The 58,041-nt window shown below is 41.4% G+C and overlaps 1 protein-coding gene across 3 annotated transcripts; it reads right to left on the bottom strand.

Annotated features, from left to right (window-relative positions):
• Positions 1-9,237: 9,237 nt before the first annotated feature.
• Positions 9,238-19,423, bottom strand: tmem168a (transmembrane protein 168a). Of its 3 annotated transcripts, none has more exons than XM_028399867.1 (6): positions 19,290-19,423; positions 17,712-18,670; positions 17,347-17,622; positions 15,790-15,932; positions 13,428-13,705; positions 9,238-11,453 (listed from the first exon to the last, which is right to left on the bottom strand). In XM_028399867.1, the coding sequence occupies exons 2-6, from the start codon at positions 18,552-18,554 to the stop codon at positions 10,903-10,905; spliced, it is 2,091 nt and encodes a 696-aa protein (XP_028255668.1). In that variant the 5' UTR covers positions 18,555-18,670; positions 19,290-19,423; the 3' UTR covers positions 9,238-10,902. The 3 variants fall into 3 exon arrangements, with proteins under 3 accessions (XP_028255668.1, XP_028255669.1, XP_028255670.1); XM_028399868.1 differs by lacking the exon at positions 19,290-19,423 and adding an exon at positions 19,129-19,276; XM_028399869.1 differs by lacking the exon at positions 19,290-19,423 and adding an exon at positions 18,997-19,103.
• Positions 19,424-58,041: the final 38,618 nt, after the last annotated feature.

Raw genomic sequence — 58,041 nt, 5'->3', positions numbered from 1 at the left:
GCATCACATGGGTCATCTAAATTCATTATTGACTGATAATAAGGCTGCTGGCGAGGACGAGCTGTTGGCAATATCTTGCCTCTCTCACCTTATTATGCAGGAATATGATATAGCCTCTGAATTAATTAACTACCACTGTGAGACTACTGTAAAAAAAGATATTTTTTACCTCTGAAACTATGAAATCTGCTCATCAGTCATTAAAGCAAAAAAAAGGACAATAAACACAGTGCTTGCAGTGGTCGAGAAATTAATTAATCACTTCTAAGAATGTGGCACCTCAGCCGAACTACACAGGATGTTTTGACATTGGTGCTTCTCAGAACATCCTGGTGTCCAAAAAGCATCCATTCAGAAATTAATTATAGTCCTGCCATGGCTGCAGCGTCGCCGTGAGTGCAAGCTGTTTTAATTAGCACGCAGAGAGCTTAAGTTATTCAGTCAGTTAATTCTCCGTAATGCTGCACAAGCCAATAAATGTGCACACACACACACACACATACCTACAGAAAAATACACACATGTGGTGGAGCACAGCTGGAGGAGGAGAAAACCACAAGGACAAAACAGGGACAAAATGTTGATCATTAAAGTCATTTCTTGCATTGTTAACACTTGAAAAGGTTGATGGCCGTGTCTTTTCAGCATGTTTGCAAATCCGCCCCCACCCTCCTCCTCCCCACCCTTTCCCTTCCAATCAATAGAAAGCCTTTTTTCACAGTGGACAGCCAGGAACACAAAGGGGACCTGCAGGTAATAAAAGTCAGTCCCTGATGTTGCAGCTTCAATCTTTCAGCTGCGGGTAAACATCATTGATGAGTAAATAAAGAAGAAAACATGCAGCAGGCCAACACCCAACCCTGACAGCCACTACTCTCTGCAGGTCAGACCTTGTCCTGAGTAGACACAAATAAAGAGAGAGAGAAAAAGACCCCATGCAATGAATGTCCGCCTTATCCAGACACGCTGGGAAAAACGGCAACAATATTAGAAATATAAACTCTAGATTTGTGTCATGTGAAGCTCGCGACCTGTTGTAAATTTGATTTCAGGCAAGCTCCACATTAAAAAGAAATGCAGCCATTCAGAGACAGTGTCTCTGCTGGTTTATCTGACTTTGTCATGTTTCATTTTTTTCTTCTGCTTGGCATTACTGCAGGATATGTGCTGCTTTATAAAAAACAAATGTGCAGGGTTTTTACATATGATTAAACTGTATATATCACGCGCTTGAATTATTAATAGCTAGTCTAACATCATGCAGTTGCATGCAAACACACTGTTTTTGTCTGCGGCGTGCACAAGGCCCGCTGTTATCCTCTGGCTGCTGAAAACCATGACATCTGAAGGTCATTCTTGCATAAAATCTCAGACGATCATGTGGTAACCATTTGCTGTTTCACTTAATTTATTGAATATGCATCAGGTTGTGATTTCCAATGCCCCTCCGGTCCACACAGAGGTAATTAAAATGCATATGATCAACGGCCGGGTGTTAAAACAGCTCAACCTGAAAAAACAGGCTCAGCGGTGAGGAGGAGGAGGCCAGCAGCAGCAGATTAACGGTCAGCGAAGAGACGTCGTCAAGGAAATAAAATGAAATAAACTGTTCACCTAACAGTTTGGACCTGGACGTGTCCTTGAAGGCATCATTAAAGCCCTACCCCGGGAAATGGTTTAATCTTACTTTGTGTTTTGAATGGGAATTTGTGGCCTGTAGTGTGTTGAACACATTAAACAGCAATTTAGGAACAGCAACAATTAAAGGTTTGTGTGAATTAGTTTGAATTAACGTCCATCAATCAATTTATTTTAAAGAACTGAAGGTGAAGGTTACCAAGTATGCTGGTGGTATGACGCTAGCTGGTCTGTAGATCAACTATCTGCATCCTAATTTGAGAAAACGGCTACCACATTAGCTAACAGCAGCTTTTTGAAAGACATTATGACAGTTACAGAGTTTACAAAACTTCATCAAAAGCTAAAATACAGATAGCTAGCTAATACTAGCTCAAACAACATGTTTTTATTGGATGTTTTAAGGTGTTACGATGCATTGAGACAGAGTTTGTTGTTCTTAAAAAGGACAGTAAGGCTCTGACTGTAATTAGCATCATTAAAAAATGATAAATTAATAAATATTGTGGAGCACAGAGATGTTCTGGCAGAGATGCAACATCATTGATGTGAAAGTCTGACAATAGCTGGCATTGGCTTACCAGGAGTGACAGCTTTGCCAATGACTACTAAGCTAATAGGAGACACATAACGGAGGCACATGTTAGCTATAATGCTAGCATCTGTAGTGATCATGGTGTAAAAAGCGTCATGTGTTTTTTGACACATTGTTGCCTTGCTTTCTAAACAAAGTTGTGTTTCTTCTTTCACACTTAGGCTTTATGCTATTGCCATCTGTTATGAGCTACTTAGGTTAGCATGCTAACTGTCTTGCTAGAGTACACATTTTCTAATACAGCTAACAGTAATGTTAAAATGTCTTTTCATTTCATTGTCAACTAATGAAAAACAATGGAAAGAGTGAGGTTAACAGCTTACCAGCTAATGTTAACCTTGCATGATCTAGATGTAAATAACAGCGACCCCTGCTAGACCCTGTTTTTGATGTTTATTTATTTAGAAATTGTACGTGAAGGACAGTTTGAAAAATATGATTGTTTCAGTTTAGTTGTTTCAGTTAGTCTGTCTTTAAAAGGTGAATACCTACAGAATACACACATTTTGTGTCTCTCGCTCTGCCTGCTTCGTTCTTCATCTCATTTTCTCTCTCAGTGAATTATTCCATCTCTCTCCGCGTACACTCCAGCCAAAACAGATGAGTCTGGAACGTTCCCACACTGCACACGACAGCGGACGACAGCTGCCCTCGATGGGACCGTGTGTGTTTTTTTTTCCTGTTCTCTGTGCAGTCTCATCTATTTCATCAACTATTTATTTTTAAGCTAACACTTATGCTTGTCTCTTTTTTTTCCTCCGCCCAGCTTTCCTCTGTACAGGGCCATGCAGTCATCTGCCTCTAAATTAGACTATTCCATGCCGTTGCCCAATTGCCCAACAGCACGAGGCTCTGACTGCAGCCTTTAAATTCACAGTGAACCCTGGCATCTGTGTGGACAAACAATTTTTTTTATAATGCATATATGTGCAGACTTCTGGCAGAAATATATATTTCAAAGTCCACGAGTAAAAGACAGCCGTTTCCTCCACCTCTGTTTCACAGTCATGGGCTCACCTGCCCGCCTACATCCTTCCTTTCTCCCTCCATCGTCTTTTTTTTTCTGTAAACTATTCCTTCTGATTGTGTCTATTTTATATTATTTTTATATATAAGAAAAGACACAGGCCGTCTTTCCCTATTTATGAGGTCATCATTCCTTCCTATTCCTCATTTTCCCCCCCTCTTTCTCTCGGCTGGCTAACATCCTGAGCCAGCTGTGAAGCTGCAATCAAACGAGCTCCTGCTAGACCCCCTGAGGTTCTGCTGACATTACACACACTCACAGAAAAACATGTGCACGGCCTCACTTTCACATGCACACACACACACACACACAAAAGCTAGACCAGCAGGGTCAAGTGTGTGTGTGTATGTACCCAAAACGGTGCAAATGTTTCTCTCTGGTGGGGGGGAAGGCATAGTATGAATGCACTACAGGGATGTACACAACGTGAATGTACACAAGGGTACAAACATGCAGGAAAGCAAAGGGCCTCTTGTAAATCTCGTGAAGCAGTCATCACACCCCCCCCTTCAACCTTACTTAATGCCTGAGCTATACACTCTAAAGCCAGCTGACTGCTTGTTAACAGGCAGCAAACAGGTACGTCTACACTCAGTGCCTGAGTGCGTTGTTATGTCATGCTTGAAAAGCAACCCCATGTGTGCCTCCATCCATACCCCATTTGCCAGCAGTCAGGCAGACAGCAGCAGGCTTAGGTGAGTCATGCTTCAGCACTGCATTAGCTGGAGAGACAGTTTGAAGCCGGGATGGGAGACTATAGGGAGAGACGGCACAGAAAGCCAGGCCGGCGTTCATTCTGATTCTGCTCAATAAAAAGATTGGTGAAGATGGACACAGTCCCGTACAGAGGCATGAGGTAGACTGGCTTTATATCCACATGTTATGTAATACACCAGTAGAGCCATATTCCTGTGTTCACCAGTGATTAAGTCACTTTTTTGCTTTATTATGAATAATTGTCATGCATGAATCCATACATTAATCTGCACTACATATAATTTCAAACTGTCTCTCAGCCTGACAACATTAAAGATCAACAAAGTCTGTGGGATGAGGAAGTCATCTCTAACTCAAGGATTGACCCCTATGCCCTCATCCCCTCATGAGAAAAGGTTAGAATCTGAGTTCATGAGGCAACTTTCTTGGCAGCTTTCCATAAACTGTATGCAAAGATAGTTGACATAACACAATATACAAGAGAAGCCAAAATATGGGAGATATTTTGGCTTACAAGCACTGCCATCCTGAAAAAGTCTGCACGGTAGAGGCTGAGAGGTAAAGATCCACCCATACACCAACTTCAGACACCAACACACACCTCTCACTTTAACTGTGTGTAGCTTTGCTGCTTCATGACCTTAGGGCACACACTGTTAAGACAAATGCAAAACAAGGTAATCAGGTTTGCCAACAATAACTAAATACAAAAATTTGCATTTAATCTCTGATTAGCATAATAAGAACAGGTAAAAGCTATTTATTTGAGGAGCACTTTTGGGTTTTAGTTGTTCCATGTCCTATTCACTAGTGTGGACAAGAAAGAGGGTTTATGAACTATGCTGCAGCCAGCCACCAGATGTTTTGGCTTTACTTTTGGGGAGCTGGTGTGTTGATTCATCCTTATATACAGTCTAGGTTGACGAGTGCCATCCTAGCTCTTGTTTTGCTCAGCCACAAGAGGGCGCGCATTTACATTTACAACCCTAACACTTTCAATCGATTTTAAATTTGACTGCTGACTTTCTCGGTGAGAAAGAGTGGACTGCTCTATGTGCAGGCATGCAGGCCGGTTGAATGCATTAGCTAGCTGACAGCTAGCACAGGACAGCATAGCATATTAGCTCACAGCTGTAGTGTAGCTAACCAGCTGCTGGGTCCAGCAACATATTTACCTAACAGGCAACAGTGCAATCAATCTTTTTTTATGTAACACATAAACACATTTCCCAAAATGTTGGGTTTTTTGGGAGGGATTTGGAACTTTTTGGTACAAATCCTCTTACTGCGGTTTAATCTTCAAAATAGCATTTGTGCAAATGAGATTAAATGACTCGCTTGCACAACATGTGGCGCTGCTCAGCATGAAAGAAAAAGTCTGTGTTCTGAACTATTGGCATGACGCTGAAGTAGAAGAAGAAATATTTAACAAGGCTTCTCGCTTACAGATGTCTGCGAGTAGATGGCGGTCCTACAGGGTTAAACTTTGGCTCTGTTCATGTCAACTTTGGCTGACTTTAGAAGACATCTGGGCTCCCAGATGTGAGATCAGAGTAGGAAAGTCATCTGTTTCACTAGCGTAGCTGTCCCATCTCAACCCAACTGTGACAACAAAGCTAATTACGAACCTCCTATCCCACACAGAGCACAGCTGACAGACTTGTTAGCCTACGATTTACACTTTTAATTGAATCAGTCATATCAGCATCATCTGGTTGACACTAAGTATTTGGCTGCGCCAAAATGACATACCTGGATAAAAAGTTACTGTTAATACCTCATAATATATTATCAGATGCGGCTTTAATATCTTCTTCATTTGATATGATCCAGTATTAATCTGTGTTTTCCTTTTTTTAACGTGAAAACGGGGTCAACACAGCAATGGGACGAGGTGGCCCAGATGCCCGCTCGCACACAAAATACACTTAATTCCTTTATCCTCCCATAATCTTGACCTTCACTTTACAAAAAGGCATATGTGTATTAACTGAGGCTACAAGGTCTGCTTCACCCCACCTCCCCTCCCCTTCTGCATCAGCTCGTAAATCCTCGCCCTGAGTAACTCCAATCCGCGTACCATGAATAATCTCTGCACATCTCTTGCTTGAATTTGAACATCTTTACATTTTAGCTGGCATTCTAATCTAGTTGAGAGTGACTGTCAAGGGGATCAAACCTTACGGAAAGCCTTGCAGTGAAAACAACTTTATTAGACATTGCTAATTTTTTGCTTGAAATCAGACTATAGTGTACTGCTACAGCCAAATAATGTAGCGTCTGATACAACTTATGATAGTAAAATGGTCATATGGTTTTTTTTTTAGAGAAAGTGCATTGTTCAAAGCACTCCCTAAAAGCAGGGAGATTTGGGCAGTTTCTTCCAAATGACTATCTGCATGCTGGGGAGTGCTGCACGGTTAAACGGCCACTAAACGCCCTTGTAATTTGAGATAATGGCTTTGACATTTCAATGTCGGACATACTGCGAGTCACAGTACGCAGGCCTCTCGAAAAGAGGGCAAAAAAAAAAAGTTGGAACAGCGATGCTGCTGAATTTGTAATCTCTCCTCCCATTACTCTCTCTTTTTCTGCTCCCCCCAAAAAAGGGGCATTCAGTATTTATGTACGGACTGTATATTATTCCAGTTCATTTAGCCGACTTGATGTCATTATGTTGTAAAAGTGATGGAGGAACCCTAGTTTTTAGCACTGAAATCATATAAAGTACATTCTTACCTGTCAATTTGAGTCTTTTTCAGGAGAGAAGAGACTATATGCAATATAATCTACAATAATATCTACTTTTTACTGTTTTTGAACACAATCATGTGTCTCCACTGGGGTTTAAGACTCACAATACATTTATTGCCCCAGTAAAAGAGACAAATGATATTTGGCATCTTTCTACATGCGCTGAGGCAGATAAAGGAAGCCCCTGCAGAAGTGTCAATAAATGCAGTTCCTTCCATGGCCCTTTAGGGTGCTGGCTACCAAAATGAGTCAATCCCCGTGGACTTCAGTGGAAAAATGGGCAAAGGGCTCATCCTCCGCTCTACGTTTTGGCCTGTATTTAGATTAATTTTAGGTAGACTACGATAGCACATATCATGGTTTGACCACCGAGACCCAGCTGTTAAGGTCTACTTGTTTGCTGCACACCAAAGTTTGGCTAGTAGTATGTAAATGTCCAGACCTTACATACATACAGTGGCGTCTGGTGGTGAAATGTATTGGGTGGGCAAACAAATTACTTAATTATATGTGAACTCTTATCATATAGCTACACTGGACTCTGAATAAAACAATAAACAACAGCAGAACTGGCATTACAGAGGCCAGACAGCATGGCTGCTGTCCTTTAACAGTTTATAACCTGGGGCCTAGCTTATTTGAAAAGAAGCTCCTTCCTGGCTGCCTTTCTGGGAGGGATGTTAATGTACATGTCATAAAGTCTGGTGTTCTGATGAACTCCCGCTCGAGAGAAAGCACAGCCAGGGTCTTCAGTCTGTCCTGTCCCATTTTATTTCGTAAAAAAAGACTTAATCTGTTTGTGTGCTGAAACATGTCCACGTCTTTCATGTTAGCGCCCGCCGTTTTTTGTTTTTGTTTTCCTTCTTCTTCTTCTTCTTCTTCTGCTTCTTCTTCTTCTTCGGTGTTAAATGAAATCAGCCCAAATGACAAGTAATAGACGGGGGAGTGAAACGACACCTGTCAATCATTTACCCGGTGCCAGCCCGCTGCTGATTGGTCAGAACCGATCGGCCTGGACCAAATAAAAGTTAGCCCAAACAGTCAGTAAATGGTGAGGGCGGGACATGATATACGTCCATCATTTACACCCGGAAATTAAGTAAGAGCTGATTGGAACTTTAGGTTTAAAACTAAACGTTAACCTTATAACAATCTTTTGAATGTTATTTTGACAATACCTTCTCATCTTTCTCATTATTGCATAATGTAGCCATTAATAGGATTTATACCTTCAAGTGTTTTTTTATGGCAGGAAATCAGTGTCAAGTCACATTCTGTAGTAGGTACATTTTTATCCCAGAAAAGAACACGAAATTTCAGGGGCAGAGAAACACCTCATGGAATTGAAAATCATTGCCCTCTTCCTGAAAGGGGCGTGGTCATTAGCTAATTTTCTACATACTTGTTTCATGTAGGACTTGTGTGCGCTTGATAAAAAAGTGTTCTTTATAAGTTTTAACACACTAATGATGAAATATCAATAAAGCTGTCTGAAAATATCATTTAAATGCAATAAAACTAGTAGAAAATGCATTAATTTGTAAAACCTGAATAAGCATTCATAGAGAAAAGAAACAGGCACGTCACTTTGCTTGTATTAGAAGGTAACCCAGCATGACAGGCAGTAATTACCCACAGACGAGAGACTCAGCTGCAGAGGAACAGAGAAAGGCAGCAAAGAGTGGCTGTATCCACACATGTATCTGTGTTGATGTGTGTGTGTCAGAGCTCTGACTCAGCACATCCACACAGGCCTCAGAGGCGGCTGACTGTTTTATTATCTAATCCAGTTTAGGAGATGAATCCGAGGCCCGTAATCTAATATTCTCATAAATGATTCCCTCCATATACATGAATCCCTGACCTTTGCTATAACCGCCGCTGGTATGCTACAGCAATGAAAAGAAAAAACACCCACGCATGGCAGCGCTTATATGTCTCTTTTTCACTAATTGCTGCTGTGACTACTCTTATTGCTCATATTGGCTAAATGGTTTGATATTTACAGCACCTAGGAACAGCAATTCAGGCGTGGTGGACAAGCCTCTTCTCTCTTGTTCGTTGCAGATGAATGCTGGTATGGAACTTTGGCTTTCATCTTTCCAAGGTCTCCCAGCAAACCTTACTCTGCATGGGCCTTAACGCAGCCTTCAGGCATGAGCCGGGGCCACTGCCCAGTGAAATACCCAGCAGCACCTTGGAACAGGCAGGAACTGGGGGGCTGATTGAGGTGAAAGCTCAGTGAGAAAATCCCTTCGAGACAGTGTGTCATGTTGTTTCATTTTACCCGTTTCTCATTTTTCCTCTGCTCATAATGCTAATATTTGCCAGGCGATGCTCTTCCACACTGCAGTCTGTATTTACACAGTGTCAGTTCAGCCAGCATGTTAAATGAGCCTGGTTTGATAGCGCCATCGCTTCTTTTTTTAATCCCCATCAATTTCTCTGTTATGATTTGCATGCAAATCAAACTTTTATCCCTCTCTACCCACTACATCAGGCGAGATGGTTTTATCAGTTTATTTCCCAAGTTTAATTCTGACATTTTAAGAGAAGTGAGGCACATGTGGAGTCTTAACAATAATGCATCTTGACCTCTTAGGAAACATCGGGGTGCAACACCCTCTTAAAGGCAGCAATCACCAAAATAAAACACAAACAGAGAAAGGGTTCTTGAGTCCAGTGCAAAGCATCGAGAGCTTCTTGATGATTTGTTGGAATTCATGTGTGTAAACAAAGGTGTGGTCACTGTGTTGATTTTCCATCTTACAGCCAATGCACATTCCTTTTTTATTCAGTGCTGAAATATGTGCATATATAATATATATATACGGTATTTGAATCTGACCATGAGATTGGCAGGTTGGCCTTGTGGTTAAGACCCTCCCAAACGCAGAGGGGTCACTGAGTTCAACCCCAACAACAGTCACCTTGTCCATCCTGAGGGGAGGAGTCTCCCATCGCTCGCACCTAACTCGATAAGGGTCTCAAGGTAAGTCCTCTGAAGATAAATAATGAGGCAAGGCAAAAACACAAAAATGCAATATATGTACAGTAGATACATAGGCATCCACATTAAAGATGATCCAAAGTCCATCTTTAAAGGGAGTGTTGGGTTTACTTGATGTGAGTTTTTGTGTAGTCAGACCAATGAACATCAAAACATAATTTAGCTTTCTAAAAAAAATAATCAATATATGTATGCTATATTTAGAATATTATCACAGCTTAACCTTAAGCTGACATGCAGCCAGGCTCCATTGAACAGAAGCAGTAATTTTGCCTTGCGGCACACAGGAGTTGCCGTCTATTGCTGCTAAAAATAATCAGATTTTGTGTTATTGTGTGATTCTTTTGTTGCTTGTGTTTCACCTTTTATTTTGACTAAAATTAATGTGGTAAAGTAACCAAAGTCAGACAGTGGTGCACCTACAATGACCATATTCAGTGAAGTGAAATTTCATTTTTCTCTTAATGGAGTCTGGTGGCTTTGAAGAAGGTGATATAACAGCTTCAGTTTCTCATCAGAAAAGGCTGTTAAGTGGTGATAATATTCTAAATACAGCATGCAATCATCTTATATTTATTTTTTTTTCAGGAGTCTGAAATACATTTTTTGCTGCTGACCCTGTTCACATCGGTTTACTGCTTTGCTTCCACACAGGTCTGCTTCTCCAAACTGTGGGTGTGCTGACTGTCATCTACTGCAGCTAATACACCTTTAAGTACCTCACTTTAAAAGAAACTCTACTCTCCCTTTAAGGCACTGTTGTAGATAAAATAGCACAGTGTAACAAAGGAAAATCCAAATACACAATATTTGAAATAATTTTTGCTATCCATAACTGGAAACAATACGGTAGGAAACATTAAAAATGTATTGAAAAGTGTATAACACCTTGTCCCTATGTATGATAAAATGTTTAATCTATGTATACAGAGATTTATCCTGCTGAATTCCCTTCAATTACTAATTTAAATGTCATTTTTGGTTCTCAAATATTGAGCCATTGTTCTTCTCTGATTTTATCAGCACAATGTCTTGCGTCATCATGCAAAAATGCATTTACCGGTAATGCCAAATTAAAGTTGTATTGTTATACACATGCATGTTTGTGCACAGTATTTTTTATTTTATTTTTTAATATAGCTGTAGCTGATTCGACCAAAACTATGAGTGTACCATTTTAATGCCCTGCCCAGTGTCCAACACAGCCGGTGGAAACCAAGCTAGCTTACACCTCCTGAAGCAGCGGAGGCACATGCTACAGAACCAGAACAGGTTAAGGCCACAGCACCAGTTGGACAGGTGCACCATGGGATACGTAGCTTTAGGAAAGTGGGTCTTCCAATGCTTGGCTACATCACTTCCCGTTGGAAGGTGAAGAGTGTAGTCACTCCAGCATTTGGACACGCCATAGATGGCCGTCATGGTCCTTCCCTTTTCGGACCACTGGGTGTCACTGGCTGGGTTACAGTTGAACTCGACCCATTCAGAGGTGAAGTCCCCGAGTAAAGGGGTTTCTCCAACCTCTGGGTCCACCCGGGTGGACAGGAGCTCTGCTCCTTGCACGGCGATGTAGACGCCCTCCACCCTGCGTATCTCCTTGGCCCAAGGGAGGGAGTTCTCGGTGTCCAGGACAATGATGAGGCGGGAACTGTGACCGGCGTTCTTCTCCTTCCACAACTCCAACAACTGGGCCAGGTGGAGACTGTCACCTCCTGCAGCAGAGGGGGTTTAGATAGCGATAATTAAAAACCAATGTGCGTTATCAAGCTGTCTGACAGAGCTCTACAGCTGTGGTTATAAAGTCACTAGTGGCTGGTGAGATGCTCAAGGACAATTTGATGGACAGAGAGGCTTTCAAGGGATCAAACCTGCCAACTGTCACTTGGAGGAGCAGCTTTCCTGTCTGACTGCTGTCATCACAACTACTGTCACACAAACTCTGACACCAAAGTACAAAAAAAAATTCAAAATCATCATATATTTTAGGGAGGTGCTAAATAAATGAGAGCTGTGGAGAAAAATGGCTTCCACAGCAGGGCTGATTATATATTTGAGTAGGAAATTGGGTTTCATCCAGCCGACGTGGAGACACTGTGATCAACAGAGTGGGAGATAAACTACTTCTTTTATGTATCGCTGTATAATTTAGCACCGGACAACACTGCTGCACAAAGTCTTAATAGCAGGAGGGATTAGAAAGACTTGAAATCAGTAGCTATCCCCAATTTGAATTTCTGCCAAGCCAACCTCACTGTTTCAAAAATGTGTGTGTGAAATTATCCACTGAACGGCGACTGAAAACAACCCTTCAGGACGGTGACTTGAGGAAGTGATTATCTTTTCAGTAGGGATTTTTTTCTAGTTTGCAGCAGCACACAGAGATAATACGTCAAGTAATCTCTGAACAGAAGAGCCGGAGCTGACACGGTGTTAACCTGCTGCGATTCTCATTTCTGTCGACGGAATGCTCGTGTCACAGCAGACCGTCTGCAACTTTCACACAATTTTCTCTACTGGAACAGAACTTCTGCGTCAAGCCTTTCACAGGGATTTTTTTTTTCACCTTTTTGTTTTGTTTTTTCTTTCTTTTTCTTGCCTGTCTGATCTGTGCGAATCAGTCTGATTGATTGAGAAAATGGGGAAATGAAAGGAATGGAAATCAGAGTGTAAGGCAAATGAGTTTGCAGTCAGAACGCCGTATCTACCCAGAGCTATCGCAACACAATAGCACTGCAGTCAATTCTACTTTTGTGTTGAGCTGTATTTTAACTCTCATTCAAATCTTCAGCAATTTTGTGAAGTGACAACTGTGAGCCCCTTTTGACGAAATCAAGGTGATATCCAAATGATGATGCATTTGTGAAGACTGAAGGAGGAAAATTCACATTCTTGTTTTAGAAAAATGTTGATTCTCCTTCACTGAATTATGTCAAAATTCATTCATAAATAAGTCAGAATGCTACAGAGAGGCCATATTATACTAGTTTACAAGTTTGTAATACTGTTTTTTACTGTCTACCAAGTTTGTAAGCTTAAAAAAAACACCTCTTTCACCTTCTGTCTGAAACATGTTTTACATCTACTCCAATACAGCTGAATTGGTCACCCTATACAAGCTGGGTATCATGCTAATCTAGCTGTAATCAGACACCTAACTAACACCCTGTTAGGCTTAGATTAGTGCACATATGTAAATTTTTTGTAAATACAGACAAACCTATTAAAAATGATTATCTTTTGAGCCGCAAAAGTTGTACTGTACTACCCTTTTACTGCGTTATGTTTTTGTCCTCACTTAATGCAATTTCCCCATTGTGGGACTAATAAAGGTTTCTTAATCTTAACTTACACCATTATAATATTTCTTCAAGCTGCTATTCAACCACTGTGAACAACTGCATCTGGTACAGCACTGCTTGAAAAAATATGTTACGTTGTCAGTGAGCCTTTACAGCTGACAGCACATCTCGTGACCATTGATGATTTCCTAAAACAAAGCAGCAGTCACCCCCCGCATCCAAGCTGAAAACCAGGAAGTTGCCCTGCCCTAGTTAAACAAATGTAGTATATATGGTGATACCTGGACTGCAAATTTGGATGTTGCAGTGTTTTCTGTAGGAGAGAGTTAGATATAAAACAAAGCCAGAAGCAAAAACATAACAGATAAAGGGATAATAGTCTCTTACCGGCTAGAGCCCAGGCCCCAGTGCCTTTGTGTGTGTGCCCGCTGTAGAAAATCAGATAGGTGTCATGACGAGGCCCGTCCGCCGTCCTGAGCTCCAGAAAGTTGCGTAGCTTCATCTGTAACGCCTCTAGAGTGACCCCACTTGTAGAGTAGTCGCAGCCGAACGTCTGGATCATGTGGTGTGAGAAGAGACGCTGCATGTTGTTCAGCATGCCTGTGGAGCGCAGATTTAACTGCTGCACCAGCTCAGGTGGTAAGAGAGTAGGCTGGCCACCGACGCTGGAAAGAACAAAGACGTGAGAGGCAAATATGTATATTGTTTTTTTCTTTATCTGCTCAGAGTGAGGTCTCAAGGTAGGTGTTTAGGATGTCAGATACAGCGGTGAAAAGGAACGTGCGGCATAAGCAAACAAGAGATGAATGTGTTTTTCTTTCTTTGAGTTATAAGTTAGGTAGACTGACATGCCAGGGTGGAGTAGCTGTCTCCGTCACCATAGAGAAGGAGACAGAAAGGAAACGGGAAAAAAGAAGATGGAAAAAGTCAGAAGTGGGGGGATCAAATGAACCTCAGGGACGGGAATAAATCAAAAACTAGAAACAGCATTTCCTGAAGAAAATGTACGTGATTGCTGAATGATGTACCTTATATATATGCTTAACTGCCAAAAAAGTGCAGAGAAAAATAAAGAATAAAGGTTAGAAGAAGGTGGTGCAGGTGGAACTGAGGGTGAAAACTGAGGTTAAAGTGTGTGTGAGGCACAAAGAATGACGTGTGAATGATAACACAGAGGGGACACAAACACACAGAGAGCAAGACAAGACTGTCAGCATTTCAATGCAGACATGCAAATTCTTTTTATCTTTATATTATTCATGACCAACCGGATGGCAAAAGCATATTTCGCTCTCATACACGTGTGCATGCACCAGCCTATACACATCTGAACTTTGACCTCACCCTTACAGAGAAAGGGGAATGTTCATCAAACATAGGTGCGTTTTTTTGCAGCTTGCAGACATATAAAAGCTTTTATCTCTCGACTAATTTTGACATTATCAGATTTCATATAAGAATTTGTGATAAAGAAAGATATTCTAAAGTGGAAATGACATGCGGCAACCTGTGCTCGCTATAAACCCATCTAATCTGCTCAGATCTCATGGCACCTGGGCGGGTGGGAGTGGGGGGTGGGAGACTTGTAGTTTGAGATTCCGACCACATCTTCCCCTGTGACACTCTCTCTTTCATCCTTAAAAAAAATCCTGTCCTTTTCTCCACAGCTCTCTCAGGGCTCCACCCCTCCCCTCCCATCTCTCTGTCACTATTCCTCCCTTCCTTTTGCTCCGTCTGTCCCTTTTCGCTTTTACCCTCAATGTTTACAACCTCAGTCATCCCCTTGTGTCTTCTGCCTGTTGTTTCGCTCCCACCGTTTTACCCTGCGTGCCTCCCCTTCTCACCTCTATCTCTCTAATCTCCCAGAGGGGATCTTGCCATTGTGAAAACATGATCTGTAGCCATCAAACAGCCGATTATACAATGCATTCTCATCATGCTCTCAGACCTCCCTATGGATTCTACACATACAGCCTTGCATACAGAACATCCACAGCTCCAACAGGACAATGGCCTGCATCCAAAAATAACCTGGAGAGTTAAACATGTGTACAGCTGGCATCCACTCTGAAGCTAAAAGGTTCAATATGGCAGTCTAAAAGTCAGCTGAGGGGCTTGTGAATGTGGAAACACTGATGTAAAACTGATCACTATGTGCTGTTTAGGAAGAGAGAAGATGTGCCGGCATCTTCAAAACGAGGGTATTGAAAAAAAAACGCTTGGTCAACTTGGAGGGCACATGGAGAGGCATCAGCAGCAGCTAACTCTTCCAGCTGAACAACTTAGTATGCTGCGGAGGGAGAGCTGGAATGATCCCTTAAGGACCAAATCATTAGCAGAATGTTTATGCATAGTTATTGGCCTATTTATCCAGTTGGTTTGTGTTAACTGAGGAGAGAGTTCGAAAGACGGATCATGTTTACGAGCCCCTGTGATGCCAAGAATGGCTTTGATATGTGGCCCTGCAACTGTTTAGATGTGTTAATGCTGCATTTTGTGCTGCATACTGGATATCTGTAGGGATTAGAGATTAATATCTGACATTAACAATGACTGATAGGAACATATTTAGAAAGCAGTTATTGATGAGGTTTTTGTTCAATGTCTTTGAACGCTGCTCATTTGAAGAGAAATATGCTCTGTGAAGGTAAGAAATAAAGTTAAATCGCATTATTTGAGTAATCAAAAAACATAATCTGTTGTAATCAGTTGTTTGCAATCTCTATGTATCTCCCTGTCTTCCCAATACCTGCAGTAAGAAGTAGGGATGACCAGGGCGTAGCCGACACAGGTGCCCCCCAGGCAGCTGCCCAGCTCATGGAACAAGCCGTGGGCCAGAGACTCCAAAGGCAGCACCACCAGCAGGGCGCTGAGGAAAAGACCGTTGGAAGGCTAAGAAGAAACAAAGAATCACAGTCAGTTTCACTCACTGCTTACAGCTTGCACAGCTGTAATCAGACTCACTTAATTGGTGTTGACACTCAGCAAGACACTTACATAATATGGGACTGACACTGTGCTATTATCGCAGGACAAAACATGACAGGACACAACTAAATGGAAACATAATGTTGTGTAAGGCAGCAGACTAAACATACATCACAAAGAATCAATCCAAAACAATAATTACGGTGTGCAGTGTGCTGGCCTGTTCCTTTCAGTAACTTTGTCATCTTAACATTCACCCAAGTTCTTATACCTAAATGTCAACCAGCCACAGATAAATAAATGCAACTACTGTAATGTTACACTGAAAAAACAACCTTTAATACATCTGATCATTATTGCAGAATACATTTGCTCATGTTCCACTCATTTATTGAAGGTTGTTTTTTTTGACAATATATTGGATCCAGTAGTGGCTCACAGAGGTTAAGAATTGATTTGCATTAGTCAGCCCAAAGCTGTGGGAGTAGGGGGGTTGCTCATGAGCAGTAACAGTAAGGCATCAAAAACCGACTTCTGAATAGGGAAGTTACTCACATATAAATTCCCAAAAGCAATATTCAGCTTCAATGCATACTCTCAAATGCATTTCCACACTGACTTTAAAGTAGATATAATACATACAAACTCAAAATTATAATATCTATATGTAAGCAAATATTTTGGGTCCACACAAGTTCTAGCAGCGTATACACTACAAACTATAGACATCTGCATAGAGTTGAATCAACATTCCTAATGCTGAGACTGCATTCGTTTACACTAACGCTGCTGTTGTTTGTGTGTGTGCATGCATTAGAATTATGGGAATTTAAAACTGGGTGACCACATATTGCTGAATTTCAACAACACGTGGAGTTAAAAAACAAAGCTTTAAAACCACACACAAAAGCTAAACTCCACATATGCGGACACAAAAACACTTCCCACTTTCTCAGGCATATTTGCAACTGACATCAACAATGTGCAACCTCCAAATTAGGACTCAAGCCCAGGAGACTCTTACAAGGTAAACGTCTAATAAGGCTAAATATGTTATTGCTGCTCTTTATGCAAGTAGATAGGGATATTAAAGTGCTAATTAAATTGGTTCCGCATGAGAAGAGAAGGGCCTCTTTTTGGGGGAGCAAACACTAACTACACACTGCCACTAGCATCTCACTACACAGTTTATAATATGAATGCGTATGATGTGTTTATAGAAGTCTTGTCATGAAACAACTAAATGGGACTCCAGGCATAATCTATGGTGCACAACAAAGGTCTTGACCTGCTGAATGCAGCCCAGAGGCTTAAGTAATATCCCTATATGACATGAATATGAATACTGTTTGAAAAGTCACTATTTGTATTTATTTACCTGCCAGGAAACAGCTCCCAGTATGACTGTTGACAGCAGACTGAAGAACGCCAGTCGTTCTGAAATGAGGCAGAAGTGTCGGATGCCTCTTGAGGCCATGACTTGGTCCAGACTCCGCGTACTAGACCGCTGGGCCCGCCAGGCCTTCTGACACTCACTAAGCTTGGTGTGGAAGCCCCAGATTGTGATCAGCAAAATGATGTGGCAGATGGACCAGAAAAGGCCAAATACACAGAAGCCCGGAATCACCAGGTACCACAGCTCCAAATGGCCAAGCTATGTAAAGACAGGACAGGTGTTTACATTTTAACAAATATTTCTAGAAATAATTGGTTTGGCTATCTTTGCAATGTGTGCAAAAGTACCTTTAAGGCAGCCAGGACAAAAAAGGCCACCTCGGTCAGACTCAGAGGAAACAGGGACAGCCGCCTCCACACCCTCCCCAGGGAGAGCACTGGCATCCAGCGCTCGCTGGGCCCCAGCCCACTGAAGTACACATCCAACACAGGCTCACAGAGCAGCCGACCCAGGTAGCATCCTAAGGCATAAGGGTTGGCTGTGATGCCCAAGGCCTGGAAAAAAACAAGAGACGTAACCAAGGCAAAACTGACCAGGTTTGGCAACGCTAGGAGGGATTTCATCCTCAAGTCCACAATGAGAGCCCCCAGGGCCACAACTAGACCCATTATGGCCACTGACTTGGAAAGAAGCATTGTAGTGCTGGCAATGCCAAATCCAAGGAGCTCCAAAAACTCAGCAGATGTCAGCAAGGTGGGTTTGTAATGGATGGAGCTGCATAGCCGCTCAGTGACAGCCCATACTGCTTTCATGATCACACTGGCTAAGAGGAGGTAGTTTGCGGCCAGCTCTTTGACATTTGAGTCCAAGGCAGGGCTGTTAAGGAAGCACAGAAGGGCGAGCAGAAAACCAAACCACAAATGGAATAAGCTCAGGCTGGCTTTCTCCATGGCAAAATAGTAATGGAGGATACTGGCAATCCCCAGGACGAAGAGGCCCAGGATGAAGATTACCAGAATCATGGGCTCACTCGTCACCTCCCAGCGCACGTACATGCCAACGCATACCGCTACAAGGAGGTTGACGCTGGACAGGTAACCCAGGCAACGCAGTGATGTAAATACATCCACCTCCTTAGGTTCATTGACAGTCAGCTTCTCTTCCTCCTCCTCTCGTTCCATGGCTGACATAATGTAAAAGTTTACAATGTAGATGAAGCTTCAGTCAGTCAATTTCCTCTGGTCACCTTCTCCAGACTTGTAAAGGGAGGACCTCGCCTCTTGATGTCATGCTTTAAAATCAACCCCTGTGAAGAATTAGAAAGCACTATTACTCAATCATGTGGTTTTTGTAATGTAATCCAAACTTGTACACAGTTTTGGTCAAAAACACAACATAAACTTCATGTTTAAAGTCTTATCCATTTCTTTAGAATCAGAATTCCTTCTAGCATCTATTCATTACCATGAACGGCCAAAAGCATCAGTAAACAGTATTAGCATAACGTTAGCTTGAAACAATACTTTCCTGAATTTAGTAAAGAAACTTCATGCTTTTATCGTTGTTTACGATTTGATTATCTTAACTGTCTTAATAAAAGAACACTGTACGTTGTACATTATCGCAATTTACCAGCAAAACATTCAATATATCCGTAAAAATTCATAAACTGAAGTATCACTAAAGTACAACAAATTATCGACTGTGGCCCTGCTTCTACTGAGTGACGATGTGGCACCATAACCGGAAAGTTTGCTAACTCACATAGCACTGTCTGCTGACTCCGTTCACGGTTAAGCTTACTACCTAGTTCACGTTATAATGCGCTTACTTCAACAGTCAAAGTAATAATTAACGGCCTTTACATGCATTAACACTGTAATAACTAACTGTTAATAGTGTCTCTGTCAGAAAACGTTGCTTACATGTTGATTGTTTAGATGACAACTGCTGCGCTTCCGGATTCTATAATACGGCGTCCCGTAAGTGTCAAACTACTCGCATTCGCTTTTCAGGCAACCCAAATGTCTGACCGTAGAGAACTTAAACTCGAGGTTTTATATTTTAAATGTTTTTAAAAATAATTAAAAACAACTTTAATTAAAAAATAGTGAGGGGAAATACTACTGGACATAGCCTTCAGTCATTATTAGTCAGAATGTGCATATCTGTGTAGCCAGAACACTGTATAAAGGGTGGGAGATTTTGTCCATCATAGAGAGGACTTTTGACAGCATTATCTGCATGAATATTATCCAGCTCCACCCCCAGGGCTGAGCTGGCCTTTAGAAGTTTGTTGAGTAAATACCACAATGCTCAGCTTATTGACATATTTCACAACACTACGGTTACATGGGTGCAGCATTATCTTCTTAAATCTTCTACAGTGTCATTTTGTGCATAGCTTAAAATGCTGGCTATTATTTTTGATGTATATTTGTACCTGCTGTTTGGTGTATAAGGATAAAAGCTCCTCCTAAGGCTTTGTGCTGTTGACACAAGATCGATATCAGCATTAAAGCAAAGAAGAGAAACCCTTAATGGCAAATTAAGTAGAATTATGGTCCTATGTAATAATTTTTTAAAACATAATAATGTCAGTACAACACACTTGCAATTCTGCATAGTATTTCAGAAACATTATCATCCCTTAGTGCAGGAAAGTCACAGGTGGAACTAATAACATTTGCACGGGTTCTGCTTTACTGTCCAATGAGGCAGGACGCACAATCAGGGCTCTGAAACTCACACTTTAATGAAATGCAGCAGCAATCAGTGTTACTAATTACACCTGTGGCTACACCTTATGGCTGCTACGGCGAGACAAAAGGCCAAATGATGCTATAGACTGATTACAGTATAAACACACACTGCAGAAGCTAGGATTGTTTTTCTTCTGCAGTCTTTGATTAAGATAATTTCTCTCAAACATCTTTTACTGAGAAGATGTAAATACATCCATGAATTTCAAAAAACATACAGAAATCTGTTATAATATATTATATGACAAAATAAGGTTTCCATTACTTTGTGTTTATAATATACAGCCTCACATGTAATGCTAAAAATCTCTGTCATCTGTAGATGAAGCTTCAAAACACATCAATAAATCATAAGGCTGTAAAACTATCAGTAAAATGAATGTCTACAATAATCAAATCCCTGCCCGTGGTTTTGACTGTTCACACACAATATGTACTACAATCCTGCCCCACAAAAAGTCCATATCACAGGCTTAGTCAAGCAGGATAAACCAGCTGGCCTCTAGGATAAAAAGTGTATTTACAGCATTAATGAGGAGAAGCCTGTTAAAAGGTTTATTTAGGATTTTCTACTGATGCAATGTGATAAATGTAATAATCAAGGGAGCATCGAGAAGCGGGCTTACTCAATATCCCGAGGGCACACTAAAGCAACCCTTTGCATTCATGTGTGTGCATTTTTGATGCTTGTGTTTTGGTGTGTGTGTGAGTGTAGGAGAGCATGCAGCTTTGATCAGATGTTGACACAAGGCCTGTGTGAACACACAGTGCTTTAGCCTCCTCGACTTACATGCACAGAGCCCTACTTTTTATACATTTATTGCTGAGAGTAAGATGTAAACATTGAAGTGTGCTGTGATTTCTTTGTCCTATAATCTTTAAGATTTAAATGACCTGGAAAATAGATTGAGGATTATGATTAAATAATGGCAACAATGCTGAAGAATATAGATTTCTTGTCTGACAAATTGAAACATCTTATTTCACATTGCTGTCAGCAGAAAATGGGACAATACAGTTGTTAGTAAATTGTTAAACGTTAAGGTGAAAAACCTTAGGCCACACACTTATCAGTCACCTCTTCCTCTTGTACTAGTGGACTCACCTTGTAAAGATAAGTCAAAAGAAGCTCTCACTTCACAAGGACCTGGAGGTCATTATCTAATTCTTTCAAATCTATTTATTTCTGTATAAAGAACAAGATAAGTAATAAAAGGAAGGAGCCACCACATTTATTTAATTAGAGCCTTGCATTCATGCATAATTGATGAATCCAGTGATCAAATAATTTTCCAAAAACTGCAGTGTGTGTGTGTGTGTTCATGTCTGGTATAATGAGCTTTTTCTAAAAAGAAAAGAGCAATGCCGCCGCACTTGATCATGAATGGTGCAGATGTGTTCTGATCTCTTGAAGGTTAAAAAGTGCTGAAAGATCCTAAAAAAAACACACACAGAAACATGTGCAGACTGAAAGAGAGAGTCAAACCAGCACAGAAGTGAGAGGGAGAGAGTACCAGGAGACAGTAAAGGAGACAGGTTCATCTGAATTATGCAGAGGCTACCTTCATTCTAATGTCAGACACACCTCCACACCACCTGCATGTGCTCAGCTGCACAAGCCACTGGCACAGACACACACTAAAGCCTGGTCTGAAGCACATGAATATTAATTTACATTGGTATTCTATGGACATGTCTGGATTCAGAAGCTGCAGCAAAAAGGGTAAAGTCACTACTTAAGGTTTGTCATGATGGTTTAATGGTTGACTGGTTAAAAAGAATAGAGAGTGCACAAATTGTACTTACCAGACCTGTCTTTAAATACATCATTTAAGGCCCAATGGCGTCACATCCCAAGTTGGTTAGATGACAGGGTGAATGAGCGTCCCCCTTTTATATGCTGCAACGGTGCAAGACACACTTGGGGGCCCCCCAGCCGTCAGGAGAGGTCTGTTCAATCAGAGTTTCATCTTCAAAGAAATCAATGTGATGGAGCGTTGCACCCAAAGTGGATGTTAGGAGGTGCAGACAGCATCAGAAGCTTAAATCAAAAGCCGTCGGTGCTTAGTATTATCCATCAAGGCAGAAATGAATTTCGTAAAAAAAAAAAAAGGCCTGTGATTTGAGTTAGAGGGAAAGAAATGGTTTTGAGAGGCTGATGAGGAGGAGACGGAGAACAGAAGAAATATGCATAAGCAAGTGCTGTCATAAGACCATTCCTTCTTCAGGAGGAGAAAATGTCTTTTTAAACAGGTTCTGAAATGAATTCCCATTACATAGTTAAAGAAATGTGACAACATTTTAGGATTTAGGAAAAATCGGATGTTATAGGAATATAAAGACTGGAATATATATGAATATACATATATAGAATCCTTACATCAATCCAAAATTAATCCAACAGGGGCAATAATCATATTCATTCAAATAGCATGTTTTTTTAGCATGTTGTTTGAACTAATTATAGTTGACAAAGAGGCCAGTTAAGTACAGACATATCTAGATACTGAACAACGCAAATCCGGTATATCCGGATTGATTACAATCCACCTCTCGGAGGTGGATCTAGCCGGATTGGCCTACATCATTGGCTCAGGTCTGAATCCTGCTAGCGATGTGATACTTCCGGGTTCACAGGGACAGTGTCCGGGTTGCATACAAAAGCTGTATGTAAACAACCGTCGAACTATGACAGCTTTGCCCCGGGTTTATTTTAGACAGGGCTGCAGAGGAATGAACTGCTTTTTGAACCGAAAAAAATAAAATAAAAAACAAGCAATACGGGCGCCACCTAGCGGTTTGGAGGACAACAAACAAGCCGGATTGAGTGTGGACACACGTTTGTGCCAGATTTGAAAATGGTCTTGACGTATCCAGTTTAAAGGCTATCTGGATTCAACCCTACTCTAGCTGGATTGACTTTCTCCAGTGTGAACGGCCTTAGATTAAATGAGAGTGAGTGATAAATAAAACAGATTGTTGTGGTCCTAAGGCATGTACAGAGATTTGCCCGTGTGGTTGTGGCAGTCCTTCAAAATCCAATGATCCATAATGCCCCAGGCTTAAATAAAACTATAAATATTGTTGCTTGTTGTCTAAAAATCCAACAAAACCATCAATCAATATTACAGAAATATTCTTTCCTCTTTCCCAGTAGGAATCACAAAGCCCTGCAACCCCCCCCCTTCTAAGGCAGCAGGCGCACAGAGAGGATGTAAAAATAAATCCCTCTCTGCTGATGAATGCTGAAAGGAAGTGAAATCCACCACTCAGAGTCACTTCCTACTCCAAAAGCAAACAGTCTTCACTGGACAAGGACAATGCTTCATCTGCCAAGACGTCGCGTCATTTCGTGGGGGATCAGTTCAAACAGCTATTACACTGCTTCATCCCCTGTCAACATCAGCAGACATAAGGACCAGCACTGAAGATAGGAGGCACAGAGAAGATGTCCTTCACATCAGAATTACACTAGAGGAGGACACTGTTTGGATGAAAATGTAAAAATGTTTCTCTAATATGAATGTTTGTTATTTTATTTGTTGACATTTCTCCACTTGTCATCCAGAAAGTACAGAGACATTCTGCTTCTGTGTGAACATGGACTTTGAATATAAGTACCAGTTGAGGGCAATCATACATTATGAATCTAATTTAGTCCTTTGCCTGAGATCACCATGTGAATCAGCAATGACTTTTTAATAACCCGACCTGTTCAGTCCCACTGAGCTGAGACGATGAAAAGTCTGATTCATTAATTGTGCCAACGGGTGGAAAATTACAATTCAAATAATGAATCAGTTTGTGCCATTGTGAGAGAGGCTCCTTAAAGTCGCCGGCGCACCTCCACAGAATGGAGGTGATCAACAGTGCTGCTGATGATAATGGCATTGTTCATTAAACACGGTTTCACAAATGAGGGATTTGACTTCTATCTCTGTTGCAGAGCTTTAATGTGCTTGTCTTGTAATTGGCCTGGATTAGTCAGCGGCATGTTGAGTGTGAAAACAGTCCAGTTGCACTTGCCTTTCTACCCTTCAGCAGATGGATCTCAGACAGATATTTGGTCTCTTGATTTCCCTCCACTCTGTTCTCACACCAGCATAAAGTGGGCTTGTGGAGGAAAATATGGCTGAGAACAGGGCAGCTTTCAGGAGTGGCGCTGTGCTTTCTCAGGTTTAACAAATCAGCATCTGTTGGCCACTCTGTCAGCCAAAAACCCACTGACTCCAACCTAATAGAGAGACAGAGAGAGGGCTGTGAGTGGAAAAACAGAGAGGAATCACAAGAGTGCTGAAATATCATTTGCTTGCTACAGTGCTGTCACAAATTTAAATAGCATTTGATAAAATATTCTACTGTATTTTGTTCACTGAGCTTTTAGTGGTATTTTGAATTATGTTTAATTTTAGCAGCTCAAGGTCATTCAGTGTTTTGGTCCTGATTTAGATATTACAAGAACTATGGGCTCTGCCATGACCTGTATTTTATATGGTGAAGGAGAGTGCTCGCAAACAACATGGTTTAGTCATTGTATTACGCCCAAAAAAAGGAAGTGGGAGGGTTTGCTTGCACAGAGAACATAACCCAATACGCAATTGTATTCATGTAAACAATGTAAACGGATTCAGTTTCGAATTTTCCAATTTACAGATGTTTTTTGAATGCCGCTCATATGCAAGCTGGCTCATGAGTAAAGTACCGGTAAACCTGCAATTGTCAACTTGTACTACTAAAGACTAAATAACTGATCCTATAGACAAAGTGCACAGTATCATCTGCATAAAAATGTACATTCAGATGAAATGAGCATTAACACAAAAGGAATCAAATGTTTTTTTGAGCCGCTCTTTTAAAAGAACAGAACATACCCATCATTACTGCCATGTAGGTTTGCTTCTAGAACCCTTACTGTTCTCCTCACATCACTGTTACACAGACCTACAGAGGAAAGAGTGTTTGCTGATCATCTGAAGTGTGACAACTGAGCGGTGAGTGACTCAAGTTCAGGAGGCAGGATTTGTCATGGTGTGAAGAGGGTGGTGTGGTTTTCGTGACCACGAATGCTCTGTGTGTCCACTAGAGCACAAGTACATTGTTAGTAAAAACATTACTAGGACACCTTCTGTGCAGTGGCTGGTGAGTCACTTCTCAGAGCCGTCGCAACACGGTAGGCAAACCAGGCAATTGCCTAGGGCCCCGAGCATGAGAGGGGCCCTAAGACGGTCGGTCAGTTAGCCCCACCGTTCAACTACAGCTGTTTTGGCCCATTGACACATTCAGACTCCCCCCTCCCCCCACTGGGCCCTGTGACAGCACTGCTGGAAGCAGAGAGGAGCGGCTCGTTCAAAATAAAGGAGGAAGCACACACTGCAGGCTGCAAGGAAAGACGGCAAAAGAAAGAAGAAGAAAGAAGAGGTGAAACGGGAGAGAGGTAAGAGTCTGTAACACAGCTGAGCCTCATCTTACTCCACCACTGTTTGTCTTTTTTCACATTGTATCACAAAACACTTGTAGAGTCTTCACGTCACTACAGCCTCCTTCATACTGAGCCTGAATGTTCACTGTGAGTGGTTCTGCCTACAAATGTCTGCTAAATGAGTTACAAACGTCAATATAATGAGGTGATATAAAACGTAAATGTATATAAAAACGTAAATGAAGCTGTAAAGTAGCTTGTTAGCTCATGCAGCAACAGTGTGTAGCTGCTATGCTAATGCTACTTTAGCTTGTTTTGTCTCGTTCGCAGGTTCAGCATTAAGCTAAGTGCTGCTGTTACAACTTACTGTTAGAGTTAATGACCTCTAAACCACAGCAGGAAAAACTAATGTATATATTTAGTCTATTTAGTGTTTATTAATGCTCAGGTGTTTCTCTGTAAATGACAAGCTAGTTAATTATTGTCATATAGTTGTGTTATTTTATGGCTTTTATAAATGATGTTTTTCATCAGGTGCTGTGCTTAAACACCTGTCTGTGTCTCCTCATGAAGATGCCACAGCCTCCACAGATGAAGGTATGTGCATTATGAATAATCTGGATTATTTACAGTGTTAATTATCAGGCTGATCATTATGGTCTTATACCACACAGGTCATGTGGAGCCCTGTGAGGAAACTCCAGAGGACGTCCCGGCCAGCAGTCAAACACCTGAGAGCCTCCACTCCTTCCTCTACTCCTCCAGCACCTGACCTGGTAACAAAGGAAGGTTCCGAGGTGTCCAGGTCTCACTGACGATCCTGCACTGTGGACAAACTTAATAATAACAATACTAGTCATCATATCTTGTGTTGTCAGTGGTGGAGGAAGTACTGATGTTTAGTACTTAAGTGAAAGTACAATTACCCAGCAAAATATATACTCAAGTAAAGGTAGATGTGCTACATCAACGATCCTACTTAACCAAAGTCTTAAGTACTTACTTTTAATTTCCAAGCGTTTAAATTGAGGCAACTGAACTCAAGGATTGTTTTTTTAACTTAATTTTTCATAAAAAAAATACATGAAAAATTACTTAAGTACCGTAACTGTTATGTGACGTGTGGGGTTTTAATAGGACCCAGGCGCAGACAAAAATAATGTTCAACAAAAGGAGCTTTATTCAAAGCTAAATAAAAAAGCAGTCCAGAGGAGCAGGTAAACGAAAGGAGGGCTACTGGAAACAGTGCCAGACAAAAGGTAAAAAAGTACAAAATAAACACAAAAGAATAAACCAAACCAAACCTGAGGATGATCGGGGAAACATGAGGAAACACGGGGGAAGAAGAAGGACGAAGAGATGGCTCACAAGGGGGTACACACGGGGGTGCACACGGGGAATCACAAGGGAAGAACTGACAAAGACCAAGGGAAGGCACAGGGCTTAAAAAGAGGAGAGACGACACAGGTGAACACAATTAGGGAGGAGCTGATAATCAGGGAGGAGGCTAGAGGAGGAGAGAGGGAAGGACTGAGGAGCAGAGAACAGGAGGGAGGAGGAACAGAAGGAGAGAGGGAAGGACTGAGGAGGAGCAGACAGGGCTCTAGACTAACTTTTTGCACTGGTTGCACCGGTGCGCCTAACCTTTTTTTCTTGGGTGCACCGGCACAAAAGTTAGGTGCACCGCATCACACATCACACAGCAGTTTGTTTTTTAATTGCTGTCCATATATTTTATTGATCAGGCCTTAACTTGACACCTATCCTAACGCAGAAGTTCTTTTCATCTTCTCTCATCATCTGCAGCTACGTCTACTGTTTACCTGACGGCCTCGCAGGGCTGTAGCCAAAGTTTTAGAAATACTGAGGTCCAAAAATTGATCTCTAGGAAATATGAACGGGCTTAATAATAACATATCATCCTAAACTGACTTTGGACCTTGTTTAATGAACACAGGTAAATACAAATAAATAAATACATGTACCGATACTCATTCAAATTATGGACAAACAAGCCAACAAGTCTGCCTGTCAGAAATCCATAATGAAGATTCAAAGTTACAGCACTCCTTATTTCCCTGTTTGCTTTCTCTCTGTATTTTCTGGCTGTCGCTCCTCACTTATCTATCTGGCAATGGGAATTAAAAAGGATTAAAATCATATACACCTTTATTTATTTAATAGTTGTGATTAAGATATATGTTTAGTTTTCTTCAACACGTTTCTATTGCAGCTACAGTATCTCTTCTCTCATCTTCCTCACCTCTTCCTCTCTTCCTCAGTTTCTCCTCTGTCTCCTCTCTTTCTAAAGCTGAGCTCCAGCTGACAGACTTTTCATTCTGTTACAGATTTAGCTGCTGTATGCAGATATCTGGCAGACAATGCTCTGCTATAGCAGGATAATAACAATACTTTTTAAATGGGCGTTCATCATGTAACCATGTACTATAACTCCTTAAACCAGCTGACTGCTGTCAGTCAGTGACTCAGCCTTCATGGATGAACCTCACAGGTCAGATAACACTGTCCGTCAGACCTGCTGTTCTGTTATAATGCTACGAGCACGTCACGCCCCCTCCCTGAACATGACCGGCTCGTTATCATCCGTCATTCAGGTAAACAGCAAATTAGCAAAACCCGCATAGTTGCAACAAATCCTGCTCCTCCGCTGTATGTTCACTTAAACTAAACGTCTTTAATACCGGTCTGTCTGTGTGTGTGCGCGCTGCGCGCTGCAGTGAGAGGGTCGTATGAGTTCTGCACACACGTTTTAAAAAGTCCGGGCCGAAACGAACTTTGTTCATATCTCTCTGTTCTCGTGCAGTATGGAACAAGCTTTATCACACAGCATCAGCTCTGCACAGCATATGTCCGCGTTCTTCTCTGAATGTTCGGTCTCAGCTGACCGCAGCAGACACGTTTTCAAAGACACACACACGGAGGTCCCGCCCTTCACCGTCTCTGATTGGTTTAGACCACAATATGGGCCTGATGTGTGTCTGTTGCTGGAGACTTTTGAGAGTCGCGGAGAACGTATCTCCCTCTTACAGCTGGTCGTACCAGTGCGACCTCTGATATTTTTTGGTTGCACCTTTGAGAAATTAGGTCGCATGTGCGCCCAAAATGGTCGCACTCTAGAGCCCTGGCAGAGAAAGAGGACAAACACTGAAAACTAAATAACAAAATAAACAATATAATAAAAGACAAGGAGCCAAGACCCTGGCTCATGACAGTAACAAAGTACAACTACTTAGTTACTTTCCACCACTGTGGACAGTCTTCAGAGAGAACATATTCTATGATATATTTTGATTGTGTTGTACAGGTTTTTTATGTTTCCTTGAGATAATATTTTCATGTGTGTTCACACATTATTTAAATAAAAAGGTTGCTTATATGATCATCACTGTAAATGTCTTTGTGTTTGGGGTGGCATTTCTATAGAATCTCATAGCCCGTATAGGGCCCCAGTGTTACCTTCTTGCCTAGGGCCCCTATAGTGTCAAGCAACGGCTCTGTCACTTCTTAGAGTGCAGCTTCACCGGAGGTACTCGCAGCACACAATCATCTCTCTAGCTCTTTCTATCACACTCTCTCTGCTTCATTGTATCACTCATGCCATTTCTGTCACTCCTTCTCGTTCTCGTATCTCACTTTTCAAATAATTTGCTCGCTTATTATTTTCTCACTTGCTCTCTCTCTCTCCCTCTCCATCTTTAATACACACATGCTTACACAATATCAAGGTGAGCATTTCATGTGTCATTAGAGCAGTAATAACAGCACAAACATAAACAAAAAAACATAAAGAAATGCCTGATTGGAAATGACTAATTAAATACATTTACCTTAAATAGATTATTATTAAGTAAATGTGATATACAGTGGATATGTTTGTATGAACAGCATAACCCCACTTGAAAGATGAGACATAAGTGTTGTAAGGACTATGTTGTGTAGGCTTATATATGAACAAAAGCTAGAGGGGTCATGCATCTTTTAGCTGAGATGCATTTAATGCATGCAACCATGCAATAATAACATACACTGATTCATATTTAAAGTTATTTAAAAAGAACAAAGACATGTCAGCAGCTTGTGTCATCCATCTGTGCCACTGTTCGGTTGTGAAGATCTGCCAAGTATTATTATTTTTTTTGTCAAACTGACACAGGCTTGTTCATTGTTTGGCCTTGATTGTGCAAGACTAGAAAAAGAAGGTGCTCCTCATTCATTATGGGGAAGAAGTAGGCTGCTGAATTCGAACATGGCAGCGTGACCTCTATCCTCATCACGCAGGAGACTATTGCCAAAAAAAAAACTGTATTCTGAACAATTTGTCTATAGATTTAGTAAAAACATTATTAAGTGTTGCTGGTTACTACAAATGCAGAGCAAAAAAACAAAAACAACTATCACACAGTGTAAATGGGCTTTAAGCCCAGAGCCTGTTCAGTCAACCGGTAACTGCTGTCACATGATCCTCTCCTGTTCACATATATATATGAATTCAGGCTCTGACTCAGCGGGATGAGATGTTTTTAAGCAACTGATTTTCCTGACATAGCTTAAAATCGGCCAAACCTATGACCTCACACACAACACAGTTATACAGTATGAATTGCTGACAATTGATTTGTTCACTTAAATCATAAACAAACCTGGAAAATGTAATTATACCTTTAAAATCTGTTTTTATAATGTTAAAATGTGTTTATTGTTATACTTGATTAGTGTTAGCTATAGATTTGTGCAAAAAGAAACAAACACATTATGAGCATACTTTTAGCAAAAAAGACTTTAAGAGTGATAATTTGTGCTAGAGGTAAGACCTGCCAATGTGCACATTGGTAGCTTGGTTATCAGATTTTTAACATGTACATAGTGGAAAACGGGGGTCAAGACAAAGTGTAAACCCTAACCCCATAGCCTCCTTTGAACCACAACAGACTTGAGCAGAACTCTCAATACTGCGAATGCCAGCTCTGATCCTACTGTTGATCTTCTGCTCCCTTTTTCCTTCCCTGACCCTGTGATACTTGAACTCCTCTACTTCAGGCAAAATTCTTAATCCTGAGAGGGCATTCCACCCCTTTGCACCTCAGGATCATGGCCTCTAAATTACAAGTTCTGATTCTCATCTCTGCCACTTCACACTCAGTTGTGAAACACTTCAGTGAGAGCTGGAGGTCTGGACCACATCATCTGCAAAAAGCATTGATGCAATGTAGCCCCCAAAACTTTTGGGGGCTACATTGGGGTTTGGGGTTTTGTGTTTTAGTCTTGTGTAGTCCAGCCTCCACCAGAGATGAGTCCAACTTATCTACCAATGGGAACCTTGCCACGACATTGGTACTGTTTCATGTAAGTCTCAATGACCGGAATGGGTGACAATTATATAAGATAAGAGATAAAATAAGTCTGACGGCAGCTGGGAGGAAGGACCTGTGATAGCGCTGCTTCACACAGCATGGATGGAGCAGCCTGTTACTGAAGGAGCTGCTCAGTGCTGTGACAGTGCTGTGCATGGGGTGAGAGGTGTTCTCCATCAGCGAGGATAGCTTTGCCAGCATCCTCCAATCTCCCACCTCCTCCACAGGATCAAGTGGGCTCCCCAGGACAGAGCTGGCTTTCTTTATTAGTCTATTCAGTCTCTTCCTGTGTGCTGTCTAGGTGCTGCTCCTCCAGCAGACCACTGTAGAAGATGGCAGATGCCACCGCAGTGTCATAAAAGGTCCTCAGGAGTGCTCCCTGCACTGGACTTTTTTGTAAAGTGCAGCTGTGTTGTCGGACCAGTCCAGTTTGATTGTTCAGATGAACACCCAGGTACCTAAAGGGGTCCATCATCTCAATGTACCAGTCCCTGGATGTTTACTGGTGTAGGTCAGGAGTAGTTGTGCCAAACTCCATGATCTTGGTGTCTATCGGTCAGATGTTTTTGGAAAAAAGAATAAAGAAATAATAAAGAAATAATAAAGAAAGAACTCAGAGATGAGCGAGTACTGCTGCAACAGGCTGCATCCACCAGCGGGTAAAACACACTGACTGGAGTGGAATACGTAATCAGAAATATAATATATAATCAGAAAGCACAGCAAATAATAACTATTCCCTGAACAGCTGCTGTATGCAGGATTACTATGTCTCATCAGGTATTCCATCAAAATTCCTCTGATTTTACAGCTTCTGAAATGATGTGCTTTGCTTCAACCTTGCAGGCAGTTACTTTTAAATACAAGATTAATGTTATTTGACTTATATCAGGGGACTACAGCTCACTTTGCTGAGTCTAAATATTCCAACACATGCATATAGTGCATAATTTCTCTCCATTTTTTTGATGGAAACTCATTATAAACATCAAGACCAAAATGCTTACTGCTCTGTGTAGGCTGCCCTTACATCACGAAGATTCAGACAGAATGCTATATAAGGTAGTTATAGGCTTAGCAAAGGGCTGCAGAGCATAAACATTTCATCAGAGGGATCATGGTTTAAAATAGCCAAATTACTAGAGGATGTCACAAGATGTAAACAAATGTGCTTTTAGCTTCCACTCAATGAATGATCATCAAAGAATATCATGTATTTGTTATAATACATACAGTGTCAACCTTTGTGCAACCTCCAACTTTTCATCATGAAACGCTCCACTGTGCTGTCAGAGCCATTTGAAGTGACACACAAAATTGTCTTGAGTCATTCTCTCTCCTTTTTTTCAACCTATGAGTGGCATTAGAAAAAGGACGCCAATCACCACCATAAAAAAGAGAGCGAGAGAGAGAGAGAGAGAGAGAGAGGGAGACCAACATGTCGAGCTGTCGCCACGGCAACCTCCTATTGCGGAAAACCATCCCAGAACAGCTGTTGTGATCTTGTGTGATTAAGCATGTGTTTCAGTCATCGCAAGCTCTCAGCCTAAGAGGTGAGATGAGGTGGACGGAATTAAAAAAAGTGAGGAGGAGAAGGAGGAGGAAGAGGAGGATGGAGAGGAAAAGAAAAAAAACATTTTTGAGTGTGTCTCAGCTCAGAGATCACTTCTCTAAGACTAGATTAGGAGAAGAGAACCAGAAGAGGAACGGGGGCGTCTGAAATAAATGAAAAGCAAAGAAATGAAAGAAAAATATATGACGAGCCCCGCGGCTATATGAGGATTTATTACAAAGTCCAACCCTGGTGAGCAAATAAGAAACTGCTGTTAAAATAGGATGCTCTGTGTATTACCTCATATTCTCAAGGTACTTTGAATATTACAATCTGCTGTATTGCTGAGCTGGAGGATTCAAGAAAAGGCAAATATGTGTCTGCAAAGGAATTGCTGGGAGGGGTGGGGGGGTGGTGGAGAGGATGATTTGAGAAAGTGGTGGCATTAACAGCGCATTGTGAAAAAGTCTTCTCTGAAAAGGTTAGAGGGTGAAACACGGTTAAATCAAGTCTTGCTATTATTCAGCACCATCTCGCCTTTTCCTCTCCGTCCAGCATGGTACATCTCCTGCCAGGTTTTCAGTCATAAAACGGACCCTGGTTTCCTTTCTGTTTTTATGTGAAGCTGCCGTTCTGCATAATGAAGCGGCGAGATACACAAGTATGCCACTACTAGAGAAAGCATTAAAAGGTGCAGCCTCATTGGTTTGACTGATGAATCAGAAGGGGTGGTTTCACTTTAAATGAAACAATGAAATGTTTTGAGTTACCCCAGAGGTGCTCGCTTTTGACTTGCATCTGCACATGTGTCTTTCATAGAATTTACATACAAAATACATGATATTGTGTTAAATAATCCACAAGTTAGGTTAATCTTTATAAATAACATAAATCTACAATGTTAGCTCATGTACTAAAAAGTAGTTTCTAAAAGGTTGAACATCAACACAGACTTTCTATATGAAGAGACCTTACACTTCCTGTTCCTTAGGGGGCACTCTTGAGGTCCATAAACTCCTTTAATTCAGTCCAGGGTTTGGTACACAGTAAGGCAGTCAGCGAAGATAAAAGCACAAACGAATCAGGCACAAAACGGTGGTCAAAAGCAAGCTGGGTCATACACTAGAAAACTGAGACAAGCTAAGGGTAAGGCTAGGATACTCGAAGGCAAAAACATGAAGGAATCCATGAAGGAAATCTCAGGCTGTTTTGGAAGGTTGTAGGTGAGAAACATTAGAGTGGAGTAGGTAATCACCGGGAGGCGGAGGAAGCACACGAGGAAGGGGAAGACAAGACACCTGAAACGAGAGGGAGAGCAGTGACTAACAAAATAAAACAGGAAGTAACATAATCAAACAAATACAAACACAACAAAACTACAAAATAAAAGCCCTGGCTCAGGCTGAAACCCTGACAGAAGGTAGGTTGGGGATGGTGGAGGTACATGCAACATGGCCGACTTTAACTCTCAGACTTTGTTTTCCATGGTTGGAGTCCCCCTGACATCATGAGCTGTTCGGTTTTCACCCGATGGTAAGTTTAATTTCACCCACAGTTAAGTTCAATAATTAACTGCAGCTAGATTTAGCATACAAACATACATATTTATAACTTGCAGCATAACATTGCAGCTTGCAGCCACTTTAGCTGGTCAGTAAATATCTAAATATGTCTAAATATTAGCTTCTATTGTACTTAAATCACAAATAAAATGTGATCACAGTACATGTGCGTGTAGCTCCTAGTCCAATTCAGGTCTACTTGTGTCCCATATCAGAGCCACCACACAGATATTTTTTTAAAAATCAATCAATACCTCGATGTCTGTTTTTGCTCCTACCATAATGACAGCTTGATAATGGTTTGTGGGTTTTCATTTCTCCCTCTGCTCTATGCTCTCACCCCCTCACCCCCCTCACCTCTGCTCCACCATCCCTCAGCCTAGTTTGTGTTCTCCCTCGCTGGCACCCATCCGTCCGTCCCTGTCTTTTTCTTCACAGCCAGAAGGCCAGTGTTTGATAATAACATATCAGTCTGTAATGTACTCTGGTCATGACTCACCCACAGATGGCTTGGAGAAATACACTTTTTTTTATTCTCCCCCCGCCGTGCCCCAGTTACCAATAAGGAAGTGTCCAAGGCTGTCAAACTGTGTGCTTTCTTGTGCTGTGATAGTGAAATTAGGTGATTTAGATGCTGTGGAGCCGAGCGACCAAGTTGCTGGCAACTCTTGCTCATAATTTCACATTTGGAGCCTCTGATATGATTAAACGGTGCCCAGAAAAACATGCAGAAACATGGAAGAAGTTCTATATATATGAAAACCTGGCATGTGTGAATAATATTTTTACTTTTTTTTTACTGCAAATAGCACCCGCTGATGTCTTCTGCATTAGTACTGACAAATGGTAATGGTCATCTGCTGTCTGTCGCTTCTGATGTAGCTGCTGCACAGATTCACAGCAGACTGCTATGGCACTAATAGTATTATAATTACCTCAAAATGCCTCACAATGTTTACCCGCCTGTGGGTGGGCTCACACTTCGGGAGTTTTAACCAAATACAGCTAAAAATGTATGCCGTCCCCCAAGCAACCAAGCTATCACTGCTGCCACGCAGCTACTGCCAATACCTTCAACATTTTTTTTTCATGTCACTCCTGCATGCATTCTCATGACTTTCTCCTTCATTGTAATTAACCACTTCCTTTCTGTTCTGTGTGCATGCAAAGTGTGATAAATAGCTGGACCCAGTGCAGATAGAAGCAGCTGGTAGTCATAAACAACTCAAACTGCTGTATGTTGCAAGTCAGCTATAGACAATGCAGGTTTAGGCTCAGGAGTCATCAATCAACATGTTGGAGTGGAGAAAAAAAATAAGAAAAAAAAACAGCATGTGTATGTTTGATATCCATGTTTCATTTCAAAAGAGAAAAAAACTGATGTTTGCTGTTAGAAATTAATGTCAATTATGGAACTTCTAGCAGAGCATCAAGTTAAATAAATTTCTCTCACTTAACAGCTGGGATGGTGTCTCGTCTGATAAGTGTGTTAGAGGGACACAGCCAGAGGAGGGTTTGAACCTTCCATATGTGATGATACATCTTCATTTGGTGGGAGGACAGGAGGTTTGGATCCTCTGTGCTTGTTGAGGATGACAGTGCTTAAATTGCAATGCACTGTCATCCTTTTTTAGCCATACAAAGCACAGACAGTCTGCCGGGTAAGTTACCGAATAATATGTTGGTGGGACCAGGTCTTAAATGATGCGCAAGGTACCAGAAATGTAGCATTTTCAGGCTGTGCCTGAAATTACCCCCTCACTCCACTATTTATTATAAGGGGGGTGTATTTGGATTACCGGTAATTAAATTACAATAAATGTCTTTGATATACATGTATGACTCCGACAGAAATAAAAGGAATTGAGAGAGAGAGAAAAGTAAACGATGCCAGCGAAGGTCTGCTGCATACCTTAGACTGCAGAAGGCTGCATTAAGTTGGGCTTGGGGCAAGCACTCTGCAGTGATGTAGCTGTGGCAGGCAAACTAACAAATGACTGCCTGAATGTGCGAGCCAGACCTCTTAGCTCTGACAGCTATGAAATCCTCCCATCATGGCCGGGGAGCTCTCATTTAACTCCAGGAACGATGTGGGCTGTATCCCTGGAAGCCCTCCCAGCTCTACGCTATCATGTTCCGAGGGTTTTGCAGCTCTAGCATAGCAACCCTTGCTGTTAAAGCTGATATATTTTCCAGCAAACAGAGAGGTTCACAGAGGGCGCAGGCTGACAGCACTAATTGGTGGATACCAGTTTGTTTGTTCTGGAAATGTCTGTGACAACAGAAGTGTACTCAGAAGAAGGAGGGTGGTAATAGAGAGAGAGAGAAGGAGAGGGCAGGAGGAGTGGTGGACGTGGGTTGAGACAAAAGCATGTGTCACAGTCCTTTCTGTCTGTTTACTGCGATAAGCATGTTTAGGTGGAAGACCTCACAGCCAAATGAATAGAGCCGAGACATGAAGGAGTGCAGTGTGTGCGTCTTCTTCTCCAGTTATATTCTTGTTGTGCCAAGTCTTGTTTCTTAAATTTGTAGCAAATGAAAAACACTTGATATGATTCCGTGTATCCTCTTTTTTTTGTGTTCCCATGTACTCTGCTCTTTTTTAGTGGATGCAAACATTTCACACTGCAATTAGCATGTCGAGCAGAACAAAAACCGAGACGTTGGTTGTATGGGGTGGATTGCTTAGAAAGGTTTGTGACTAAATGTAAGCAAAAAATTATGTAAAAGGCCCAGCTCAATATTTTAGGAAATATTCTTATTTTGCATACAAAATGCAAAAGAGGAAATTAGTTTTTTGCATCCTTTATGCTAAGCTAAGCTAACTTGCTGCTGGCTGTAGATCAGCTGTAGGCTACCATAGTGGTATCAATCTTCTCATCATCCTTCAGAAGAAACTAATTCTGCAATTTTTTTTGTAGATATGCAGTGTTTACTGACATTGGCTACCATACAAATCTTAGCTTGCTCCATGGTGATGTAATCAGCATATATGCCATAGACAAAAAAAAGTTTTCAGATGGTCAATATCAGACAGTAATATTGACAGATGTGATATGTCAGTCAGCCACTGAAGAATGATTGAGAGTTTCTAACAACCAGATACATTAACTGCCTCTGCAATAATCTGAAGGTATAAAGGTATAATGAAATATTTTCAAAATCTGAGTGCGTGTATTCACCTTTCTGTGCCTGCGGTGGTATGCCATCTCAGTCACATCTAGTTTTAGACTTTCTATTTGCTTTAGTGCAGGCCAGTGCCCTGGGGTTGAGAGAGAGGAAATAACTCAGTGCACTCAGACAGAGTTCAGCAGAACAAAAACCATTTGGGTTAAAGTGACACAGTGAAATTCTGTTAGCTCTGCAGCATTATACCACCAGCAAACTACAAAGCTTGCAGCTCGTAGGTCGAGGCCAAGCCTTTTTTTGTTGAATAGAAACCGAGAGAAGGAGGGAGGAATTTCCTTAAAAGCTTTGAATCCATTTTATTCTATCCCTTGGCAATGCAGTTCATAGACGGTTCATTTCCAGAAAATCTGAATAATGGTTTTGGACAGCATCTATTGAGAGAGTACTGGAGGCCATGAGTCCACAAAACTCAATTACCAAGTGTTCAGAGAATGTTCTGTATCACTAATCATGATAGTAGAGAACAGGACTGAATTGGTGTGGTGACAAATCTTCTTTTTTTACCCCTTTATTTGTAACATATGGACTGACACTGTTTAACAAAATGCATCTGATCTGGAAAGGATGCTGAGGTCACAGAAGCTGACCAATCAGAGACGGCTACAGCCTCCTTAGCACCTGTTTGCTGAAGCCATCGTGGTTTCCTCTACAGAGAGCTTTTTTAATTTGATTCATGTTTTTCCAACATATGCGTCTTTTACATATATGGGCATCCTCAGGCTCAATGATACTGAGGCACAATGGGGAATAAATGTTCATAAGGCTGCTTGCACACACAGTCACATGACATTAGGACACCGTGGTGTCTGTGGATGAACAGCACTGAATACAAATGAGATTCCACCGCGAGGAGCTATATGTTCATTCTGCACAATATGTGTTCCTCATTTTACATTTCTTGTTGACATTTACATTCTATAAGTCATGTTTAGATTACGCTCTCAAAGAACTGGACTCTATTTGTTGATCTATACCTGTATAATATATTTGCAGATCATCCATCAGCGCTGCAATTTCCAAGGACGCATTAAATGTCATTCTTCTTCTTGGAATCCTTGCAAGAGCCAGAGGAAACTCACCATTGATGGCAAAGGTCAACCTGCAGCTGCTGTAGCTCAATATCCATCATATCTCCGCTCCGTCCTACACACACAGACTGCAGAAAGCTCTCAGCAAAAAGTAGAGTTGATTATTCGGTGCATTGATAGAATCATTATATTTCTTATTGTGGCAGTCTGTATTCTGTCACAGAAGCCTAATGACTCCCAGAGGTTCTTAACACGTCGAGTTATTGTTATTGCTACTATTGGACACTACTTCCTATATACTAACCCAGCCTCCCCCACCAGTCTTATTCCTGCCATTTTATCACCTGATTTTCTCCACCTGTGCACTTACCTGCATCCACTTCCCCAATCACTCAGATCTCTAAGTGTTTACAGCCACAGCTGACCATGCATCACTTTCTAGATTTAAGATTCTAGATTTAAATGTTGTTTACTTTCTCCTCTTTGATCTGTTAACTTTAGCCAATGCAAGAACATTTGGAATTATAATTTATGCACAAATCAGAATCATGGATGTGTTTTGGACAGCAAGGAGTGCATTCATATCATGTTAGGTACATTCAAATAAACCTTCCTCTCACTCTCTCACAGTAAGCTGGTTCCAGACATAAAATATAGCATACGAATAGAAATAAATCATTCTAATTCCTAACAGCAGGTGTAGCATTAAAATAAATATGGCCACTTGTATATTTTATTCATTTCTATGGTTTACTCATTCATCTGTGCCTATGTCATGAATGCACATCTCTGGAGCACTTGCTGGGGATTTCTTAATGGATGGGTGATTAGTAGGGGTGGAACGGTTCACTAAATCCATGGTTCGGTTTGTATCATGGTTCTGAGGTCACGGTTTTCGGCTCGGTTCGGTTCACATTGTTGAGGATTTTTCTACTTTTAACACTCTGGAAATACCAGATGAGCATAAAATACAGCCTATTTATCCAACATTCAACATATTTAAGAATCAGTTCGCTGTTTCCCCATCATTATATCAGGTCGTCAATTTCATTTCTTTTTAATTTCTATATAGCACCAGATCATAACAGAAGCCATTTAAAATAACCTTTACTATAGAACAGGTCTACACCTTGTTCTTTGATTAATCAAACTAAAGAGCTCATGTTATTGATCTTATTTGCACGGCAGCATGTCATTTCTGTCTGCGCTGCTGTCTGCGCACAGAGGCCCGGTGCGTGTACACACACAGACACATGCGCAGATAAACACACACACAGACACACATGTGAGCACATACTCCCACTGTCGGACAGAGAACGACATGCTAGTTTGATAGACTGAACTCTATGACTATGCTAGGCTAAGCTAACGGTGCTAATGTCCGTGTTTTTATTTTATTTTTGCCATTAAAATATGCTATTTACATCCCGCTCTGTAAACCATGACGGGACCTTCGGCAGCTTTGTGCACAATTGGACGCAGAGTGGTGTGGGTCTCTCTGCTCTGCCTGCAGCTGAAACTGCTGCGTGAAGCTACTGTTAGAGTGACCGGCTGGAGGAGCTCACCGCCACTGTTTGTCGAGGACAGTAGCCTGACTGCAGAATGATTTCACGTCAGTCTCCAAAAGTCACTAGTTGCTTTAGATTAAAAAAGGTGCGGAAAGCCGCCAAATGTAGCGAGAGAGACGCCAAGTTGCCAATACTGGTCTCCATGCTGTGGTAAAAATGCCTCCCTGCGTTACTTGATGCGCATGTCCAGAACCGAACAGAACACGCGGCCCGAACCGAAACACGTGTACCGAACGGTTCAGATTTTTTTCCTGAACCGTCCCACCCCTAGTGATTAGACATTTTCAGGTCAAAGGTCACTGTGACCAAAACACATTTCAAGCCATAACTTGGTGATGTACACAGTTTATTTGTGTCTGTGTTTCATCATTTCAGGTGTTTGCAATGCATTACAATTACCAGACTGTGTGTAACTATTGATGTGTAACTAAGGGACTGTATGAACTGTCTGGGATGACACCCAGGTGTTTTTGAAGAGCTGCTCACATTGTCACCATGACGTGATGTTGTGAATCACCAGTGTCTTTGTCTGCCTAAATGCATGTTTAATCCAAATACAGGCAAAAGAGATTGAGATTGACATCTGTGATGTCATCTGTAGGTTTCTGAAGTGCCATTTTGAGTTGTGGGAGTCTCCTTCACTGCTAGGCTGGTAGTGTCACAGTCTGCCTAAACTCCAAATACAGGCAAAGAGGTAGAGCTGAGGTGGGCCTGGCCAGGCAGCCTGGTCTGTGAGTCGGCACCTGTCACTCACAAACATACAGTTATCACACAAAAGGAACTTATCCATAGAGACCAAACTGTTTTGTGTACCAGGCTGTAAACATGTAAATATCTGCTGACGTCTATAGGGATCAACTCACTTGTGGGGCCCCCAGAGGCCACGGGGTGAACCGCTGTTTCGGATACTGCTGCTGAATGTTGTTGGTCCAAACAGACATAAATATACATTTTTATGCTTACAATTGAGCGCAGCATATTTTCACCTCACATTCGATGGCTTCATACATTGTAATGGTCGAGTAGGACTGTATCATTTAAAGTGTTTGTGTTTACCCCTTCTGCCTCATGAGTTGAGCTGATATTTGTTTGGATAAACAAACCATCGCCTTAGGGTGCTCTAAAGAATCTTTGAGGTTATGAAGTCGAACATTTAAAGTTACTTCTGACCTACTTTTGAATATTCCTTACCTGGCTGTCGGTGTGACTATTTGCAGTTTTGTTGTTGTTGTTGTTGTTTATCTGCATCTTACGGTGAATCACAGCAGTTACAGTAATTGGGACTGACATTGTTCAGAACCACTGTTCTGTATATAATTATGTTTATGTTGTATGGGTGAGATCCCCCCTCCCTCCCCCTGCTTACCCTGCAAACACAGACAAACACACATCTAAAGAGAAAGACAAAGAATCACTTTGTGACAATTTAACAATGAATCACGTTACAATGTCAGCGCAGCGTTACCTCCCACCGGGCTCTGGGGAGACAGGACTCTACAGCAGATGGATGAGCTGATACAGGAGGGATCTGGTTCATAGGATGGGTTTCTATATGCGTGCTGAGAATATAGGTCAGTAACACATTTACACTCTGTTATAACGTCGAGCTTTTTTACCAAGCGCTCCAAATTACGACTCCCACTCTCCCATCATGATCACTTTGTTGCCAAGGTGATGAATCAGTGAAAGATTTCTTAAAAAAAAACAGCAAATCATTTTCAACTCAGAAGAAAAAAAATCAAGTTTTGATTGCTTTTGTGGTGAAGTTTTTCAAAACATGCGAAAGTACAAGGAAGACACATTATGGAGTTTATTGATTATAGAAAAAACAAGCTTGTTTGGTTTCACCTTCCTTCTCTCTGAGTGCTTCAGGAAAAGAGATATGACAATTTTATTCTTTTGGCAATATCTCCAAATTGTGTCACAATAAATCTCACCACCCTCCTCCTCCTCCTCCTCCTTCTGCGGTGTGCTGCAGGAGGACGTTGTTCTGTAGCTTGCTCACTGTGGTGCTGGACTTGTTTATGCTCATCTCCCAACAGAAAAAAGGGGAGGATTTAGAGAAATGATGGTGGCTGGGGTGACAAAGGGATGGATGAAGAGGGAGAAGGGATGCGTGGAGGCCGTGCTGCAGCATTCTGGCTGCCTTCCAAGGGCAGCGTTGCTTCCAGTGAACAAACAAAATAGTGGTCTCAGCTAAATATAACATTTCCCCTTCGAAGAAGTGATGGAGGGAAGGGAAAGAGGAGGAGGAGGTGGAGGAGGAGATGCCTTCCCCTTCCTCTCCAGACCTGCAAAATGCCACCTGAAGTCGAGTGTGGGTTTAATAACAGAGAGGTCAGGATCTGCTGGGTTTCCTCCTCCGGTCACACCTCTTCTCTCTGTCCCCTCTTTGGGAATTTAACGGAAACAAGCAGACGTTCCTCCTCTCATGTTATCACACATGACAAACATTACATGACTCCCCTCCCCCCTTTCTTGTATACCGTAATCATATTTCCTTTCCATTTTCTTTCTTTTTTCCCCACTCTCCTCATACTTTCTTATCTCAGATTGTTTCTTTCCAACACAAATACTGTGCTTGGAAAATGAACTGCCGCTGCCGCCGATGGACATTAATAATTTACAGGGCAGCCAATGCGGCAGGAGAATGGAAATTAAACATAGGTTTTAAGCTCTTGCAAGAGATGGCAGAAAGCCAGCCATGCGTGGCCTGACTTGTGTGATGTGTGTGTGTGCATATATTGGGGGGAGAAATTAACACACACAGCAGGCACATACAGTTATCATTACAGCACAGAATATATTGCACTTTAAATCCCTGCAGGTATTTGTTAGAGTCCAGAGGCTGCTTCCAGACTATCTTTGTAAGGTGGAGACAAATGCACATTTTATTTGGAAAGCATGTGAGTGCATACTGCACAGGAGATTTCTGTTTCCTCTCAGTTGTTTTTTTTTCTGAGATGCACAAGTTCTTCAAAGTAACAGTAACACTAAGAAGGCTTGAAGTTGGTGGTTAGGAGGCACTGAGGTTGGGTGTTGCTTGACACACAGAGAAGCAGACACAATAGTAAACCGGGAGGGTGACTCTGCCTGGCTTAAATTCAACATTCTGCTTCTCGTTGCACGTCCGACCCAGTGTGACTTGTGTTGGTATGCGTGGGGATAAAAAAACCTTCAGGTGAGGACTCACAGATGAAGTTTCAGCAAAAAAAAAAAATCCACATATAAACCCCCTTCAAAAGAAGAAGAGAGTGCGAGAACTTATTCAATGTTGCTCCCTGTCTAGTTTCACTTTACCATCAGCTCCACTGAAGTCAATATTTTCCCCCCACTTACACAATGATAAACCGCCAAAGGAAAATAAACAGTTTTTCGAGGCATTATCAAGCACAACACAAGGGTAATTTGTCAGAATCGAATCACCAGATGGCATTCGCTGTGAAAGCGTTGATCAGAGTTAAATTGAGCCCGGTAAAAATGTTGGTGGCAGGCTGCTGCCACAGGGAAGGCTAAATTAATCACGAGCAGGGAATTCACACCTCCCGAGTATGTCAACCACTTCCTGTCTTTAGACAAATACGCATGGAGACAGACAGACACCCCGCCACCCCTCCAGCTGAGCATGACACGCTATGCAAATTGACATTTCTGTGTATATAATAGACTGGATAATGAAATACTAATGGTATTTTGAGCTGCTGTCGCTCCTTTTGATGTGCTCGGAGTTAGATGGTGCACAACCTGTGACCTCTAGGTGTGATGGACAACATTTAGAGGGACAATGCTAACCTGCTAACCTGCCCTTAGAGAATTACATGTTATCGGGGGCAAATCTGTAGCAGCATCGGACATGGTAGTCGTGAGAATGCAGATAAAATCCACTCATATTTCATTTCACTTCCACTTAGGCTGCTGTCATGTGATATCATGAGATCCGCTGTGTCTTTTTTCTTTAAGCACCCAACTTAAGTCGCTGCACTTAAATTGGCCCCAAGGTCACCCGGCCAGGGATACATGTCTCACACAACCCCTATTGATTCACACACCCATATTTGCAGCTGTTCCCCTGATAATACAGCTCAACAACCCTTTTTTAACCCTTCCCAAGGCATAATAAGCTCATGCTCACATCCTCAGAGATCCATACATGATGTGATCCTCTGATTCGATTCATGCAAAAACTGAAAGAAAATGGCTAACCAGTCGTCTATAAATATAACAAGGCAACATGGTAGCTCCCATGGCCCTTTAATTTCTCATTAACTATAGGAAATTGCCTGGTATACAAATTTCTTAAGAAGCGTTCCTCCAAACATACAAAGGTTTTACATTTTTTTAGGGATGTAAGGAGAAGATGTAAGAAGGAGACATCAGTCGTTTCTCATCTCTCAGTGCTCACCACCATTAAAATGCCACATCAATGCTAATTCAAGTTATTATTGCTTTGAGAAATAAGTAAGCTATTATAAAGTGAATCAATGAGTCATTTCTATTGGTCACTCTTTTAGTGTCCAAGATAGCTACCATATATTTAGCCAGGGACTGTCCAGTTGTAATACAAATAGACTGTATATAAATATAGAGGATGTAATGTCTCAAAAGTGATGCCAAATAATTCACTTGTGGACGCTGCCATCTCGGAAAAAGACACCAAAATGAGCATTTGAACACCGATCTGCATAAGAACTCACTACAAATGGCATAAACCAAAAAATGTATTTTAGGAATACTTCTAGTTTTTAGTTGGGTGTCTCCTCTACAAATATGGGGGAGGTGGGATCTATACTGCAGCCAACCACCAGGAGGACAACCAAATGTTTTAGCCTTATTTGCGGAAGCATTCATGTTGTCTATCTTTATATACAGTTTAGGGTTATACCATATTTTGGGTAGAGAGAGCTCACCTGTGGCCATAATATCATAACTGTCAATAGTGTTTAGTGTTTAGTTACTCACACACAAACAAAAGTTTTTTAAAGTAGCTTTAAAGAAAATATTGGCGAATTAAATGTGAATATTTTTTGTCATTTAAAAGGTAAAGAGATTGTTACTGTGTCATGTAGTCTAGATTTTGTAGAACCATCTTATTTATTGTATTGGTAAACATAATATAGACTAAACTATAAGACCAAAATGAGAAAAGGCTATTTATTTTGTAGCTTATCTGCACTGCATCTTGAATCCTGACACAATGTTCAGGTGGCGTGTGTGACATCAACGGGTGCAGGTTAGTGCACGGGTGCAGCTGTCAGCAGCTGCCCACACACTGCAGTAAAAAGCCAATTGCTCTCTCTCTCTCTCTCTCTCTCTCTATCTCGCTGCTGTTTATTTCAGGAGCGGTGATTCAATTTTACATAAGAAGACACATCCTGACAAGTCGAGGCATCTGTACACATTAGCTAGGCAGGATCAGAGTGGTAACATAAATAGAAAAGGGTGCAGGTGTGAATAGATGATGCCAAATAAATATATTTACTTCCAGCATAAAAAAGAGGCCCTTGTTAGAGGCCACTCACAGTTGTCAAGCTGATGTTTTTTTTTCTCACCGGAAACAAATCTGTTTTGAAAATCTGCCTTTTGCTGATTCATTGATTTAGCCTGTGTGTTCATGTCAAAGGGGCTTAAAGCAGGTAATGTGGTACGAAGCATGTCTGACTCGTTATTTACTGAAAATGACAGCTCCATCTTCAAGTTATTTACTTCATGGGTTGTCTGTAGACTGCCCATAAACTGTGAATATTTCATAAGACTTAAATGGCCTTCTCTAGCAAGTTTAATTGAGTTGCATCAGCCACAAAGTGAAGCACACAATACAAAAGCCTATTAGAATCCCATTCCCCATTACAAGAGAGTCTATTAAAGTTAACAAAGACTCATAACCTTCATGCTTTCTTACTCAGGATATCTCATTGTTTAGTGCTCTCTGTAATGCCAGCGTCGTTCTGTTTCTCCTCGGGTCTTCCGCCCTGGCCTCTATTGTCAGCTGTGGTGAGAATAACACGAGCTTGGCTTCATTTCATAATTCATTTTTGGGGGAAAAAAAACAGGTGTCTGGCCTCGTGTTCACCTCCCTCCTCCCTTTTTCCACAATCGGGTGGCTTGCTGCCTCCAGGCGGAGTCACCACTGAGCTTCAACACACACACACAGGCATATGCATTCTCACACAAAAATTTGGGATGATTGCCAGCATGCACATTCACGTATGAAAATAGGTAAACACGCAGTGTATTTCTGCACCTGGCATGAGGCCACATCGTTCTGGCAATAAAGGTTATTCCAACAGATAAACATGTTTAATTACCCGGGCTTCTGGAATTAATGTATGCAATTATATTAGAAGAAATAGACTTATTAGACTGTAATTAAGTTTTATAAATGTTAATATGTGACTAGGAATCCTCCCACACAACATAATCCATATATCAGAGCACACAATAGCACACGCATCATGTAGCAAATCCCACTAGCTATGATGGGGAGCATATTTCTATGAGTCTGTAAATAACCTCCCCTGTAGAGAGACAAGCCAAGCACACGCATTTCATCTCCATCCATTATTCATTACCAGATGTTGGTTTATATTAGTTTCCAGGTATCTGCAAGGACTCTGTGGAGATTGCAACATCCCTGCGGTTTTTGGAGCCATTTACTCAGCTCCTCAGCGACGGCGCACAACTGCTCAGAGCACAGAATCTATTAGCTGCCAGACTCTGTTTGGACTCTTTTTTTGGCATTAGCTTTAGCAGGCATCACTTGAATCCTCTTGATCGGTTTTATTTGTCTTCCTGTGAAAAACAGAGATCAAAGTGGAAAAAGCAAAGGCAGCACGCTGGCTTCAAGAAGTGCTAAGGAGACACATCCTGACTATCAAAAATGTCCCTTAAGCAGCCAGACGGCGAGACGTCGGCACACCGCTGTCAATGTTTTTAAAGAGTTTTTTGTCTTTGAGGTGTAGGTAGCGGGGGTGACAGTGAATATGGAAAGACCTGCAAAAAGCAGAGCTCCCGGTGACAGTGTGCTATTCCAAAGCGCAAGCTTCTCTGAATCCATTTGAACGCCCACTCAGACACCTACGTGGGGCCTGCATCATCCATAGCCAGATCAGGTCCATGCGCTCAATCCATTACCTGCTGCTTGGAATGGATGGTGGCAGATTCTCTCGCTGAGGTCGCAATTATCAAAGAGAAATGGAGAGAGAGGGGGACAAGGGGAGATGGAGGGATAAACAAAAGAGCGGCCGGGGTATAATAGATGACACCAAAAGGATGGAAAGCAGAAAGATAAGGAGAAAAATGGCTTAACAGATATAAGAAGATATATAGAAGAGATCATGGGCTTCCTAATGATCAGGACATCCAGAGTTTATCTCTAATTTTGAATGATAGTTGTAACAAATTCAGATGAACTGGATTGGACACAATGCTGCATGTGCTTATCCTGAAGCTACCACAGCTTCATCATCACACCTTGCTGTCTGAACACACTGAACCACTTTCCCAGACATGATAAACCCAAACTCCCACACAGCTGCACTGACACAGAGAAGCTCCGGTATTAGCTGTGTTCCCTCGCGGTGCTCCACTTTAATCTGTGTTTGTCCAACTGCCTCTACAAGTTCAGGTAGCAGAATCCTGCCACTGAACAAAGTGGATCAAATGAAGGGAAATGAATTTTTGAGAAAACTGGAGGAGTCACATCTCCCGCTTGACTTGGAGTCCCCACATGCACATGTTTTTCAGAGAGACCTTTTAAAAGGAAGATATAAATGGGAGCATTAGCTCGAATCCAACTGCCTTTCCACAAGTCTCTCTCTCTCTCTCTCTCTCTCTGTTGCCTCTTTTTCTGAGTCGCCATCCTCTGTCTCTTTTTTTTCCTTTTTTCTTCTCCAAGCCCTCCAATCCCTTCCTCTTGACTGCCCATGTCACATGGGATTACGGCCACATACACCACTGGATGTTGTTGTCGCAGAAAGACACTCGGAGTTTGCTGCAGAAAAATACACAGCTTATACATACATGTTGAGACAGCAGTTTTTTGGGGTTCTTGTTTTAGAGTTAAGGATAATACTAAGAAATGATCTTTGTGTTTTTTTTGTATTAGACACCTCTGGTGTTGCTATCAGAAATGCAGCATAGTGCTTTGATACACTGATTACACTGGGGAGAGGATGAGGAGGTAGATTAGATAGAAACAGATTTTAGATTAGGACTAACTGCTGTCTTTACACAGAGAGTAAGAAGTGAAATGGAGTTTTTCATCTCACCAGAACCAGAAGTATCCCCTCATGATGTCACAAGGGGCTACAAACCTGAAAGGCTCCTTCAGACGCATATTCTTAGATGACTGTAGTAACATAAACAATGTGACAGACTTTTCTTCAAATTTACAAAAGTGTATGGTTTTAGTTATGTTTCACAAAAACCGTTTTAATGTCCGTAGCTTTAAATGCTAATGAGCTGCTTCTGACCACACCCATTTCCTCTTGGAGCCATGCGTACACTGGCAAAAACAATGCAAAAGAAGCAAAATGGCAACAACATAATTTACTCTTACAGGTTTAACCTAGCTGGGGTAGGGCTGATCCCCATGTGACATCATAACGTGCCTCATTCAGGGGAGTCTTTTTGATTGGGACAGGTGGATGGTCTTTTTCTCTTATATGGGTCAGATAATTAGGTAAAAAAAATGAATTTTGTTACCAGTAGCACCATGAATATGAATTAAATTACAATATGCTGCAAATTGTAAGATATAGAATCCACAGAATGCATCATAAAGTTGTAATACAACTTGCATGGCTAGCCTGTGAAAGTTTTCTAACACGAAAAACAAAACCAGGCCTTCATCATGCTTTCTCCTCATGAAACATTCCCTCGTTTATCCATCTGAACTCACACCAACCTACGAGCTAAAAGCACACAGGTTTCATGTACAAGAAAACAAGCCCTGCTCATGACTGAGAAGTTGGAAGGATCTGTGATGAGGATATTTGGTAAGAAACAAATTCGTTTTTTTTTTTTAGGACTTCAGTTAGATCGCCTCAGGCTCATCAATCCTCTGATCTCAGTATAAGACAATATCTGCACTATACTGGTGTGTTAGGTGTACATCCAGAAATAAAGAGGGGGGAAAAATAAATGTGTTATTCTATTTTATACAAACACAGTAAAACAGGTTATAAGGTAGAATTTGATTAGGACAATATCAGGTTTCAAAGCTGCCGGTGCTGCTTGAGCTCGTAATGTACTGTATTTCTGTAATTATGTAAATGTGAGTACTTCAGTAGAGTAACCACAGTAATGGGTAAAAAAAAAGATAAATGGCATTTTTGGCCTGCCAGCAAAAAGATAGTGAAGTTAATAGAATAATGAGGCTGCAGGGGAGGGCGGCAGACAGGGGTATATTAATGGTGTCCTAATTAGCCTCAATGCTTTGAATGTTTGATATTAGTGTATGAACCAAGAATCCGCAAAACTGCTCATCAGCAATCCTTTAAAATATCTTCATGTGCAACTTTTCTTAATGCATGAGAGGAAGAGAGAGAGAGAGGGAGAGAGCTTTTCCTCTATCCCCCCTCTTTGTATCTCTGTCTATAAGACTCTCAGCTTTGTCATTGATTAGCTCGGAGCAGATAATTAGCTTACATCTGATCATTGCCACAACGACTTATTTACCCTCAAATAACAAGAGAAGACAGAAATGTCTTATTAAGTTTGGCAGCCTGGAGAGATGGAGGCCTGTCATTTATTTTCCATATAATTTTAAAAAAAGTGCTTGGATAAAAGAATGAAAGCTCACTCTGCACTCTCCTCATAAGAATCTTGCAGTTTCAGATGTAACATTTAGAACCACTGAGTTACCACCACAAAAAAAAATACTTATAAATTGGCACTTGGCAGAGGTACACAGTTATCAGACCTGAATATATGCTGTCAAAGGCTAAAAAAAGCCAAGGCCAGACCCTGAGCTTGTACAGGCCAATTCAATTACTCCAGGCCATTGTCTAATGGAGAATGAACTAACCAGGCAAGAGGTTACTTTAGGATGGCTCTGCTGACTACTGCCTCTTGCCTACATGATCTAATTTACTAAGACACACAGCTATTGATTGGCTTCTGCATGCCAACAGAGGAAAACCGTTCTAGATGCACTTTTGCCATCTGGCAGAGGCTTAATAATATGCTATAGGTGAGCATGCATAAGTGCATGTTGTCGTGCAAGGTAATTTTCTTATCGCTGTAAGCCATGGCGACCAAATTGGCCCGGGCTTCGGCTACATGGGTCAATAGGCTCAATCAATGGCATCAGCTGGGGAGGAGGAGGAGAAGAAACGTGTGCATTTGTGTGACTAGTTATGTGGTTGAATAAAAAGGTCAAAGGGCAAGAACTAGTAGCGAGCTCAATCAGGAGCATGCATTCACATGCAACCTTTTGCTTACAGTCGCTCTCATGCACACCATCTCTTTCCTTCCTCTCCCACTTTTCGCATTTCTAGCTCAAAGCTGTGGACACAACAGTCTTATCTCGCGCTGCCTTGCTGTCAGTGAGAGTGGTCTATTTTGGTCTTTATCTCGAGCAGGGGGCCCGGCCCGAGCCGTGGGTCTGAAGCCGAGCCGGTGCTCCAGGAGATAAGGTAGACAGGGACACTGTAACCTGCGTGTCTGCGGTCAGGGTGGGAATGGATGGAGCCCGCTCTGCAATCTTAACAGCTTCCTCTCTGCGCTCAATGGATCGGATCAGGATCACACAGCTGTGGAGGCAGGCTTACAAGTCTCTTTAAAGGCACAGTTTTTTTGAAAAGGCTGGGAGAGGGTTTTTTGGTGCCTGCAGGTACAGTCACAACACTGTCAGGATGGAGTGAGGCATTAAGAGCTGGATGCTGAACATCACAAGTTGTGTCTGGTATTTGAACCATAGACTGTGGGCAAAGCACCTGCTTCTGCAGGAGGCTTTGGCTGTTACTATGGCAACAACATCATCATTCACCTAAACTCCTGGTTACTTCAAACAGGGGCAACAAGGTGGAACACAAATGGAAGTGAGTCATGTTGATTTCTGCTGTAAAGTTAGAAATTTTAACATGGAGATTGACTCACTTTTGAAGCCAGCCACCAGGTGGCAGCAGGAGGAACTACAATTTTAGATTTTATTTATCCACACGTATAACAGTTTCAGTTTGTATATATATATGAAATAGGGTTGGGCGATGGGACGAATCTATCAGCTATTGTCCTTTAGCTAAGTCTATCACATGCTGTTTTGTTTTTGGGATTTTATATTTTTTGTCATATTATGTACATTCTATACATATATGGACAGCTCCCAACTCAGCCTCTATATATATATATATATATATATATATATATATATATATATATATATAGAGGCTGAGTTGGGAGCTGTCCATCATTTGATAAGGGTCTTTTCAGATTAAAACTAATCTGTGCATGCAGACACTTTACTCAGTAAGCACATTTCTCATTTGCATGAATTTATTGACAATCAATAATTAATGGAATGATGTATGGACACATTGCCCAACCCTAATGTGAAATTAAAATGATGTCACAAGGAGGATTCCTTCGTTGTTTAGATGTGGACATATGCACTTGCAGGGCAAATCAGTTCTGAAATGCCTATGAACGAACTTTCTATCAAGTTTAGCATGATCACAAAAAGCCACTATTATTCACCATTTTTCTGTACGGGCTGCAGCGGAAAGTAAAAATTAAAGAGAGACCAAGTCAAAAGAGAATCGTCCATGGAGACAGTGATGCAGCCTCAGTTTATAGCTTCCAGAACACAATGCAGTGAGACTGCAGATGAGAATATGTCTGTCTGAGAAAAAAAAGGGGGGGAAGGTGAGGGTGGGGGTGGAGCAAAGTGGCAGAGAGGAAGACAGAGAGGGAGAGAAGCCAGATGAGACTAGTCAGAAATACTCAAGCTCTCTCCCGGTGATCGGCACACTAGCTCAGCCTGACAGTTTCATTTTCAAAGCCATTGTGTCCCAACGTGCCAATGCGCATTATCAGCCACTGCCTGGTTGAGTACCAACTCTGCTCTCCTAATAAAAATACACACACACAAAAAAAATAAGGAAACCATCCAAGAGGCTTGAAAATCACATATTTACTTAAACACTATTCTCATTCTTTTTAATTATCCTGTCCTGATCCAGACATAATTCAATTCTCCTGCACTCTGTGTTTTTGAAGCCGGAGTTATCGCTTCACAAGGCAACATGACATCCCCCCTTTGTTCATGCTCTGTGATTGCATTTGCAGTACCTTGGAGAATGTTTTTGCGCTGAATTGGTACTGTTATTTCGGTCCAGATGACTCAATTATGCATGGACTTTATGTTCAGTGCTTGCTCCGTGGGTTCGAGTAAGGACAGGCTGCTTACAATCACAAAGTGAGCAACGAGCTGACAGTACTGATGTCTCATTAAATCTTTTCATTGTTCCCCAAAAAAAGCACCAAACAGAAGCGAGCATCTGTAAGAGTTTCTCCCCATTTAGCCACAAATGTATCATCTATGGTATCAGCCTACTATATACAGCACAATGGATCATTGGTAGAAGGAGATGAGTTATACAGCTTTCTATACATGCATGTACTGTTCACTTATTACAACATTCTCTACTTTGGTCTGAAGGACCGAGGTGCTGGATTCAAACATGGCAGAGACAGCCTGATAGATGATTTATGCCCTGGAAGGGTGGACTAGCAACAAGACCCATGAAATGATCTTAATAAATACAGTACATTGCTAGCAAGGTATTAGCTGACTAAAAAAACTACTTGGGAAGCAGATTCTGCAAGTCAAAAGACAATCTTGTCATTGTTGGAGGAAGAGTACAAGCTGTTTGTTCACAGTTCAACAGTAGAAACACCACAAGTCTACGGTTTCCAAGAAAACCACACCATTGAAGTCTACATGCAACATGAAATGACCTGAAGACGCCACTCGGGGGAGTGGCTTAGATTTGCCTCATTTTTGCCTCAACTCTTGGACAGAACATGAGCTGGATGAATGAGAGCATCCAAAGACATGACAGGCTAAATTGTCTGAAACATTTGTCTTGTATTAAAGGGACATTGTACAATAGTTGGGTCAGAATATCTTGCCTCCAAGCACTGTCATCTTGGAAAAAGACGGCACCGTGGAACCTGGGTCTGCAAAATTGGTGTGGCCCTAATCCGGTTCCCTTCAGCGCTCTTATCTGGCCCACTTACGGTGTGGTCTCCACCAAACGAACCTAATAAACTGCAACCGACCCAGCTGGGCCACAATAGACTCACACACAGATTATCCAGTGCTTACTGTGCCACATCTTAGCCAAAAGAGGTCTACATTAAATGTTCTATTTTACCACTAGAGGCTCCACATCCATTCCATCAGGGTCAGATGATAGCCACAAGTGCTGTATCAATGCCAGAATGTGGGCCACATTTCCTTGCTATCTGGGTAGAGGTCAAGAGGTAAAGCCACCCACTTCCTCCATTTACTTCCTCCGTTTTAGCCAACAATAAATAATTTAATTCCATCTGCCATGCATAAAATGTGATAAACATGTCCAACAACCTCCATATTTACCACCCTCAGACCTTTTTCTACACAATAAGGAAGGAGTTCTGACACTGATGATGATGCCATCTCCACGCTGTTAGGTTAGGTGTTAGGTGGTGGTGCAATGGGACAAATCCAAAACCACAACCTGTCTCTAAACCCAGCTGGAAGGTACTTTGATAACCCATTATGCAGATCATGTTGTGATTCAGTGCTCTTTTAATTAAACCGGAAGACCTTGTGATGTCACCCTTTTCCACCTGTCTGTCTATATGAAGCTGTGCAGCTACAATTCTCAAGACCCACTGTCTGAACAGCTGTTTAGCTGTCTGAAACTTTTCCGGTAAGGCCTTTAGTTCAGTGACAACAGTAGCAGGGGGAATGCAGCGTTTCAGTGGAAAAACCTGTCAGCTGTTGCTGCCTCCTTTTAGCTCTGAGTATGACAGGTAGGATTTGTTTTTCTTGTGGATGCTTTTCAGGCACACTGTCATGCAAATATAGATAGTTGCACAGGATGGGTTTGAGGTCAGGTTATATTTTCTGTCTTATTTGTGTATTTTTGACAATAAATGGGCAGACGTTTCAAATGTTGGCCTGTGAGATGGACCATTAGGTGACACTGGTGTGTTCCTTAGGCTAAATTACCAAGGATTTAAGCAGCACACTTAATTTGTGCAGTGCCATAGGCTAGGCCAATGCATATTTATATGTGGAAGCTTCCCAGTTGAACCCCAGTCATCTTCTAATATCCACCCAGCAACGCCACTGCAACAATCAGGTTACATATCTTTAAACAATCATGTGACTTCTTTATCACATGATTGCAAAGGAAAGGACATTTTGTACTGATTTGATGATACAAATATTGCAAATTTCAGTAAAAAAAGGCATCATGCTTTAAAGTGGTTTTCAATTGTTGCTAAGCAACAACAAGAGCCAAGACCAGCACATCTTCTTTCTGGAGCAGTCACCATGTGTTGTTGTTGAGGGATTAAACACACAGGGATCTTTACTTAAACCAGCCAGAGGTTCAGATTAGAAACGTTTGACATAGAAATCATCATAATTTGGGTGATCTAAAATCACTCATATCTTCAGGACACTCCTTCTACATTATTATGTATGTATTATCCAGCATGTCAGGGAACAATTAGATCAGAGCCCTGGATGAGTAGGTAATCATATCAGTGACACACCACAGCCCTCAGCTGCCAAGCAAACCGCTGATGGGACTGTTTATATTCACACAACATTCCCCCCCGGACTTTTTTAGGCAATGTTCCACAACTAATCTCATACAGAAGAGTTTTAAAGCTTCTGTGTTGATTTTGACAACTCATCATCCCGTTTTGTTTTCTCTATTTCCATTGTAGGTGGAATTATTTGGCAGTCCTTAATGAAAAACAGGTAGCTAGCGCTAGCTTGTTGACGAGATGGACAGATTTAAAGACATGGTCTGGTGTCTAGAGAGCAAGAAAAAGTGAATGAACAGTTTTGCTAATTTGTGCTACACATTTTTAACACTTCATCTCCATCCATCATTCTTCAGTCTTTGCACTGTTGCTATAGCAACCAAAAGCCGAAACCACATCTACCTTGCTAGCCGCTCCTCAGCCATCCCTCACTCCTTTCCCACTTGAATGGTCTTTTTGATGGTTTTGCTAGCACTGGTGTGACCCGGTGTTAATTGTAATAAATTAGAGCAAGTGATTAGAATTTCTGATCTAATTTAACCAGGGAGAGCTCTTGACCCCGGGGGAGGAAGCACTGAAACTGCATTGACAACTTGCACCCACCCACGGAGCTAATCCGGACTTTTATAAGGGAATGAAACCTGATTTTTTTTGTTCTGACCATTTAGGAGATTTTAATTGAGTTTTAAAAATTTAAATCAACAGCAGCAATGATCAAGGAATATTTATGTGTGCATGAGTTCCTCTTTGATCCTAGTCAAAGCCGTGGCTTCTGCTGCCTTCATTTCCTGTGATCCATTATGCAAAATGAATAAAATCAAGTTGTTAATGTGCTATTTTAAAATAAAGAGGGATCTAAGGATATTGACGGCTTTTTATTTTCCAGACTAGAACCTCCTTGACATTATGGCCCTGTTAGTCTGGCACTATGTTTTAGATTAAATTAAACTCAGCCTGCTCTCAGTGCTTGAGCATAGGCAACAGGTAAAGGACATATTGCAGCTGCTTGGAATACAGCAGTGTTTATTCACAGTTCCCCTATCAATTGCTGTCAAAGCTATGAAGACCCAACATGTTCAAATTCAAATAAACACAGAAACTCCTGAATAGACAATGAAAAATTCAAAATGAAAAAGAACATATTTTAAGGATTTGCTCTGGTTGTTTCACATTACAGCAACAACCTTGCTTTACATGATCTTTACACACAGATTTATCACAAATACATTATTAATAACTGTCCTTTATAAAAATCTGTTATTATGAGGTCAATTCAGTCTATCACAGTGTTTCACTTTTTTTAAGCTGTCAAGCTGTGCACCAACGCCCACCAATGTTTATGCCGAACTTAGCCATGCATGCATGACCGTGTTACACTGTGCATAATTACAGAGCTGCAATCTGATTGTTTAAGGATGCATTCTTGCTATGTTAAGTAGTTGCTATGCTAACTCATGTGGTAACCAGCAAGCTGTTGAAATGTTCATGCAACACATTCCTTGCAAGAAAACCCTTTTAGGACTTGATGCAAAAATGTTAGACAAAGTTTGGAAAACAAGAAGAGTTAGCTGTGGCTGCACACACAGGAATAATGTAAAATAACACTTTTTAGGAATGAATATTAAAGCTCTGAGGCAATGAGGAGTAAATGATAAGGGGGTGGTCTGCCATGATGTTCACGTGTCACACTAATGCAACAAAAACAAAACAAATGGGAACTCTAACCCTGATGTTCATGTCGGTACATGTGTTGTTCTACTATCACAGCCATACCTGGAAATTAAAGCTACAATGTGGAACTTTTGTCTCCCCCTTCTGGCAGTCAGTGTAATTACACAAACACTGTCAACATACTTTTGATATACAATCTGCTCCAGCTTACATCCCATGGTGGAGTAATCTGAGAGACATGACACAGGTCCTCTCAAAACAATCTGTAAAATGATGCTCGCTATCATGCTAACAGTTAATCAGTGCTGTTGCTGCTATATATCCAATTAATGTGCACAAACAGGATGTTTCCTGGAACTAATATATTTTTTTTTACAATGATTTCTTTATCTGGTCCATCTTTTTATTGCCAGAGCTATTTCTATCTGTTTGTCTCAATAGCTTGACCCTTCAGCATCGCTAACAGGCAGAAACGTTGCAACAGATGGCAGATTGAAAACTCTACACAAAAAGATTTAAATGGCGCTAATGGGCTTTATCAGCAATGTGTTTCACACAGGCTTGATTGTGATACACATTCATTCCTATGAAACAAATAAAACAGGCAGTGCACAGGCAGCATGACAAAGAGAGGATCAGTGACAAAACAACTATACATTCAGCTTCATGTAAAGAATGAAACATCCTGTCCACAGTGCAGATCCAGCACTGCTGCGATTTACTTGTGTTGCAGGTTGTTTTTGTTGTTGAAGTGTCTGACAGAGAGCACTTTGCTCTGCGGTGATTCAGAAGAAAACTTCTTTGCAGCACTGCGCTTTGAGCGACCATGTGCTGTGTTGTTGATGACTAACAATGACAGCTCTTTGCTGCTGTGCTCAGGGCATTTTTATCTGTTTATAAGGCTGCAAACACCAGACAAAGATGCAAAAAAAAAAATGCATCGAGGACTAACAGCAAAAACCTAATCACAACTAGCATGTCATACAGATGTTTGTGCACGATGCAAATTAGGCACATATATGACATCAAAGGTAAATAATAACGAACCCAAACATTGAATATACAGCTGGTGTGAACTGGCAGGCACAAATAACAACAGTGTAATCAGCCTGTGTGGAGAAAGCTATTATATCTATGCAGCAATAGTATAATTCCTCAAGAGGAAAATTGAATCCTTTGAACACTGAAGGTAGAAAATGACTTTTCACCATGGTGACCATGTCGTACAGTAGAAAGACACATTTTTCCAGGCTGGCTGCTGTGTTCCCAAACATCACTTTAGAGGTTTGTGATCATAATGAATAAAATATAATTTATTTCTACCCTCTAAAAAGATGCAGCAAAAATGGTACGAAAGCTGTTAGAATGATAAAAGCCAAATGAACATCTAATATTATTTCTGCAGTACAGACCATGTTAGAGTTGTTACAGCAGGTTATCTCTATAATTAGCACCAAAAGATGAATCATCCTTTTTTTGTCTTCTTATATGCAGATAACAGAAACACACACACACACACACACACACACACAGTGAGAATAAAGTCCTCTGTGAAGTCTATGAAACATGTCAATGAGATGTTTAATCCAGATCTGAAGCATCTGCAGCATGATGTAAGTGTTTGTCGTACAAGTTGGTGTTTCCAAGGCAACTTAATTTAGCAGATTTTTTTCCTGGAAATGATCTGCAGAGATTCAGGGAAGTGGCACCACAGTGCAAAAAATATGCTAATATCTTAACTCTTATAAGGAAGTGCAAGTGTCACAGCTATCACTCACGTCAGGT

The sequence above is a fragment of the Parambassis ranga genome, chromosome 2 (genome assembly GCF_900634625.1).
Source record: "Parambassis ranga chromosome 2, fParRan2.1, whole genome shotgun sequence".
In the NCBI taxonomy this organism is placed as follows: domain Eukaryota; kingdom Metazoa; phylum Chordata; class Actinopteri; family Ambassidae; genus Parambassis; species Parambassis ranga.
This window is presented reverse-complemented; position numbering and strand designations above follow the sequence as displayed.

Excerpts from the sequence above, each read along its gene's own strand:
- tmem168a (XM_028399867.1), bottom strand. The coding sequence starts at position 18,554 with ATGTCAGCCATGGAACGAGAGGAGGAGGAAGAGAAGCTGACTGTCAAT. Across the intron at positions 15,933-17,346 it reads TGGGAGCTGTTTCCTGGCAG|CCTTCCAACGGTCTTTTCCT; the intron begins GTAAATAAATAC and ends GTTTCTTCTTAG. Across the intron at positions 13,706-15,789 it reads ATCCCTACTTCTTACTGCAG|CGTCGGTGGCCAGCCTACTC; the intron begins GTATTGGGAAGA and ends TGTTCTTTCCAG.